Here is a 72089-nt window from a genome sequence, read left to right as displayed (position 1 = left end):
AAAATATGGAACCAGTTATGGAGAAAAATACTTTGCTGACAAAGCCATCCTTTTTCCTTTAAGACTTTTCAACATTCATCTAGCCTGATGTTTTTGTGCAAAAAAAAAAAAAAAAAAAAAAAATTTAGGCGTTAGGAAAGTTTTCCGGGATGATCTACACTAAAATACACAGACTTTGCACATAGTCCAAATTTCTCTCTAATTAGCCTTAAGATTTCATATTTGTGGTTTTCAGCGAGGGTGGGACAGGCTTGACCTGTGTACTATAGTTTGGAAAATATACCACGGTGATTTGAATATATCAAGTCGGTACCTATCCAACTCTAGTGGACGCATTCACACACAAGCACAAAAACCAGGGTCTCTGTCAGTACATCTCAGATTTTATCCCATTGCATTCCAGTGCCTTCTCACAGTAGAACAACTCATCCATCAACTGAACAGATTTTATCAAACTTAATTTTCTTGGCAAGCTTAATTTTCTTGGATTGTATTAGGAAAACAGTAGTCATATTCAATACACTTTTTAAAATTACACATGCTCTCCCATCATGAGAATAATTGTTCTGAGTTTACCATTCAATTCCTCTGCTAACACACCCTTTCCTTAAGTATATTCCTCACACCTTTATGATGGCAAAATTCCAAATTCATAATAATGCAATGTGACATCACAAAAGATTGCTCTAATACATTTTGGGTAAGTGTCTACATAAATATAATGTCTCCATAATATATTGTGACATTTGCTGCCACTTGTTAAATTCACTTTTGTGGTTTTGGCTTCCAAAAAAATTGTATTCGCTTTTCACGAAAATCCCACGTAGTAAGGCACCACAGACTTTGGATTGAAACTATAGGGCCTGAGATTTAAATGATAATTCTCTACTGAATCAGCAACAAAATTATAAAGTGAAATTTTCATATTTTATTTAAAGTAATCATCTTTATTAAAATCACTCGACATTTATTATTTAAAATTATTTCAAAGCCACTTTGAAAAGTACAGTCGGCACTTGAATAACACTGAAGGTAAAGAGTGCCAACTCTCTGCAAAGTTGAAAACCTGCATATAGTCAGCCCTCCATTTCATTCGTTCCTCTGTATCCGCAGTTGTGCATTCTCCAACTGAACAAACTATGGATGGGGTAGTACTGTACTATTTACTATTGAAAAAACTCCGTGTGTAAATGGACCCGTGAAGTTCAAACCCATGTTGTTGAAGGGTCAATTGTAAAGAAATTCCACACCTTTATTAATAAACCTGCCACGGGAAGTCTGTGGTGTGATCCTCAATGCACGAACCCTGGAGCCAGGCTGTAGAGTGGGAACCTAACTTCTGCTATTTTAATTTCTATTTTTTTCTTGAGTTCTATCACTTCCATTTTGAATTCTAATTTATTTTGCTCTTTTATTTCTTATATATGTATTTTTTAATATATTTTACCTCATTTTGAAATAATATAGTATTTCAGATCTGCTTATTGAGTATGTCTTTCTGACGTGCTTTTAATGTCTGCATGAATGTTATTTTACTCCTTATTCTTTTTCCTTATAATAACTTTGTATAGCATCAGATCTTGATATTGTCTTGTTGCTCATTTTTATATGAATTTAGTTTTACTGAATTTTAAGAAGAAAGCTTTGTTCAGATAACTTTTATAACTTTGTTCAAAATAGGGCAGCTTGCTTTCAGATGTTTCCTGATTGTTCTCCTTTCCCACATTAGTCTAGACCTCTTTTTCCTTTTTTTTTTAAATTGAAGTACAGTTGATTTATAATACTGTGTTAGTTTCAGGTGTACAGTAAAGTGATTCAGTTATATATATATATTTCAGATTATTTTCCATTATAGTTTATTACAAGATATTGAATATATTTCCCTGTGCTATACAGTAAATCCTTGTTGCTTATCTATTTTATGTATAGTAGTTTGTATCTGTTAATGCCAAATTCCTAATTGATCCCTCCTCCCACTTTCCCCTTTGGTAACCGTATGTTTGTTTTCTATGTCTGTGAGTCTGTTTCTGTTTTGCATATAGATTCATTTGTATTATTCTCTAGATTCCACAAATATGTGATATCATAGAGTATTTGTCTTTGTCTGACTTACTTCAGTAAGTATAATAATCCCCAGGTCCATCCATATTGCTGCAAATGGCAAAATTTCATTCTTTTTTATGGCTGATAGTCCATTGTATGTATATATACACCACATCTTCTTAAGCCAGTCATCTGTTAAGGGGCACTTGGGTTGTTTCCATGTCTTGGCTATTGTAAATAGTGCTGCTATGAACATTGGGATACATGTATCTTTTCAAATTAGAGTTTTCATTTTTTTTCTGGATGTATACCCAAGAGGGGAATTGTGGGATCATATGATAGCTCTATTATCAGTTTTTTAAGGAAACTCCATACTGTTTTCCATAGTGACTGCACCAATTTACTTTCCCACCGACAGTGTAAGAGGGTTCCCTTTTCTCCACACGCTCTTCAGCATTTATTATTTGTAGACTTTTTGATGATGGCCATTCTGACCAGTGTGAAGTGACACCTCATTGTGGTTTTGATTTGCATTTCTCTAATAGTTAGACATGTGGAGCATCTTTTCATGTGCCTGTTGGCCATCGGTATGTCTTCTTTGGAGAAATGTCTATTTAGGTCTTCTGCCCATTTTTTGATTGGGTTGTTTGTTTTTTTGATATTGAGTTGTATGAGATGTTTGTATATTTTGGATATTAGCCCCTTGTCGGTTGCATCATTTGCAAATGTTTTCTCCCATTCAGTAGGTTGTCTTTGTTTTGTTGATGGTTTCCTTTGCTGTGCAAAGCTTTTAAGTTTGATTCGGTTCCATTCATTTATTTTTGTTTTTATTTCTTTTGCCTTGGGAGACTGACCTAAGAAAATATTGCTACAATTTATGTCAGAGAATATTTTGCCTATGTTCTTTACTAGGAGTTTTATGGTGTCATGTCTTATATTTAGCGGGCTTTCTCTTTCTTTCTTGACTGTGCCTGTCCTGCTAGATTTTTTTTTTTTTTTTTTTTCGGTACGCGGGCCTCTCACTGTTGTGGCCTCTCCCATTGCAGAGCACAGGCTCCGGACACGCAGGTTCAGCGGCCATGGCTCACGGGCCTAGCTGGCCCACGGCATGTGGGATCCTCCTGGACCAGGGCACGAACCCATGTCCCCTGCATCGGCAGGCGGACTCAACCACTGCGCCACCGGGGAAGCCCCTGCTAGATTTTGATTATGCTTCCAATCATTTATGTTCAGTGTGAAGCCCCAGCCTTGAGGCAAAACTAATGCGTCAGGTTTTTTGTTTTTGTTTATTTATTTATTTATGGTTGCGTTGGCCTTCGTTGCTGTGTGCGGGCTTCTCATCACGGTGGCGTCTCTTGTTGTGGAGCATGGGCTCTAGGCACGCAGGCTTCAGTAGTTGTGGCAAACAGGCTCAGTAGTTGTGGCTCATGGGCTCTAGAGCACAGGCTCAGTAGTTGCGGTGCATGGGCTTAGTTGCTCTGTGGCATGTGGGATCTTCCCAGACCAGGGCTCAAACCTGTGTCCCCTGTGCTGGCAGGTGGATTCTTAACCACTGCGCCACCAGGGAAGCCCCTAATGGGTCAGTTTTGAGAATTAATGGGATTACAACACTCTGGCCTGTGGGCCTTACCTTGAGATCCTCAGTTTCCTAGCCACCTACTAGCTGTGTGACCTTGGACAAAAATTGCTGTACCTTTCTATGCCTCCATTTCTCCTTTCATAAGATGAAAAAAGTAATAGGATGATCAGTTTTCATTCAAGGTGGTTAACACATTGACACCCAGGGATCACTTTTTGAATGTTTGGTTAATAAGTAAAATATCCACTTGCTCCTTCTTTATGAACTCATCTTTAAGTTGTAGAAGATCTGAGGTCATCTGATCACAACTATCCAAAATCCCCAGTGCTTCAAGGAGTCTATTCATGGTCTAGCCATAGTTAAAGCTTTAATTTACCCACTCAACATACCTCACACCATTTTGGTTATTAATAAAAGATTCAAGAGAAAGGAAAACTGCTCAATGTCATCCTACTAAGGACACAAATGCCCTTACTTTGGTGTTGAGTCATTTCTTGTTACATTTTTTTCATTTTTTTCTTCCCTAGGCTCTCTAGAAACTTGAAGGTAACTTTATTTGTATATAATCAAATAGGACTTCTCAACACCTGGTACTTGAGCAAAAGTGGCAAACGATCTTTTTAGAATGGCCCTGGAAAAACTTTTCTTAAAAGTCCAGAGCATTTTTTTAAAGGTTTCTGAAGTTTTCATTTTTTATAGCTTATGATTTACTGCTGAAAATTTGTATGATCTATAGTAAGAGTGTGCCATTTCTTTAACCTGTTGGATCGTATGTTTTCCCTTTTAAGCAACGTTGTTTTAAAACTTATGAATACAAAAAAGGCGAATCAACCAGATTTTTGGAATTCAAGTTGCCAAAAAAGCATTTTTCTACATCAACCTAGGATTTATCTACAAAAATATGACCCCAAAAAAGGGTGTGTGGAGGAACTCCTAACAACTAAATGTAATGTGTGGTCCTGGTTTGAATCCTGGACCAGAAAAAACGTTTACTTCTTTTTCTATAATTATTGGGAATTGATGAAATTTAAATAATGTCTATAGAGAGCAATATTGTATCAATTTTCCTGATTTAGATAATCACACTGTGATTGTATAAAAGAATGAACACAAAACATTTGGGGAAAGAGGCATCATGCCTGCAACTTAGTCTTGAAGAGTTCAGAAAAAGGAGAGGATGTGAAAGCAAATGTGGTAAAATGTTAACATTTGGGGACTCTGGGTGAAGGGTATAGAGGAATTTTTTGTACTGTTCTCTTACAACTCAGTGAAAGTCTGAAACTGTTTCAAAATAAAAAGGATTTTTAAAAGTTGGGGGGTTAAGGGCAGAAAGATAGTAAGATTAATGTTGGTAGGGGCACTTTGAGCATTTACAGTATCCCTGAATGTTGCATGTGGAAACAAAAACCTTATTTTAATAGAAAAGTTGGGGGCTTAGAATGCCTCAAATATCTTGACTAGGATTCCAGAACAAAGTCGCTCCCCAGAAGTATTCACTTTGATAGGTGCACTGATATTTGAGTCAGTAAACTGCCATTCCATATTAGCTGAATCAGTGATATCCTAGTGAGCTAATAACTCAGGCTAAGGTCATTAGAAATAGCAGGCACTATCAGATTGGCAGAGATGAAGCTGAGTTATTATGCTCAGCTAGCATGTGGAGCAACGATGGTGCTTGTAATCTGTTGGTGGGATTTAGATTGGTATAATCTGGTATAATCTTTTTTAAGGAGCAATCGGGTAGTATGTATCACATTTTAAATGTTCATACCCTTTGACTCAGCAATTTTACTTCTAGAAATTTATCCTAAGGAAATAGTGGGGTAAGTGAACAAAGATGTATATTCAAGGATGTTCACTCTGTCACAGTAAAGAACAGGAGACCTTATGTGTCCATCAGTAGGAGATTAAATAAATAATGGTTTATCCATACAAGAAAACATTCTTCAGCCATCACAAAGTATGAGATAACTGACAAGGAGCAATATCTCTAATATATTAAATAAAAAGTAGGTTGCAGAATAGTATGTATAATATGATCCTATGTATATTTGCATTACTTATTTACATTTAAAGTAGAGATATTACATAGGCATTTATTTTTAAAGAGTGAAGAAACATATGCCAAAAAGCATATGGTAGGTAGAGAGTTAGAAGTGTATACATTGCATTATCCATGGCAGACTATGTAATTTGCAAATCCCAGTGCAAAATGAAAAGGGGGAGCCTCTCAATAAAAAAAATTAAGAATTTCAAGATAGTGACAGCAATCATTAAGGCAAATGTGCGGCCCTTCTACGTGCAGAGCCCAATGTGACTATATAGGTCACATGTCAATGAAGCTGGCCCTACATATACACTGTACTATACACTTAGATATATACTGCACTATACTATACATTACACTACAAAGTATATGCTAAGATATACACTACACTAAGTGGTAGTGTATGGAAGGGTGGGTGGAAATATACATGTTGTCTATCCACTCCATCCACCTCTTTGTTATTTTGGGTATTATAATAAGGGCAATACTTTGTGATAAGGGCAATTCAGAGTGTGTTTAAATTATTCCTAAAAGGAGCTAGCATGTTAAGGGTGCCAAGATTAACAATTTGCCAGTGTACCCTTTAGATCACTTTGCATGCCACAAGAGTGCCTCCAAGAGGACTGCCACAGATTCAATGAGGAGAGATGTGCATCTCTCAAGAGAAATGTCTGTGGCAAATTTGAATTACTTTTAAAGAGGTTCCACTTTAATGGCTATCAGGACAGATAAATGATGAGTGATTTTTTTCTTCTTGTCATGTGGCAAGTAGAAGAAAAAAAAGAACAAAAAATATAAACACGAATTTCCTATCTCTAGAAATTAAATAGCCCTTCTAGGCCGTCTGGGTATCCATAAATATTTTTCTACTGCTCAAATTGTTCTTTTTATTTTTGGCTGCATTGGGTATTCGTTGCTGTGCGCGGGCTTTCTCTAGTTGCAGCGAGCGGGGGCTACTCTCTGTTGCAGTGCACAGGCTTCTCCTTGTGGTGGCTTCTCTTGTGGAGCACAGGCTCTAGGCGCGCGCGCTTCAGTAGTTGCAGCACGTGGGCTCAGTAGTTGCGGTGCGCAGGCCCTAAGGCACGCAGGCTTCAGTAGTTGTGGTGCCGGTCTCAGTAGTTGTGGCACTCAGGCTCAGTAGTGGCGCACGGGCTTAGTTGCTCCATGGCATGTGGGATCTTCCCAGACCGGGGATCGAACCCACGTCCCCTGCATTGGCAGGCAGATTCTTAACCACTGTGCCACCAGGGAAGTCCCTCTAATGGTTCTGTGATCGACTTGAATTAACCAAATAATAGTATTGCTAGTCATTAGTTGACTGTCTACAAGCTAAATGCTCCTCTGATACTTCTCTTTATAAGTAGAACTAAAAACCTGGGAAGTCTAATTTGGGATCAGCATGGTAGCTTATGTTCTGTCATGTAGAACATCAAGGTTTGATCAGGCAGATCCTAGGGATGTAGCCAAAAAGGCAAGAGGATAAGACATTCTAATATCTAACAGGCTTTAAATATGATGGTATAACACTAACCAGGCCCTGATTCTCAATAGTTTTTATAGGGCCTAATGCGTGAGTGTTGGGATAAGCATGTAGGTAAAAGGACAAGGATTTCCAGGGTTCAACCAAGTGGGGAAGAGGTGAGAAAAACATTAAAAGATTTGTTAAAGATTTTATTTTGAAGTCCATCATAAGGTAACTAAGTCTAACTGACACACCAGGAGTTCCAGACCTTTGACTCTGTAGGCATCTGGAAAATTTGTTGAAACTATTAGAGAAGTTTTCCAAGAGACTTCAGGGTTTTGTATAAAATAGTGACAGAACTATAAATAGAAAGCTGATAAATCCTATGAGGTGTTATGTATTTCAAGGCTCATTTCTATGTCTTGAATGTGTTCAATCCTGTACTATTTTTAAATTCATTTTCTAGAATTATATGTGTATACATGGTACCATGTGTCACATCTAATTTATGCTCAGTAATAGGGAAAAACAACTAATAAATACATCAGAGTTCTACTTATATGTGATTCTCCAAGGCAGCCAATTGTTTTAGGGCATCAGTTATGTCTTCATTAAAGTTATTAAAATCACTCGTATTCATGAGAATTAATTTTCACCCATCTGACTAGCACTACTATTCTCAAATTTCAAAAAAGGACCCATAATCCAGGTGTAAGACATTACTGAAGGTGGGAATCTTATCATTTTCACAAATTTAAAAAAAAAAAGAGCTCCATTAATGCATCTGCCCTTTTTTGGTCTATAGATATTTAACTGCTTTGATCTTAAATATTACAATGACTTTTTCTTTTAAATGATATTATATACACACATGTGTTTGACATGAAGAAATTTCTAATGATATCCTCTGAAGACTAAATGGGTTATGATTTAAGAAATATTGAATTCCCCATTAATGAATGTGTTGCCCTTGATGAGAATGTTGAAGTGAGAATTCAAGCACAAAGTAGGTGGTTGAACTAGTTAACACATGTGCTCTTTTCCAACTCTGAGACATCATAAATGTGAAACAATTCTTACAGGTCTTGAACACGGCAGAAGATGGTCACAGGGAGATGGGAAAGGAGGCAAATAAGAGAGACACCATGAAGATATCCTATTAATTCTATACCATCTGTTCTTGATTGTACATGGAATGGCAGGAGAAAAGGATGAAAAATCAATAACACTTAATGTTTTCAGCTCAAGAAACTAAGTAGAGTAGCACCATTAAGAGAAATGAGAAAGGATTAAGAATTAACAAGTTTTCCTTTTTTCATTGTTTTGATTGTGAAGGAATCCCCTTGAACAGGGTGACTAAAAATAAAATTAACTCTGCATTTCTGTTTTGTTTGTTGGTATCAGAGACCGTTCTAGGAGACCAGTCAAGATGTGGCAGGAGAACCCATCCCTGACTGGACCTGAGAGGGTGTCGCCCCGAGGAGGCGGCTATAGAGGAAAACCTGGCAAACAGGCTAGAATTCAGGACTCGAGGAAGAACAGTTAATGGAGACATGCTCTGCCTCTTTGCAGATTGACTCAAGAACTGGGACAGGCCTGAGCCTTCAAGGAGCTAGGCAAGTGGCAGAGGATATGAGATTTAACCTAACAACAAGGAACTCAGAATAGACTTTACAGGCTCAATAGAGATAATCTTTTAGAAGAATGTCATCAATGGTATCCGAGAAAACTCAAGGGAAAAACTGGAGGCAGAAAGGGGACCCAGGAAAGTACTGCATCAATCTATTCAGAAAGTAACATGGAATTGGATATTACTGACCTGTAAATTCTATCCTTGAAACATTAATTATGTGGTACATTTTTCGAGCAAGAGTCATATAACCGTTATTTTATATTTGCAGTACTTTGAAAATTTACATGATATATTATCATCTATTACTGTGATGCTTAATTATACTTATTTAACTCTATCCTTAGCTTAGGCTGAAACCACCTTAAATGGGATGGCAGGCCAGATCTAGTAGTTCTCAAAGTATGTTCCAGGAACCAGTACAAGCAGCATGAAGTGAGCACTTGTTAGAAATTCAAATCTTTAGATGCTATCCTAGACCTACTGAATCACAAACTCTGCGGATGGAGTCTACCAATTGGGGTTTTAAGTCTTGCAAGTGGTTCTAAAACACTCTAAGGTTTGACAACCACTGCTTCAGGCATTTCAGACTTAGACCTCTTTAGAGCCTGTTTAGGAAAAAAATACTCTTCTGTTTTCTGTCAACTCACAGCACTACTCTCACTTCAGATCACCAAATGTGTGATTTTTTTTCCCACACCAAACAATTCTGCCACACCAGCTTGGTGACCTACATTTAAACTGAGTTCTGACACTACCTGGAGATAGTGTCAGATGCAACAGGTTAAAGTCTTGTGGGACTGGGCCCAACTCCCTGACATCAGTCACCAGTTGCAAGTTCAAGTTGTTACCTGTGCTTCTGACCTATAAGCAGTAAATTGGGGGTTCATATAACCCCGTCCTGGGGCTTGATTAATTTGCTAGAGCAGCTCACAGAACTCAAGAAAACAGTTTACTTACTGGATTGCCAGTTTATTATAAAAGAATATAACTCAGGAACAGCCAGGTGGAAGAGGTGCATAGGGTTCAGTATGGGGAAAGGGCTCAGCTTCCATGCCCTGTCTAGGCTCACTACCCTCTCAGCACCTCCATGTATTCACCAACATGGAAGCTCTTCAAACCAGTTGGTTTTGGGTTTTTATGGAGGCTTCATCAGCCACTGATTCAACCTCCAGTCCCTCTCCCCTCACCAGAGGTCCCTATCCTTAGCAGCTTTCCGAAAGTCATCATATTAACATAAACACAGAGGTGGTTGAAAGGATACCCGTTTCATTCTGGAGCTATTTCAGAAGCTGAGAAGGAAAGGTATCCCTATAACCCTTATTGCTTAGGAAACTACAAAGGTTTTAGGAATTATGTGCCAAAACTGTGGAGGAAGACCAAATATATATTTTTAAAATCACAATATCATTGTGGTCTGGCAGAGATTTTTGTTAAAAACCAGCGAGGTGGGAATTCCCTGGTAATCCAGTGGTTAGGACTCTGTGCTTTGACTGCTGAGGGCCTGGGTTCAATCCGAGGCCAAAAAAAAAAAAAAAAACCAGGGAGGCAAAATGTTTTTTTTGTCTGTTCAGGCTGCTGTAACAAAATGTCATAGACTGGATGGCTTACTTATAAACAACAGAAATTTATTTCTCACAGTTCTGGAAGCTGGGAAGTCCAAGATCAAGGTGATGGCCAATTCAGTGTCTAGTGAGAAGCTGCTTCCTCATAGACCATAGTCTTCTCACTGTAATCTCATTTGGCGGAAGGGATGAGAGAGCTCCCTGGGGCCTCTTTTATAGGGGAACTTAATCCCATTCATCATGACCTAATCACCCGCAAAGGCCCTACCTCCAAACACTATCACATTGGGGATGAGGTTTCAACATATGAATTTTGCAGGGGCACAAACATTCAGTCCATAACAATGGCTAACTATAAATAGTGGGGGTTTGCAGCTGGTCAGGCCTGGAATCAAACTGGGGCTCCAGTACTTGTTAGTTGTATAGGATCTTGAGCGAGTTGCTTAGCCTTTCTGAACCTCAGATTCCTCACACAGAAAATAGAAACAATAATATCTACCTTGAGAGGTTACTATGAACTCTGAAGTCTATGTACCTAGATGGTAATCAGGAGTGCTGACTCTGCTGTCAGACCCAGTTCAAGTGCCAGCTCTTCTATTGACTGTGTGATCTTGGGAAAATTACTAAACCTCTCTGTGTTTCAGATTTCTCATCTGTAAAGTGAGTAATAATATACTTTCTTCATAGGGTTGTTGTGAGGATTCAATGAGTCAATATTATCAGTGGCTTAGAAGACTGCCTGCCCCATAATTGCTCAATAATTATGTTTATAATAATAGAAATACAAATAACAACACTGATAATAATAAAATACATCACATAGATAGAATACCTAGACCTAGAATATGGTAGATATTAAATATTTGGTAGCAATTATTATTATTATTACTATTATTAAAAATTTTTTGGCTTCACTGCATGGCTTATGGAATCTTAGTTCCCCAAACTGGGCCCTTGGCAGTGAAAGCGCCAAGTCCTAAACACTGGACCACCAGGGAATTCCCAGTAGCAATTATTATTGTTGTCATTATAAAATTCTCAACAAGCATAGGGTTGTAAGAGGCTCCAGTATATAGGCACCCCCTGATACTTTCATATAGTCTTTACATTCTAATGACTCCTGTCTCCTATGAATAAGCTCTATGGATTATATCAACATCAATTTTCTGGTTTTGATAGTATACTATAATTACTCAAGATGCTACCATGGGAGGAGATGGAGCTGAGTAAAGGATATATAGAACCTCCTTGTACATTTTTTATTTTTTTGGAAATGCCTGTGAATCTGTAATTATTAAAAAATAAAAAGTAAAGAAGAAAAAAAAAAAGATAGGGGTAGGGAGCTTGCCTGAAGTGAGATCTACTGGGGCAAGAGGTTGGGCCCAGTTCCTTATTTCTCAGCCCCTAGAATCCTAACATTCCTCTTTACCAGTTTGGGCTACTGGAAGCCATGGGAGCCTGACTAGTGAGAGCTAGCCCAGGTTCCCATAACATTAGGTAAGATATGAATTTGCAGAATCTCTGCTACATGGAATTTTACACGTAAGGAACACTGTACTTTGTCACTTCCTCACCTAGCACAGTTCCTGGTGCATGGTGGCAAAGACAAGAAAAGTGCTCCTCCCACCCAAAGTTGTAACTCCAAATACAGCATTTTCCTCATAGAACTATTGCCACATATTGTCACTAGGTTCTATGACATTCATATAAGTACTTTATAGATTAAATAAGCCCTTGTGGGTTAACTTGAACACCTACTCACTAGTCATGACCATGCTTTTATGCACACATTTCAAAGAACTAATCTTCAAGCAAACTTTTGAAATACCACCCATTTGTAAGTCACTATACTTACAAACTGGTGCTATTAATACAAAATTTTTAAATTGAAGAGGGATAGTGACTCTTCTCAATTCACTGATCTCAAGTTTCCAAATGGTGTTCTGCTTAACACTGTCTCAAAATTCCCACTCCCCGCACCCACCAAGTTCTAAACTTGTTAGACCAAGGAAAGTTTTTGTGTTCGTTTGTTTTGTTTTAAGGAATACTTACTAACATCTAGATCTGGGGAACTCTCTGTTTGAGAAACACTGCTCTAAGTCATATGATCAGTCTCCTTGGCTATTTGGTTTAAGTGGATCCTTCTGTGCTGTTTACTTTTTAAAAATTAAAATTGAAGAGTATACGTATCCTTTAATTTTTTCAATATTTAGGTCCAAATAAAAAGCAAGTGAAGGAGGCTTCCCTGGTGGCACAGTGGTTAAGAAGTCGCCTGCCAATGCAGGGGACACAGTTTTGTGCCCTGGTCCAGGAAGATCCCGCATGCCGTGGAGCAACTAAGCCTGTGTGCCACAACTACTGAGCCTGCGCTCTAGAGACTGTGAGCCACAACTACTGAGACTGTGAGCCACAACTACTAAAGCCCACGTGCCACAACTACTGAGCCTGTGCTCTAGAGCCCACGAGCCACAACTACTGAAGCCCATGCGCCTAGAGCCCATGCTCCGTAACAAAGAGAGGCCACTGCAATGAGAAGCCCGTGCACCGCAATGAAGGGTAGGCCCCGCTCGCCGCAACTAGAGAAAGCCCGCACACAGCAACAAAGACCCAACGCAGCCAAAAATAAATAAATAAATAAATTTTAAAAATGAAAAAAAAAAGCAAGTGAAAAAAGTTTTAGAAAATCTATGGATGTTTGCCTGGTGGCAATACAAATAGATATTTACCAATAATCAATGATTTGTACACATGAATTTTGAGTATTTCTCCAATTAATTAGTCAAAACTAAGCTTAAAAAAAAAACTAAGTTAAAAGAAAAACTGGTGGCTCATCTCTCTCAGTCAGATTATTATCAACAGCTATGCTTTTAATCTCTTACCATTCCAAGACTTGAGTCAAAATAAGAAGTAATTTTTTCCAGGCTCCCCAAGTCTGAAAAATCCTGGCAATAAAGAGGAATAAATAAAGTCCTCCACTACCTGATCAGTTCTGTTTTCCTAAGAAAATAAAAGCATATTAACAAAGGTCCAATGTTTTTTTCTCTCTAAAAAAAACCACAAAAAACCACTCAACTATAAAAAATAGAAATTACACTTTATTTAAGATTTAACAACACATAAAACTGCTTCTTGTTTCAGTAGATAATGCCTAGAGTTTTGCTCAAGAAATCACTCATAATTCCCCAAACAGTAACACAAACTGTAAGATCCATATTCTAGATTAAAGAGGGGTTCCACAATCTTCAAGTTAATGTATGTATCATGAGAATACTCCAAACTGCTTAAATGAAATAATGTTCAATTATAATTATTTTTGAAATTACATTTGATCACCTAAAACCCTGTATAAAGCTTCACAAATCCTCTCACAAGTCTCTGCTGCAGAACAGAGAAATAAATTTCTTTATACAGAAAGTGACTCTAAGAGAATTTCATGACACATTGAAAGCTAGTATCTCCATAATATTTTAGACTTTTCTTATACCAAAATAATAAAAAGTCAGGATATTACGTACCTGCTCTTGAATATCCTGTTTAAAATAGGTCTCATGTATAAGTCTTACAGTGTTTGGTTATAAATATATTTCATAATACACACAAAAAATTGTTAAATAGTCTGTGTTGAAATGGTATTGATGGCTGCATTACTATTTCCTTAGTTCAGCAAATTAAATTTCTGACACCTCCTAACTAAGAACTACCATATCTTGCCAATTAGATTGCCGATCTGCATTTAGATCTATTACCAACTCCCCGGAAAAAAAATGTACTCCTTTTATATAAATTGTGTATCTTCTATCTGGAAAGAACTGGAGCTACAGACACTAAACATGTAAAGTGAGTGGCAATGGGTAATGATAATTTCAAATGAAAAATTTAGGCCAGCAAACAGACTACCTAAGCATTATAATTAAGGACAATTGTTTGTTTTAGGAAAGTGTGTCACGACTCCTTCTAAACATGTGTGTGTGTGGGGGGGGTTGCCCTGAAGCCTATGTCTGATCTACCCCCTGAACTTTAACCCTGGAGTGAGCATGATACCAAATTAAGAATTATTAGAAGGAACCCAGTGTAGATTAGAAGCTGTACTAACTCAGTCAACATTTTTAATCAAGAAGTGTTAGCTTGTCTTTTAACTTATGAAACATACACTCACAGCAGCTTAGATTCAGGTCCTGCCTTTGATAAGTCACTGAGTGCACACTACCGTGCCAAGTACTAGGTGTCGGGTATATAGAGAAAAAAACCAAATATGGCCCTTGACTTCAGAGAGCTTATTGTGTAGAGAGGGAGAGAGACCTTAGACAGACATTAAACAAATATTAAAAACCGAAATTACAAGTTGTGGTTATTTCCGGTTTGTATTGCATCTCTCTTAGTGGATAACTGTTATCACACCCTTCTTTTAGGAGTACGGTATTCTAAACTGAATTCTCTTATCCTAAACTCACTTTGAAGGCATCAGTGCTACAGTGTGCAATGTTACTTCTAATTGAAGTGAGATTCTTTGGGGAATAAAGATTTATAATAAACATCATTTAAAACTTAGAATCGGCAGTGAATTTACATTCAAGTGAACGTTCAGTGTGAATTATTTCCAGGTACAGCTTCTGTTTACCTAGGCAGCTCAAAGCATACAAAGTATTGAGGACTTTAAAGGTATTATACTCATTTTAAACGTTTTATCTCTGCACGTTCTACCCCAAACAATATACCGGTAAGGAAGTGGGAGGGACCAGGTGTAAAAGTTCCCAAAGTAGTTTGAATAAGGGTCTCTTCTCCCTAACTCGCCAAATTTAAACACACCCAAAGCTTCTAAACACCCCGCTTTCCTTCCGACCCCAATTGCTCCTGCATATTTGAGGAGCTATTAGTTGGATTTAAATATATTTTTAAACCATTTCCTTCTCCCGCTTTCTAAAACATTTTAGTACGTTCTTTGTAGCTAGTTTTATTTCTGCCTCTGGTAATAACATTTCTGGTAGAGATGTATATCTTCGGAACTCATTTCCTTTCTCAACAGAGTTACAATATTACATTTCCTATGCCAGGTGCCACGGTCCCCGCCTTCCGTAAGTTAGTACTCTGTGGCCGAGGAGCTCCTTTAACTTTCTAAGACGAAATATCCAGGGGGTGGTATCGTCACAGGATCATCAGCGCTGCCCAAGTTCCCACCTGTTGCGAGACTTGGTTAGAGAGGATGAATCAGATTCGTCTAAAACGTCCTTTGCCTCTTCGACCCACTGTCCCTACCGCTTTCCGCTGCGCCTCCCGAACGCACGTCACTCCTTCCAGTCCAAGCCCCGAAGCCGGGCCCCCAGAGAGCAGAGACCTCGGCCAGGGTAGGGAGCTCGGTTGAGAGGAGGGGGTTGTCCCGACCCAGGATAGAGCAGAGGCGCAGATCCCACTTCCTGTAAAGCCAGCGGAACTCGCAAAGAATGCTCTGGAAGAGAAGGTTCACCGAAGAAGAAAAGAACGTACTTTAAGTGGGCTTCGACCCCGGACCCCAGACGTCTGGGGTGGGCCGCACATGAGCAAACCAACTAGCTCCCTGGCGTCTCCTTTCCCTTCCCCTTCCCGCCTCTAATTCTCTTTCGCTTCCTCTCCGTTGCTCCGGGGGCACGTGGTCGCTCCCGGCTCTGCCCCCACCGCGCCCCTCGCCTCCGGGACCCGGCTCCGGCCCCGGCCCCTTCCTCCCAGCGTCGCCCGCTTTCCCTTTCCGTTCGCTCTTCCGCCCCCGCTCTCCATCGTTCTTTCTGATTGGTTGAACGCACCGGAGTCTGGTTGGCCAATCGGCGAGCTGGGCTGGCGGCGATGGGCGTGGCCGCGGCGCCGGGGCCCTCAGATCGAGGCTTCCTCCCCCTCGCAGCCGGCAGCACATTCCGCCGCCGTTGCCGCCGCTCGGCCCGGCAGTTGTCTTAGCGGGAGCTGCGGTCGCGCTGGGGTTAGGGCGGGGGGGGGGGGGAAACGGGCGGGGAGAGGAGGAGAAGGCCGCGACGGAGGCAGGTGAGAGGAGGAAGGAAGCGACGCCGCGGCGGGCATAGCAGCTCAGGCGGCGGCCCGGTTCCTGGGAGTGTCGGTGCGGCGTGGTGGTTGGGGCGGATCCCGCGGGGCCCGGGCGGGGGAAGGAGTCACCGGCCCGGCCATGGCGGACAACGAGAAACTGGACAACCAACGGCTCAAGAATTTCAAGAACAAAGGCCGCGACTTGGAGGTAAACTCGGGGGCGCCGGAGGGGTGGGGGCCGTGGGCCTCGGGTCGATCTACGCCGGGACTCGGAGTGTGGGGAGTAGGGGCGGGAGCCGCCGCCGGGCCGCGGGGGAATGGCGCTGGGGGCCGGCCCGTCCGTGACGCCTGTGCTAACGCGCCGGGAAGTTTGTGTCGGGCCTGGTCCGCCTCCGCCGGGGAGCGAGGTGCCGGGGTACCGCCGGCGCGGCCTAGGCCTGCCCCGAGGAGCCGGCCCGGCTCGGGTGCGAGGGGCTGGGCCGCGCGGCGGGGAGGCCGGGCGCGGCGAGTGCGGAGGAGGCGTGTGTGTGCCGCGCTGCCAGGGCCGGGCTGCGGCCCCCATCCCGGTAGCTGCGGAGATTCCGGCTCTCGCTCCCGCACCGACGTCGGGCGCCGCGGGCAGGAGTGCGGTGGGAGGTGGAGGGGGGGACTAGCGTGTGGCGACCGAGTGAGTCTCGGAACTTCCTCAGTGAGGCCTGAGTCGTCTCCACTTAAAGGCATTTTCTTTGGTCTTCCCGACTCCCGCTTTACCCTTGCCTCCCCCCAGTATTCCAAACTACAGGAGTCAACTTCTCCGTTGAAAAAAAAACACCCCCGGCGTGAGAGGCCATCCTGGTGATGCTAACAGTGCCTTCCAGCGGCCTGTGTTTTACTATGGGTATAGCTGATTCAAGATGTGGCTCACGGTGTGTCCTCTTCCAGGCAAAGGATACCCCTTATTTCAGCTTGTTCACAAATCTCTTTACCCCCTTCTGAGAGACCACCAGCTGCGTTCTTGCATATAGAGTCCAAAGGGTTATACAAAGCTGTCATCCTCTAGTCTGCAGTATCCTTTCCCTCCACCTGCCGGTGGTGGTGGTAGCGGGGGATGGGGTGGGCCGTGGAGTGGCACCATCACGTTTTATTATTTGAAAAGGGTGAAAAGCAACCTTCATTATCTTAAGTAACAGCTGCCCCTGAGGTTCTTAGGCTACATAAGGTGTGTGGGTTAAGCACACACCCACATCACAGATTTTTAATAGAAGACTTCTTCCCTTCAGGTTTAGGCGTCTAGGTAAATAGGGGTTTTTGTTTGTTTCTGTTTTCCATTCTGCATCTGAATCAGGAGGTTAGCTTTTAAGAGAAAGTGGTCAAGTAGTATTTTTTATGTTGTTTCTTTGTACTTTTTTATACTGATATCTTCAAATTCCCATCATTTGTTTCTGAACTTTGAGCATTTGCTTGCCTGAGATAGTAACTGTCTTTTGGACTTTCCACAAAGCCATTTACTTTCCAAGGCAGTTAGTGCTGTCTTAGTGGGTTTCCTAGTTTGAGGGACTATCTCCTAGTTGAAGTGAAATTTCAGCATCTTTATTGAGATAATTCATATGCTATAGAAATTGCCATTTAAATGTAGAACTTACGACTTTTATTAAGTTTACCTAGTTGTGTAATGATGTGATTAAACATTTTTTTGACCAGTATTAATATTTAAAATGAGGGAAAAAATCACAAATTACAAAAGCTAAAAACATAAATACCACAAAGTTACAAACATCCAGAGAAATAGCAGTTAAATGCTTGACAATCCTTCTGATCCTTTTTCCCTCTACATTTCTGGCTGCGCTTTTTTTTTTTTTTTTAACATCTTCGCTGAGATGTAATTCAGATACCATACAGTTCACCCATTTGAAGTGGCTTTTGGTGTTTTCACATAGTTGTGCAGCCATCAGCACAGTCAGTCTTAGGACATTTTCATCACCCCCAAAAGAAACCCAAACTCACTAGCAGTCACTCTTTGTCTTTTTAGATATGCCTATTCTGGATAGTTCATATAAATGGAGTTATACAATATGGGATCTTTTGTGACTTGCTTCTTTTAGGTAGCATAATGTTTTCAAGGTTCATACACTCTGTAACTAGAAAGTATTAGTGTTTCATTCCTTTTTATAGCTGAATATTCCAGTGTGTGGATACACTACATTTTGTTTATTCATTCATCACTTGATAGACTTTTGCATTGTTTCCACTTTTTAACTATTACGCATAATGCTGCTCTGAACATTCATCTACACATTTTTGTGTAGACCTGTGTTTTCATTTCTATTTGCTTATACACCTAGGTGTGGAATTAGTGGGTCATATGGTAACTTTATTTATTTATTAAACATCTTTATTGGAGTATAATTGCTTTACAATGTTGTGTTGGTTTCTGCTGTATAACAAAGTGAATCAGCTATATTTATACATATATCCCCATATCCCCTCCCTCTTGCATCTCCCTCCCACCCTCCCTATCCCACCCCTCTAGGTCGTCACAAAACACATGGTAACTTTATGTGGAGTTGCCAAACTATTTTCAGGTGATCCTTATTTTTTGAATTGATGTTTCCCCTTACTGTGTATCTCTTATTATTTTAGTCAAAATAAGATCGTGTTGATTCTATATTAGAACAATATTATGATATGTGACTTTAAAAAATAATTATAAATACACATTAGGTAAAATTTTTTTGAGAAGTTCATTGTGCCTTATGGGCATCCTTGTGACTTTGATAACCCTGTGTGTGCATTAGGAATGTGAATATTTTCACATTTCCACATAAGGAAATGGAATATGACTTTAAGGGAAAGTCATACTCTCTCCTCACTTGTGATTTATTCTGTCACATATGCCTGCAATGAGATAGAACCATCTTTTATTTTATTTTATTTTATTTTTTAGAACCATCTTTTATTATCCTTAGAGAACACTAGAAGGCCTATTTTGTGTATCTATTCATACATATATGCCTGTGTCCCTCAAAATACTAATTATGCCCATTTCCTCCTCCCTCAAAATATGGTTTCTGTATTGTGCTACAACAAATTCTAAGAAAATACTGCTTTTTGGTTGATCTTACAGTGACATGTTTCATTGGAAGGTCTTTGAAAAGAAGTATGGACCAGTGCTGTCCAGTGAAATTTTATTTAATCTGGTATATCCAAAATACCATTTCAACATGTAATCAGTGTAAAAAAATTTAATGAGATGTTTCATGTTCTTCTTTTCATACTAGTCTTCAAAATCTGGTCTGTCTTTCACACTTACAGTGTATCTCAATTTGGGCTAGCTACATTTCAGGTTCTTAATAGCTGCATATGACTTTGGGAGAATCAGTTAGTCTTAGGGTTCTTTTATCTGTAAAACTAGAGGTCCTTGACATCTGGTTCATGAGTGTTGTGAAGATTAATAGGTTAATGTTAGGAAGATGCCTGGCAATTTTCTAGGCATTTATCACCTTCAGCTTTTCTTAGGGGGAGGAAGGAGATTTAATAGGATTCAGTGGAACTGATTCTCTAACTCCCTTATTTGCAGGTGGCTTTTTGTTTTTTCTCTTTGTGCATATATAAGTTATGTTGAACTTAAAATTAATGGGAACATTTTTAATGTAGAGAGATGTAATTGCTCATTGAAGGGCAGTTTGGGCACAGGGAATTAGTGACCCTTGTAAAGTCAGAATTTCTAAGTGTTGGAATTGAAACTGATTCCATAGCCTTCAGTTTGATAGTTATTCCTGTGTTACATTCTGGCTCCTCCAAAATATGGTCGTGCTAACTTCTTGAAAGATAAAAGCATTAAAGAAGTTATATGTCAGTATCCATTTAAAATAACTTGTAGGAACTGTCAGATGACATTCAGGGTGTGGTTCCTTTTGTGTAGTGTGGTAGAGGATCATCATTATTAGTTTGAGATAGTAACCATAGCTGGGTATGCACAGTGCAACACAGGAAATGGGTAGTGACCAAATTTCAAATTAAAAAAATGTGTCAGAATAAAGCAAATTAATCTCATCTAGCTTATGTTTTAAAAGTAGAGGGGGAATTCTCTCATATTAATAATAAACCTGCATAATTTTTATAGGAGTTCTGAGGTTATCCAGGATTGAATAGAGCATAAGTTATGTTAGAAAAATAATTAGATCTTATAAAAACACTACTTTAAGAAAAATACCCTAAAAAATAAAAGAATACTAAAATGCTACATAATTGGAAACTTGTCATTGTCCACAGAGCATCAAATAAGAACTTCAGGAAAAAATAGTTGCTTGGTTGGCAAGAGTTTAATAAATTGATCAGCTGTATTATTGTTTAGAAATGGCCTTGGTGATTTGTTAAACTGTACAGAATGAAAGGCATTGTTAAGCTATTAAGTCTTGTTAACTTTTAGAGACTGACCTCTCTCATCACAAATCTTGGAACATATTTAATATACTTAAAATAACCACTGTCTAATTTTTCATATAATAGTCCAAGCATGTGACAATATGAAATATCTGATAGAAATATAGTTGGGAATTCAATAATTGTTTTTGTGCTTCCTTTCAGCTTTCCTAGTTTATGAGGCAACCCATTTCAGAATTGCTTCATTGATAATTTTCTTAGAGATACCAAGATGTCATTTTTCATAGAGACTAGTATGTCACATGTGCATGTAACAAGATTGGGAAGAGTTGTAGGAGTGATTTAGCTTTAAAAGAATGAAACAACTTTAGGAAAAATGTGTAGGTAATTTTTTTTTTTTTTTTTTTGCGGTACGCGGGCCTCTCACTGTTGTGGCCTCTCCCGTTGCGGAGCACAGGCTCTGGACGCGCAGGCTCAGCGGCCATGGCTCATGGGCCCAGCCGCTTCGTGGCATGTGGGATCTTCCCGGACCGGGGCACGAACCCGTGTCCCCTGCATCGGCAGGGAGACTCTCAACCAGTGCGCCACCAGGGAAGCCCCAATGTGTAGGTAATTTTTAAACATTGATCTCTTATATCTGATAGTGGTTGTGGGTCCTTAAGATATTTTTAAATGTTTACTGGAGCAGCATTCATCTACTTGAGGCCTATAATGGTGAAATAAGAGCTTGTCAAATCTAACCTTGAACAATGATTGTGGTACTCACTGGTTTAGTTTTGGAACAGAGCAGAAGTCTGATTAAAGGGAACTAACTTCTTGAGCATCTACTGTATTTGCTTTTAATTGTATTCTCATTTCTCTCAGTCATGTAAGTAGGAAGTATTATTATGTAAAGAAAAAAATTCTAGAGTTAAGTGACATAATAGCATAACATTCAAGGGAATGGTCTTAACTCAGGAATGTCAAAGTGAAGTCAATACTATTTGTACTGTACTATATTACCTCCCTTTAACTTCTCTCAGCCTTAATACAGATCTCAAAGTTGATTAAAAGGCTGTATGTGAAAGCACCTAGCATAGTACATGGGGTATAATAGGCATTCAGTAAGTGTTGTTTCCTTTTTTTTTTTTTTAAACCAGAGATCTTTTTGGAAATTGTGTTTTATTTGTGGACTTTAAACTAGAGAACACAATCTGTTTACTTACTGTGCTTTCCATTTAGGTTTAATAAGACAGGGATGAGGGAGACTCCTTTCTTCCACAGATAAAATGAACACAATCTTTATATTGGCACCTACTAAATAAGGATAATATATATGTGCTTGTTACGGTCTTAGTTCAGAAATTTTCAGAGCTTTGGGGCTCAAGACCCATTTATACGGTTAAAAATAAGGACCCTCAAAAAGCTTTACTTGGGGGACTTCCCGGGTGGCACAGTGGTTAAGAGTCCGCCTGCCAATGCAGGGGACACGGGTTCGAGCCATGGTCCGGGAAGATCCCACATGCCGCGGAGCAACGAAACCCGTGCACCACAGCTACTGAGCCTGTGCTCTAGAGCCTGCGAGCCACAACTACTGAGCCTGCGTGCCACAACTAATGAAGCCTGCGTGCCTAGAGCCCGTGCTCCGCAACAAGAGAAGCCACCGCAGTGAGAAGCCCATGCACCACAACGAAGGGTAGCCCCTGCTGGCTGCAACTAGAGAAAGCCCACGTGCAGCAACGAAGACGCAATGCAGCCAAAAATAAATAAATAAATGTATTAAAAATTTTTTTTTTTAAAAAGCTTTATTTGGGAGTTTCTATTAATATCAATTTTTACCATTTTAGAAACTAAAAGTAAGAATTTTAAAAAATATTAACTCAAAAATAACACTAATAAAGCTGTTATTAAAAAAAAATATTTATTTATTTATTTATTTTTGGCTGCTTTGGGTCTTAGTTGCTGTGCGCGCGTGGCGAGTAGGGGCTACTCTTTGTTGTGGTGCGGTGGCTTCTCGTTGCGGTGGCTTCTCGTTGCGGAGCATGGGCTCTAGGCACACAGGCTTCAGTAGTTGTGGCCCACGGGCTCAGTAGTTGTCGCTCGCGAGCTCTAGACCGCAGACTCAGTAGTTGTGGTGCATGGGCTTAATTGTAGCACGGCATAGGGGATCTTCCCGGATCAGGGCTCGAGCTCATGTCCCCTGCCTTGGCAGGTGATTCTTAACCACTGCGTTACCAGGAAGGTCCCAAAGCTGTTTTATATAAACATAAATTTCTTACCGAAGATAACTTATTTTTCAAAACCCAAAAGATTTGGTGAGAAGAGTGGCCATGCTTAACATTTTTTTGAGTCTCTTTAATGTTTGGCTCAAGTAAAGATAGCTGACTTCTCATATCTGTTTCTTTCTTTTTTTTTTTTTTTAGATTTATTTCATTTATTTATTTTTTGGCGTTGGGTCTTCTGTTGCTGTGTGCAAGCTTTCTCTAGTTCCTGTGAGCGGGGGCTACTCTTCGTTGTAGTGCGAGGGCTTCTCATTGCGGTGGCTTCTCCTGTTGCGGAGCACAGGCTCCAGGCACACAGGCTTCAGTAGTTGTGGCACACGGGCTTTGTTGCTATGCAGCATGTGGAATCTTCCCGGACCAGGGCTCGAACCTGTGTCCCCTGCATTGGCAGGCGGATTCTTAACCACTGTGCCACCAGGGAAGCCCCCTCATATCTATTTCTGAATTCAATCTTTTGGTATGTTCTTTTGGTTGAAGTATATGAGGAACATCCAATTTCACACAGTAGGCAGTTGGAAAAGGGAGGAACGTTTAATAGCCTTTTCAGATAATTAAGGAAATTATTCTTTGATATACTATATCATACCATATATACCAAAACTACAGAAATAACACTTTCTTAAAAGTTAGTTGCATTGTGGAATCTGAAGCCATATTAGTAAACTTTTCTTACTTTGTTACATTAAAATTCATTGGTCTGTCTTGCACTTGGACATGGCTGATTTTGTAACATCATGTATTGGTCATTTGGAAAATATTAGTTCACTGAGTTGTGTAGATCTTCCGAATGCTGACACATTTATTTTACAATGAAAATTCACAATTATTAGCATTGCCACGTAGCTCATCAGAAAAATCTTAAATATTGGTAATCTGTCAAGCTCACAGTGGTAGATACAAGTTTTCCAAAATTCTTATCTTCACTTGAAAGCTCAAATTTTGTCATTAGCAAGAAATACTTTAAGTTGTTTTCCTTGAAGCCGTAAGTTCACTTTGCTCGTTTTTGTGAAAACATCTGCCAGACACTTTCTGAGTAGCCATAATTTGTCTCTCAGTTGTTCTTTCAAGTAAAAGTGATGTTCCATGAAAAAAGTGGCTAGTTCAATTAGCAACTTAAACAGTCCCACAAATACTTTTTCCTGAAACAGTCATCCTGCTGCAGAAGGGGGTATGCTGTAGAAGTGGTTTATGTGTAATCCCCATTTCATCACAAAATGTTAGAAAGAAAAGGCCGTTTTTTTGTGTGTGTGTGTGGTACGCGGGCCTCTCACTGCTGTGGCCTCTCCCGTTGTGGAGCACAGGCTCCACAGGCTGAGCACAGGCTCAGCGGCCATGGCTCACGGGCCCAGCCACTCCGCGGCACGTGGGATCTTCCCAGACCCGGGGCACGAACTCGTGTCCCCTGCATCGGCAGGTGGACTCTCAACCACTGCGCCACCAGGGAAGCCCAAAAGGCCTGTTTTTAATAAAAGTAATTTTTTTACTGTTTCATCAAGGACATTATTCTTTTTTTTTTTTAACATTTTTTTCTCTTTTTAAAAAATTTATTTTATTTATTTATTTTTGGCTGCGTTGGGTCTTTGTTGCTGTGCACGGGCTTTCTCTAGTTGTGGTGAGCGGCAGCTACTTTTCGTTGCGGTGCACGGGATTCTCATTGCAGTGACTTCTCTTGTTGTGGAGCACAGGCTCTAGGTGCACGAGCATCAGTAGTTGTGGCACGCGGGCTCTAGAGCACAGGCTCAATAGTTGTGGTGCACGGGCTTAGTTGCTTCGCAGGATGTGGGATCTTCCCGGACCAGGGCTTGAACCCGTGTCCCCTGCATTGGCAGGAGGATTCTTAACCACTACACCACCAGGGAAGCCCCTCATCAAGGACATTCTTCAGTGAACAGTCTTTTTTCTTTTTAACTGAAACACAATGACTATTATTACAGCTTGGTGACATTGCCTTAATTCATGGTAAAGCACCAGCGGCTTTACCCATTGCAGTGCAGTACAGTGCAAATGTTAACATAATAAAAAAAAATTAGTAGTAGTAATTTAAGAAAATAGTTTTGACCTTGTGGACCCTCTGAAAAGGTCTCAGTGTCCCCACAGGGGCCCACTGACCACACTTTGAGAATCACTGTCTGTGTTATTATTGTTGCTTCTGTTATAGGTGATTGTCACTTTTAATTAATAAAAGACTATTGAAGGACTTTACAGTATCACAGTTAAATAACATGGACTATGGAGTCACACCTGGATTTGAACCCTAGTTCCTCTGTTTAATAGTTATGGAAGTTAACTTAATCTCTTTAAACTACTTAAATGCTTAATAGTGCATGGCATATAGTGCAGGTAGAGTGAATGGTGGCTGTTTTTATTTCTACCAACTTGCTTCATCATACATTACATCCAAATAACCCCCTGTGTTCCCTGTCAGATTAACATTTTGTTTGCAGTTCCTTTTGTACCACTGTGCACCGTAATTCACATCACATCACATGAATTGGAGAAGGCTTCTTTTTCCCTTCATTAGCACTCAAGTGAAAGCCTACTTCCTCCTGCATGCTTAACCAAATTGTCACAAAATTACTAGTTTCTGACTTCATTTCTCTAATCCTGTGTTGTAAGTAGGTTAGTAAATACTTTATGAAGATTTTGTAACTGTTGTCCTGTAAGACTGTAAATTTAAGCAGAAAATAGCTCTGATTCACATTATTTGGTACACGTAATGAAAAATGGTTTAAGGCTATAGACATTTACTGGTACTACAAGATTAGCTTGATTATTTACAATGCTAAACTGTTTTCTGTTACTGTGTATTCACTGTTAGGACAAAATTTGATTAGCTATCACTTTTACCCTAAATTTAATTTACATTGAACTTAATGTAAATTACATTTTCAATAATGGTGTATTTTGGCAAACCTGAAATTTCTTTAAACAAAAGTCAGAATCCTAAGATAATGTGGTGTTTCATAATTTGGTGATAGACATATTTTTAATATTAGAAAGCAAATTATGTTCTGTCTCAGTTTCTAGTTCTTTAAATGAAAGCTTTAGTTGCCCAGTATCTACTTGTAATACTTGTTTCAGTTTTTACAGCATGTATGGTTCCTTAAAGTAAGTGTTATGTGAATTTAGTTACAGTAGTTGTATTCTGAAGGCCCTACAGCTAGTCTCTACCTGGTTGTATTAAATGATCCTAACCTTTTTGCCACCCATCCTGCCTATTCCCCTGTTCCTCTTTAGCCACTTTCAGGTGTTGCAGGTCCAGAAAAGAAAAAAGCAAAATAAAGTCTTAAGATTTTTGAATAATTGTTACATTACTCTTGGTTCTTTAGTAATTATGAAACCCAATATTTTCTGTCTTTGTTTAGAATAGTGGCTTTAAATACCATAAACTTTTTCCATAATGTTGATATTAAAAGTTAGGTCTGATAGCTTTAGGCTGAAAGAGCTGATTTTTTAATATTATACAGTTTTGTTTTGGGGAACAGAAACCCAGCTAAAATTAGTTAAAGCAAAGTGGGGGAATCTGGCTCTCATAACCCAGTAAGTTTAAAGACATAGCTCACATTATAAGAGTTCTAATGAAAGTCTGGGGAGGACTCTGATCAAGATTTGATTGCATACTTACGCCTGAATTAATCACTGTGGGCAGAGGAACGTGGTTCTCTGATTGGCCAGCACAAAGTCATGTGCCATAGGCCAGCTGTGTGTGTGGGGGGGTTGCCTTTGTTGGGGGAGGGTGTTGGTACCTCCACTTAAAACACAGGTTTCTCAAAAGAGTGAGGGGTCTGTCTGTTAGAGTAAGAAGAATGGAAGAAAAAACCTATTGAAGACAAAATTATAAAGCACTACCATCCAATACAGATGTAGAATGGTTTCTTATTTTGCCTTTGACTCTTATGTAGAGGTGTTCACAGGTATAGCTACAGAATTGAGTTGTTGATCAACTGTTTTCTCAAACATCTTATATCAGAGTTTTCACACTTTTTTCTCTTAATGTCTTGAATAAGTTTTCCCAATTCCCTTTTGTTCTCCAGCTTTAAAATGGTATTATCTTTAAATTATGACAAAGCTTATTTAGGACCAATAAACAAATAAAATGTATGATCCAACAGCATTAGTCATTAAGCTGAAAACCATAATGAGGTACCACTTCACACCTACTAGCATAGCTGTAAGCAAAAAGATAGACAATAACAGGGGTTGATGAGGATGTGGAGAAAGTGGAACCCTCATATATGGCTGATGAGAATGTAAAATGGTGCAGCCACTTTAGAATGCAGTTTGGCAGTTCCTTAAAAAGTTAAAGGGTTAACATGTGACCCAGCAGTTCCACTCCTAGGTATAAAACCCAAAAGAATTGAAAACAAGTGTCTGCACAAAAACTTGTACATGAATGTTCATAGTAGCATTATCTAAAATAGGCAAAACATGGAAACAACCCAAATGCCCATCAACTGACGAATTGATAAACAAAACCTGGATATGCATACAGTGGAATATTATTCTACCATAAAGAGGAATGAAGTACTGCTACTACATGGATGAACCTTGAAAAAATGCTAAGAAGCCAGTCACAAAAGTTCACATATTCTGTAATTACATTTATACGAAATGTCCAGGATAGGCAAATCCAAAGAGACAGTTGATTAGTGGTTGCCAAGGCCTTGGGACAAGGGGCACATGGGGACTGGCTGCTAATAGGTATAGGGCTTTTTGTGGTGAAGAATATGATCTGGAATTGGATGGTGGTGATTGATGTGCAACTTTGTGAATATACTAAAAATGACAGAATTTTACACTTTAAATGAGTGAATTGTATAGTATGTGAATTATATCTCACTAAAGTTGTAGCTTAATTAAGAGAAATAAGTAGGGCTTGTGGCAACTTTCTACTACCTAAGGGTCACAGGTGAACTCTTGGCAGCTCTTTTTCACTCACTTTTCATCTATCCTTCCCTGTATTGAATTCATTTGTTCAGTGAGTAATTACTCAGTTTCTCTGTCTGAGGTTCTGTTGTAAGCAGTGAGGCTAGAGCAATGAATAACCCAGGCTAAATTCCCATTCTCATCGTTTTACATTCTAGAAGGTCAGGATTTCTCAGATCCCTGCTGTAAACTGACCCTGTGGTGATATTTAACCACTGTGAGCTAGTGTTGTAGTAGATCCTTTATCTTTCTTTCCTAAACTCAAATTTCTAATAAATAACATACCTTAAATTTGAAAGGAAAGGATATCCTAAATGTTTGGCATCCAATAACTCTTCCCTTAAGATTTGTGGAAAAGGTTGATTATTAGAATGAGAAGACCTAGGATTGCATCTCATGAGCTATATGCCATCAGGAAATCTTTATAATAATTTTTTTAGCCTCAATTTCTGTAAAATTAAAATCCCACTTTAGTGGATACTTTCTTTGATTAAGCTTTTAAAAATGCAAGGAATAGGGACTTCCTTGGCGGTCTAGTGGTTAGGACTTGGTGCTTTCACTGCAGAGAGGCCTGGGTTCAGTCCCTGGTCGGGGAATTAAGATCCCACAAGCCGCGCTATGTGGCCAAAAAAAAAAAAAAGAGAGAGAGAGAGAGAGAATGCAAGGAACACCCTTATTCAGACTATGTCAAATAAGGGTGGGGTGTTAGGAACATTAAGGAACCAGTTCTCACATTATCCCAGATATTTCAGGTAGGAGTATCTTGGTAGGAATTCATGGATCTTTGCTCTACTACTCTGCCAGCCACTAATTCAGCTACTAAATTTTATTTTTCCTGGGTACTGACTCTCTTAGTCTTTATATAATTTTCGTGTTGAATTACTGAGAGAATCTGCTTATGCTGATAAGCTCTGCCCAAATTGAGGCAGATTGTTTTTACTGCTGGCCTGTTTATGGATTGGCTTTTCCCCTTGACCTCCTCCACCAGTCAGCTGTGGTGTGGGGAAGGGGGGTGTCACATAAGTAACATCCTTTGCTGGCTTTGCAACAGCATCCCTGGAAAGAGAAGTTTCTCTATAATAAGGTTGTAAGTATGATGTTATTTAGTCAGCGTCACTCCATTCTTACTTTTCTGTTCGCTTTGTACTCACTGTTAAAATCTGGGGCAAATCATTATTACCTCATCTCTACAGTGGTTGCCTTATTTCTGCTATTGCTCTGCTCTAATTCATAAAATAACCAGCGTGGTTCTTTTAAAAAATAAGTAAATCATATCAACGCTCCTCCTCTGCTTCAGTTGCATCCCACCACATTTAGCTTTCAAACTCCTTACTGAGACCTTTAAGGCCTTGCCAAATCTTGTCCCTGTCTCCTTCTCCTACCTCTCTTACTTATCTCCTTTTACTATGCTCTCACTCATCTTCTTTTAATTCCTCTAACTCTAACACATTAATAGCTCTCTCCAGGCCTTTCACACATGCTGCTCTGTCAGAATGCCCTTCCCACTCCCTTTATCTTCATCCCCTTTCCTTCGCCTGCCTGCTTATTTCTCATCTTTTGAATCTTCAATATCATTTACTTAGAGGCCATCCCTGAAGAGGCTAGTTGAAAGTTAAATCCCCTTGTTGTTTTCCTTGAGAATATGTATCATAATTTGTTAGTGTATTTACTCAATGTTAAATTCTTCCATCAGACTATAAGCTCCCTGAGAGTATGAACCTTGTCTCTTTTGTATACCACTCTATTCTTAATTCTTGTCGCAGAGCCTGGCGGATAAGTGGCACTTAAGTAAATACTTGTGGAAATCAAATGCAACTTTAAAAAAGAAAAAAAAAAAAGAGAGTCATGTACTCTGATTAGAATTAGTGACTAAATCAGATTTTTCAAATCAAGCTCATTTTTCTCTCTTTTTAAAAATATTTATTTATTTTGGCTGCGCTGGGTCTTTGTTTCGGCACGTGGGATCTTCGTTGCGGCACGTGGGATCTTCGTTGCAGCATGTGGGCTTCTTAGTTGCGGCATGCAGGCTTCTTAGTTGTGGCATGCATGTAGAATCTAGTTCCCGGACCAGAGATCAAACCTGGCCCCCCTGTATTGGGAGCTCAGAGTCTTACCCACTGGACCACCAGGAAAGTCCCAAGTTAATTTTTTTCTCTTGAAATGGTAATGGCATGGTAATTGTAGAAATTTTTTAGAAAAATGGAAAAATAAAATAATCCTCCATAATCTTATTGCTGTTAATCTTTTGGAATGTTTCCTTTTTCTTGTGTATATTTTGAAATATATTTGGACTTAATTTGGGTTCTAATGAGAATAACTCATAGTAGAATATAGCAAAGTTTCTTAAGTTTGGCACTGTTGACATCTTGGGCCAGATAATTCTTTGTTGTGGGAAACTTCCCTGTGTGTTGTAGGATGTTTAGTAGCATCCCTTGCCTCTGCCCATTTGATTCCAGTAGCATGTCTGTCCCCTTCCCCCCAAGTTGTAAAAACCAAAATTGTCTCCAGAAATTACCAAATGTCCCCTGAGTGGCAAAATCACCCTGGGTGAGAACCATTGGGACGCAGTCTTGTGGGATATAAAATTAACCAACACTAACAAGGAACAACCTGAAAAGGAAATGGAGAGGCATACCCATTTACAGTAACATCAAAAGGAATATAATACTTAAGAATAAAACTAACCAATGAGAAGAAAAACTTTTACACTGAAAACTGTAAAATATTGCTGAAAGAAATTAAAGGGGACACAAATAAATGGAAAGACATACTGTGTTCATGGATAGAAAGGCTTATTATTGTTAAATGTCTGTACTACCCAAAGTGATCTACAGATTTAATGCAAATCTACGGATTTATCAAAATCTCAGTGGTATTATTTGTAGAAATAGAAAAATCCATCTTAAAATTCATGTGGAATCTCAATGGGCCCCAAATAGTCAAAAGTAATCTTGAAAAAGAAGATAAAGTTGGAGGTCTCATACTTCCTGATTTTAAAACTTAGTACAAAGCTACAGTAATGACAACTGTGATACTTGCATAAAGTCAGACATATAGACCAATGGAATAGAATGGGGAGCCCAGAAATAAAGCCTAGCATGTATGGGCAAATTATTTTTGGTGAGAGTGCCAAGACCATTCAGTGGTAAAAGGACAGTCTTTTCAACAAATGGTGCTGGGAATATTTGCTATCCACAAGCAAAAGAATGAAGTTGGACCCTAACCTAATACCATATATAAAAATTAACTCAAAATGTATCAAGAGCCTAAATATAAGACAAAACAATAAAACAAGAAGAAAACGTAGGACAAAGGCTTCATGACATGAAACTAGCAGTGATTTCTTGGATAGGACACCAAAAGCATACATAGGTGACAAAAGAGAAAATAGGTAAATTGGACTACATCAAACGTTAAGATTTCTGTACATAAAAGGACCCAGTCAACATTGTGAAAAGGCAACTGGCGGAATGGGAGAAAATACTTGCACATCTAATATGTGGTTAACATCCAGAATATATAAAGAACTCCTACAACTCAGTAACAAAAAAATAAACCTCTATTTTAAAATGGGCAAAGGATTTGAATAAACATATCTCCAAAGAAGTTATACAAGTGGCCAACAAGCATATGAAAAGGTGTTCAACATTACTAGTTATTGAGGAAATGCAGATCAGAGCCATAATGGGATACCACCTCATACCCATTAGAATGACTACTGAAAAAACAAAATCCAAAATAAAAAAAAAAACAACCCCAGAAAATAACAAGCGTTGATGAAGATGTGGAGAAATTGGTACCATGGTACACTGTTGGTGAGAATGCAAAATTTTTCAGCCACTATGGAAAATGGTATGGTGATTCCTCAAAAAATTAAAAATAGAATTACCATATGACCCAGCAACTCCACTCCCGGGTTCGGAATATGCCCAAAAGAATTGAAAAGGACCTGAAAGAGGTATTTGTACCCTTAATAGTCATAGCAGCATTATCTGCAGTAGTCAAAAGGTGGAAGCAAGCCAAGTGTCCTTCAGTGGGTGAATGGACAAATAAAATGTGGTATATGCATGCAATGGAATATTCTGACTTAAGAAGAAAGGAAATTCTGGCACATTACAATGTGGGTGAAACTTGAAGCCATTATGCTAAGTCACAAAAAGCAAAAATTGTACAATTCCACTTATATTAGGTACCTAGAATAGCAAAATTCATAGAAACAGAAAGTAGCGTAGTGGTTGCCCTGGGGGAAGGGGAAATAGGGAGTTGATGTTTAATAGGTTATAGGGTTTCAGTATATTGAGATGAAAAGAGTTTTGGACATGGGGTGCACAAAAATGCAAATGTATTGAACTCTTCACTTAAGAATTATTACGATGGCAAATTTTACATTTTTTAATAAAAATTTTTTAGTTAGAAATGGTTATGATAGTATGTTTCATGTCGTGTATTTTACCACAGTTTAAAAAAAGAAAAGAAAAAACACTTGACAACCAATGTTAGTGAGGATGTGGAGCAAGGGGAAGCCTCATTCATTGCTGGTGGGAATACAAATTGGTACAGCCACGTTGAAAGGCAGTTTGGCAAGGTTTCTTACTCTTACCATACAATTCATTAATCACACTCTTTGGTTTTTATGCAAATGAAGGTAAGTAAACTATGATACATTGAGACAATGGAATATTATTCAGCACTAAGAAAAAATGTTCTATCAAACTATTAAAAGACATGGAAGAAGCTTAAATATATACTACTAAATGAAAGATGCCAATCTAAAAAGGCCACCTCCTGTATGATTCCAACTATATGACATTCTGGAAAAGGCAAAAGAAGTGTAGAGACAGTGAAAGATCAGTGGTTTCCAGAGACTGTAGGCAGAGTACAGAGGATTTTTAGGGCAGTGAAACTAATCTGTATGATACTATAATAATGGTAGATACATGTTATTTTACATTTGTCAAAACCTGTAGAATATACCCTAATGTAAACTATGGACTTTGGGTGATAGTGATGTGTCATAGGTTCGTCATTTGTAACAAAGGTACCACACTAGTACAGAATGTTGATAGTGGAGGAGGGGCGAGGAATACATGGGAACTCTGTACTTTCTGTTCAGTTTTTCTGTGGGCTTAAAACTGCTCTAAAGTTTACTTTTCAAAAAGGTGTGTATGGCATGATATTATTCATATTAAATGTTAAATGTATTAAAACTATTATAGATGTGTTGATATACAGTCAAAACACTCATGAGAATTCAGAAAAATGGTTGCTTCTGGGAAGGCAAAAGGGGGAGAGGGAGTGGAGAGGGTTGAGGTTGGAATGAGGTTTCAGCAGTATCTGTAATACTTAGAAATTCTTATTTCTTTAAAAAATAAAGCAAATGGGACAAAATAGTGATATTTATTGATACATGAGTATCTTATGATTTTCTCTACTTTTTTGTATATTTGACATTTCAAAAAATAATTTCATACTTATAGAAGTGGTTAATTTGGGAATATATATGTTAAAATGTAGTCTACTTCATTGACTGCATTGATGGAGGGGGAACCATTATTTACACAAATTTAGTCTTGTCCTGAAATATACGACCTATTCAGAAATAAGACTGCTTGCAGAGTGGCTTAAGGGAACAAGGAAGGGCTAGAGAGTGGGGTTTGTTTTCATTTTGAGAAATCTGTGTTGTGTAGATAACAGAGCTCACCTTTGGTTCTGTAACTTATTCAGGTACAGTACTGTAGCACAGTAAATAACATGTGGGTTAGAAGCTTTGAGTCTTGGGTAGTATTTTTCAGCTTATTAAGTGTCCAGGGATGGGAATAAACGGTAACAGAAACAGACCAGAATTCATAGTAGATTTGGGGTGGGGGTATTGTTTCTGTGATGAGAAGCCATATTAAATTATAAAGTAAATATACAGTAATCTGATGGTTCTCAGTCCTCATCTTATTTGACCTGTCAGTACCATTTGACATAGTTAATTATGTATTCTTCCTTGAAAAGTAATTTTTTTTCACTTGATTCCAGCTTTGCACAGATTCCTATTGTCTTCTGTCTCACTGACTGTTACTTCTTAGTCCTCTGCCCCTTAATATTTAAAGTGCCTGAAGTTATGCTCACTCTGCAGGTAATCTTATCAAATCATCTGGTTTTAAATGCGATTTATACACAGCCAGCTTTCTAAGTTGATATTTTTAGTCCTAACCTCTTCCTTGAAACCTAGGCTCAAACTGGTGTCTTGACTCATTTTGATTCAAAAATGAGTGTTCAAAAGTCATATTACTCCCCAGACCTGCTCATCATTCAGTCTACCCCATCTCAGTAAATGGTAGTTCCATCTTTCACTTAACTTGGACCCAAAACCTTCCATTCCTCATTGTTTCCTCTCTTTCACAGTCTTATCTAGTCCATTAATTAGCACATTTTGTAGATTCAATCTTCGGAATATATCAATCTTCAGAATCTGCATCTCATTATGTCCCCTGCTATCACTCTGCTCCAAACTATTATCTCTTATCTGGACTACTACAGTTATGTTGTATTCCCAACACAGCAGCTGGAATGATTCTGTTTTAAGTCAGAGTATGATGTCTCATTTGCTCAGAACCCATCAGTGGCTTTCTATCGCACTAAGAGTAAATGCTAAAATCTTTACAGTGGCCATCCATTTCCTTCTCCTCTGTTCATTGCATGTCAGCCACCTGGACTCTGCCTTTCCTCTTCTCTTATGTCTGGTCCTTTTTTACTTGCTAATTCCTCTGCCTTGAATACTTTCTGCCAAATTACCAGCATGGCTTGCTTACTCATCTTAAGGTCTTTACTTAAAAATATCCCTCTTCTTGGGACTTTCCTGGTGGTTCAGTGGTTAAGACTCCGTGCTCCCAATGCAGCGGCCCCAGGTTCAATCCCTGGTCAGGGAACTAGATCATGCACGCTGCAACTAAGACCTGGAGGAGCCAAATAAATAAATATTTTTTAAACATTTTTTTAAAGTTAAAAAAAATCCACTTTCTTGGCTTTATATTTTTTCTAATATTTGTCACTATCTAACATACTATATATTTTAGTTTTTTTTTTTTTTTTTTTTTTTTTTGCAGTACGCGGGCCTCTGACTGTTGTGGCCTCTCCCATTGCGGAGCACAGGCTCCAGACGCGCAGGCTCAGCAGCCATGGCTCACGGGCCCAGCCGCTCCGCGGCATGTGGGATCCTCCCGGACCAGGGCACGAACCTGTGTCCCCTGCATCAGCAGGCGGACTCTCAACCACTGTGCCATCAGGGAAGCCCTATATTTTAGTTTTATTTATTGTCTTTCCCCACACTAGGTTCTGTGAAGTCAGAGATTTTTATCCTTTTGTTCCCTGCTGTGTTCTTAACACTGAGAACAGTTTATGGTATATAATGGTCAGTAAACATTTGTTGGGTGAATTACTGGCTTTTTGTGTAGATGTACACATCTGTTTAGTATGTGAGCATAATTAGAGTTAATGCTTCTCAAATGGTGTTTTAGTAAAGCAATTCAGTGATTTACCTTTTAATGAAGTTTTCCTGTTGCCATTGTGAAAGTCTTTGAACATAAGTTCACAAAGAAAAATAAATATTTTGAAAATACTGAGGAAAAAGAAGGAAAAGTGGCTTATTTGAAGAGATATGCAACAGAAGGAGACCTAGAATGAAAAGGTAGTATGGTCTAGTATAAAGAACATTGGTCTGGGGCCAGGATAATCTGAGCCTTGGACAAGTCACTATAAAATGAGATAGTTTAAATGATTTCTATTTTTTCCAGTTTACAAAATCCTACAATGATATTTGTGTAGATTCTTCTGTAACAAAACCATGAATTTGAATTGATTATATTCATAAAATGTACATACAAGGAAAATATTCCTTAATCTCCTGCTTTTCATGTTTTATTTTAATCTGATCTTGTTTTGTAAATGGAAAAAATAATTGGTTTTCTCATGTGAGAATGCACCAAATAAACAGAGATAGCAGATTTCTTTAGCAGTGTTGACTTGGGTTCTGTTGACTTCCTTAACTTGGTTGAAACTCATTTGGTTTCTTGTTCTTCGTAATTTTTCCCAATGTCTTTCCCGTATGTTTTCTTCAACTTGTTATTCAGTCAGTTCCTGAAATTGTATTTCTTCTATGAAGTACTCAAAACCTTTGAAGAGAAATGATCACTCTTGCCAGGATTTGATCAGTCTCATTCTAAAAGAGAAGGGAGTACCTTCCCTTTTGCTCATATAAAATTCAAACATGTGTTGTTTGGTATAACAGGTTTCTCTATGTGTTGTCCTTAATCACTTTCTATGTGATTCTGAAAGTTCACCTTGCAGCATTTCCCATCTTTGAGAGGGTTGGTTATATGTGTCTCACCAAACTTATGGTCATTTCTTAATCTTTTTTCTTTCCCTGCCAAACACCTCCTCCTTGCCAGCAGCGTGCATGCACAGACACACGTACACACAGAGTTCATTTGTTTGGTAATGATCTCTGTTACCAAATCTATTGAAAGCTCAATGATTTCCATGTCCTTTTGGCATTTGCAGCATAATTTAAGGCCAGAAAAAACCCTGCAAAATGTGAAAACACAGAGCAGCTATGCCAGAGCCACACAATATCTTTTCATTGTTTACAATCTTGAGCTATGGCTTTCTCAGTATTCTTAGCATAGAAGTTATTGCCATGGGTAGTAACTTGTACTAATGGCAATTTTAAATATTTTTGTGAGTTTGTTTTTTGAAGTTGATAACATTGATGAAATTTTTGAGACATAAAAGATGTTAGAATCCCTTCACTCTACAGATGAAGGAATTAATGCCCATAAACATGGTAACTTGACTAAGATTACAGTAATAAAAGGTAGAGCTGGGACTAGTAGCCATATACCAGTAGTTTAGCCATATGGTAGTACCCATCTTGGGGGGAGACATGTATGTATTCTGTATTTTCTCCTCTGTTATGTGTGTGTGTATATACACCTCATTACAATATAGGTGAATATAGAAAACTTAGGAAATTTAACTTTTTCCTTTTCTTCTTACCTTTGTTTTCTAACTTTTCCAAATAGATATGTATAACTTTTGAATTTAATGTATTTCCCTATTGTTTGAATATTGATTAGATAGTGAAACTCTACTGTAATGCCATTCCTTAGAGTTAACAACTATTAACAGTTTCTAACATTTTTGTGATTTTTATCTTTTTTTTAAAATTTAGTTTTTGGCTGCATTGGGTTTTCGTTGCTGTGTGTGGGCTTTCTCTAGTTGAAGTGAGCAGGGACTACTCTTCATTGCAGTGTGCGGGCTTCTTATTGTGGTGGCTTCTCTTGTTGCGGAGCATGGGCCCTAGAGCACGTGGGCTTCAGTAGTTGTGGAGCATGGGCTCAGTAGTTGTGGCTCATGGGCTCTAAAGTGCAGGCTCGGTAGTTGTGGCGCACGGGCTTAGTTGCTCCACGACATGTGGGATCTTCCCGGACCAGGGCTTGAACCTGTGTCCCCAGCATTGGCAGGCGGACTCTTAACCACTGTGCCACCAGGGAAGTCCCTTTGTGATTTTTAAAAAAGTACACTCATGTAATTTAATAAGTTTAATAAGTTAAATTTCAATGCTTATAATTTACATGTGGATTATTTTAAAGTATGGTATCTGTAGATTCGAAGTATGTCTTAAAACTTGTCCAAAAGCTTGCCAAGGTTAAATCTGGCTTCCTACAGTGAATTTACTTTTGTTTTTTTTTTTTTTTTGCGGTACGTGGGCCTCTCACCGTCGTGGCCTCTCCCGTTGCGGGGCACAGGCTCCGGACGCGCAGGCTCAGTGGCCATGGCTCACGGGCCTAGCCGCTCCACGGCATGTGGGATCTTCCCGGACCAGGGTACGAACTCGTGTCCCCTGCATCGGCAGGTGGACTCTCAACCACTGCGCCACCAGGGAAGCCCGTGAATTTACTTTTAAACTTCTCTTATACTCAGCCTCCGTTCATCTTTTTCTTGTCAGAGATAAGAACTTGATTCTACTTATGAAGACTTTTGTCTATCACTAGTAGTGCTAATTAGAACTTTTCTCTCCTACTGCTGCTATTAATAAATATTATTGCTGAGAAATAAATCCACAGTTTGAGCAAGCATATAACGTTAAGCATTTAACATTAAGCATTTAACTTTTTATTGTCATAAATGTGAAGTTGGAATTTATTTGCTAATCACCTGCAATTTAACAACATATATACTATTTGGCAAAGGCATAAATAAGCACCATAATGACTGCTGCTGGAGAGATCAACAAGTGGAGATGAGAGGAGGGAGAAATAGGTAAAGAATGGGAAAACAGACTTTTAGAGATATTTATTTTTAGCATTTGGTTTACCATATTTATTGGATTAAACAGCTGTTGTACTTATGTTTAGGATGCAATGGTTATTATATAGGTTGAAAACACTAGTAACTCACTTTTAATTCTCTCTTTTTGTATATGTTCTATCTTCTACCTGAAATGCCTGTCTCTAACTGAATTTCCATTCAGTCTTAAAGATTCAGCTTATATTTCATCAGCTTATATTTCATCTTTATTACATAGTCTCTCTGCTGTTAAGATTAGTATGCACATTATAACACATTACATATATTTAAATGAATAAAGTCAAGTAACATATTGAGAATGGTGTTTGACACCCAGTGTTTGCTAAGTGTTAGGCCTTATTACTATTTTATTAAATTGTATTTTTTTGTCGTAAGAGTACTACCTCCTTAAGGTCATGGATATGCTATGTCTGGTCCATCCTTGTATTTCTTATGATTGGCAAGTAGGTGATTAATAAATATTTGAATACTTGAGTGTGTGCTTTTTAGCAGGCTCTAAGTAGTAATACAGTAGTAATCCACATTGAGGGGAGGATTTGTGTGTGTGTGTGTGTAACTTTTTAAAAACTGCTTTATTGGGATATAGTTTACTTTGCATAAAATTCACACATTTAAAGTATACAATTAAATGATTTTTAGCCAATTTTCAGAGTTGTGGTAATATTACTAAATACCAATTTTAAAATATAGCTCATCACTTCAGAAAAGATCTTATGCCTGATAAATTTTTTTATTCTTTTGCTTTTTTGTGCTATTCCTAAGGTAAAAATGACAGGCTGGATGAAATAAAATCAAAGTATTATATCCCTTACCTTTGAATGACTAACTTTAGAATTTTCTTTAAATGTTTTTCTCTAGTAAGACTTACTGAGTCCTTACTGATCTAAACCCTAACTTTTTACTCAAGAAAATTTAAACCATTCAGTTTCATACAGTATATTATTACATCATCATATCTTAAATTAATAGTTTCTAAAGTTTTAAAGAAAACAGTATATTATATGGATAAAAAGTGACTTAGAAATTAACTAGCCGTAAGTTGGAAAGAAAGTACTCTACTTTTCACCCCATTGGAGCAGAGAAGGTAATCCCTAGAACCTAGCACAGTAATGGATACATAGTAATTATTTGTTAATTTTAAAAACTACATAACTATTAAATGGAAATGCCATTCTGTGTTCTGTAAGATTCACTTGTTTGAATTTTTTGACAATTTCTGGTTCCCTTTTGCCTGAGTTTAGAACTTTGAAGCTGTATCACAAGCAAAGAAATATAAAAATTCGGGATGATCAGAGCAGCCTGAACTCTACTGTTTATTGGGGGTAGGGGGCAGGAGGCGGGCACTCTCTGTAGCCTTTGTTTTTTAGATAGTCTTTGGCCTATTAAATAAGCCTTTGGCTAGTTTGGCAGCCTTTTGGAATTCTGATTGACAGCTTACTGCATCAGTTAAGTCATGCGAATCCAGAACTATTATATTTGTATGTAGTATGTAAAAACCCTGCTCTTTAAGATAAGTTAAGATTTAGAAAAAGAAGCCTTGTGTATCCCTTTCATGAGACCTCAGAGAAATAAAAGTCCTTCTTGATTCGAGATGGGGTTGTGATTTGAAAATGTCTAAATATCTAATACCACTTTTAAGACACTTTGTTTTTTGCAATAAAAAACATGGGTAAATGCTGCCAGGTTGTTGTGTAGGATATCTTTCTATCTTACTATTTCATTCAATCTTCTCTTTACCTTGGAGGTAACAGCTTTCTCTCAAGAGAAGAAAACTCTTTCTTGCTCTATTGTAGAGGTTGTCAGTTCTTTTATTTTGCAAATGTTTCTGTGGATAGTAATAGCCCAAAGCTTATGTCACAGCAACTACAGTGCTAAATTGTTTTGATAAATCCTTTATTAAGAGTTTCAAATTATCAGAAACTAATTTAATAAGTAAGATGTACAAAAATGGGGGAAAATGTGTGTAAATAAATATTTAGGTCAATATATAGCAGTTGTTTAGGATTTATTAATAGTTTGCTTTATTAAGAAGTTAAAGCCCATTCATTGTACATTAATCCTACTTCTTTAGATGGGATTAGAGACTAGACTAGAAATAATCTCTGTCCCTCAAAAGTCTACCTTTTTACTGAACAAATCTTTTAAGTAGTACATTTTGCAGATTTTATTTTCTGTGAGAAACAGGGCATTGTTTTATGTTATTGTTTATTTGAGTTATTTATTGTTTTTGTATTGTGATACAGCGAAAGCGCATTATCTTGATAATAGTACTTTTGCTTTGGAATGAACCATAGGCTCTAAAATTGGCTTGAACTCTATTTGACTTTAAGACTTGTGGGAGACAATATGGCATAGTGGTTAATTGGCTTTGTATGAGACTCTGAATTCTAATCCTGGCTGTCCCACTTCTAGTCATGTAGCCTTGGCCAAGTAGTTTAACTTCTCTAAACCTCAGTTTCCTTACTTGTAAAAGTAAAAATGTTTTTTCTTACTTCTTAAAGGCTGTAATGATTTAACTATGGTGAATATTGAAACTCTTGTTGTAATACTTGTCTAATTATTTTTATTCATTTTGCAGCCTATCTTATTAGTATTTTTTAATTGTCTTGGTATTTTTATTTTAATATTTATTTATTTAGGCTGCACCGGGCCTTAGTTGCGGCATCAGCCTTCTTAGTTGCAGCATGCAGGCTTCTTAGTTGCAGCATGCATGCAGGATCTAGTTCCCTGACCAGGGATCGAACCCTGGCCCCCTGCATTGGGAGTTTGGAGTCCATTTTCTTAGCAGTTGCTGTATAGTGTATTAGAAAAGGCCTTGAAGAGAGAATTTCCAGTGCATTAGAGGAATAGCAAAGTTAGTGAGGATACAGCAGAATGAATTGAGAGAGTGATAGGAGCTGAGATCTTAGAGGTGGTAACCAGGGAGGGCGTGAGGTGGGAAGACTTAAGCCATTATAATGACTGGGCATTTACTCCAGAGTGGAGAGCCAGTGGATGGTTTTGAAGAGGGGAGTAACATGACCTGATTGACTTTTTAGAAAGGAGTTCTTTACTGAGTCCTTATTCCCATGGAGTCTATGGGTGGAATTCAGGAGGTCTTGGGAACTTAGAAAAAAATTAATTACATCTTTGTTTTCACTAACTTCTAACTGAAACAGTATTCCCTTCAGTTAATAATGTAGTCAATAAACCTCAGTAGTTATTAAAGTTACCTGTGATTTTTGTCACCACCAATAAAAATCAGATTATTGTTGCAAAATATGTTTCATCTAATATCTTATCCAGTGCAATGGGCTTTCTCTAGTTGCAGCGAGCGAGGGCTACTCTTCATTGTGGTGGCTTCTCTTGTTGCGGAGCACAGGCTCTAGGCTCACAGGCTTCAGTAGTTGTGGCACGCGGGCTCTAGAATGCAGGCTTAGTAGTTGTGGCACATGGGCTTAGTTGCTCCACGGCATATGGGATCTTCCCAGACCAGGGCTCGAACCTGTGTCCCCTGCATTGTCAGGCGGGTTCTTAACCACTGCACCACCAGGGAAGTCCTCTATGTTAGGTAACTTTAAAATGAGAAAAACACTTTAAAAAACAGAATGGTTACAGTATGTGGTAGAATAATTAATGTGCTTCTTAGGAAGAATGAAATAGATCTGCCTATACCACCATGGAAGATCTTTAAGATCTTTAATTAAATAAACAAAAATAAGGTGAAGATCAGAATAAATAGATAAGTGTGTCAAAATCATAGTAAATCTAACAATGTTTACCTTTAGAGAAAGAAACTATGAATGGGCAGGAAGGTTCTCTCCCCTTCCCCCATCCCCCCTTTTTTAAAGCATTTGCATTTACTAACCTTATACATATATTAGTTTTTAAATAGGGAGTTCATATGGGGGGTGAGATTACCTTGTATATATGTTACTTTTTAAATAGGAAGTTCATATAGGGGGTGAGATTATGGGTTCTTTTATTCTTTGTACCTTTGTGTTTTTAATAATTCTTATGTTACAGTTTAAAATTTTTATGATATATCCAATATTATAGCTCCATTAATAATTTCAGTGATGTTCAGTATTTGAGAATGTGAATATGAAATGAAGATAGGAAATCATCTATATAATATAACCTTTATTATGAGTAAAATATGACTGTGTATATATACGAGTAGAAGAAAAGATAAGGGGATGCACATCAAAATGTTAATATCAGTTTTCTCTGGGTGATGGAATTTGAGGTGATTTTTAAAAAATAATTTTCTTTAATTTCTTGTAGACTATGAGAAGACAACGAAATGAAGTTGTAGTTGAATTAAGGAAGGTGAGCCTGATTAATATTGGGTACTTTCAAGCATAATTCTAACAACCTTACAGCATATAGAGAAATTAGCAAATGTATATTAATCTCAGGTGCTTAATTGGCATTTCTTTCTCTTTTGAAAATGGAAAGATTGACTAAATTTGACAAGCTATTGAAGTTGACAAGATACAGTTTGTCCACTATCCAAATATAGAGATAAACACATTATCAAATGATTTTTTCTTCTGTAATTTTAAATGATTTATATAAAATATATGTCATACTAAATAGTTCTGCTATTTACAGTAGTAATTACTCCATAAAAGGAACTTGGTACTTAAAAATTTCATCAACTTTTCAAGTATTAAAGTAGGTTAGTTGAGAATATATTTTTAAGTTTGTCACAAACATTTTTAGTGAAATTCAAGTGGCCCTTCAGTTTTGTAAGGTATTGTTGATTTTTGTCTGATTTTGAACTGCCCAACTTTTGCTTTGACTTTGTTTTTAGGTGATAAAGAGAAGCTCCCAGATGATGTATAAAATGGTTTAGTACTTTTAAATAAATATGTATGTTTGGTTCTGGCTTAAACTGTACACTATCTTTTTTAATCAAATTATTTTTTAGTTTATTTTTACATTGTTCACGGTTCATTAAAAATGTAATATTTGGGGTTTGGGGCTCAAATTAGTGTTGCTTAAGTGTTTAATTCACAATTTGGTTTAATTTTCTGCGTTTGCATTTTACTTTTAAAAGTCACTTCATTTTTTTTTTTTTTTTAACGGTACGCGGGCCTCTCACTGTTGTGGCCCCTCCCATTGCGGAGCACAGGCTCCGGCACGTGGGATCCTCCCGGACCGGGGCACGAACCCGTGTCCCCTGCATCGGCAGGCGGACTCTCAACCACTGTGCCACCAGGGAAGTCCACTTCATGTTTTTTTGTAGGCACAGGACTGCCTAACCTTTGTATGAAAGTATTTAGCTTTTTAAAAATTAACTGGTTTTTTTTTTTTTTAAAGAATAAAAGAGATGAACATCTCTTAAAGAGAAGGAACGTACCACATGAAGATATCTGTGAAGACTCTGACATAGATGGTGATTATAGAGTGGTAAGTGATTGTTATTCTGGTAATTTAAAAATACCAGTGAAAAATTTTTACATAAATACAGAATTACAAGGTGATTTTTTAACTTAGTTTTCTCTAACTTTTTTCCCAGCAAAATACCTCTCTAGAAGCTATTGTTCAAGTAAGTTGAGTTTCCCCCCCTTTTCATTTGTATTTCTTGGACTTAACAACTAATTACTGTGTATCTGCATCAAAAATTGTTTTGTTTTTTATAGAATGCTTCAAGTGATAACCAAGGAATTCAGTTAAGTGCAGTTCAAGCTGCTAGGTAAGTTAAATTTTAAGGACATATTTTGTAACTTACACAGGAGTTCTCTTTTGGGTTTTCACTATATAGTAGTCCTGTTTCTTATATTAACTTTGATGACAAACAATAAAGAACAGTCATAGACCAACTGAATTTATTTTCAAAATTATTCTCTGATTTAGAGTATTAAAATTAGCAATTTTCTAAACTCGCTAATACATTGAGGCCTTAGTGTGGCTAATAGGTACAAATGCTAGGGAAAAGTTGATTTGACAGGGTATTGCTATAGACTAATAGAAAAACATTATTTATAAAGCTTTTATCTTTTACTGATTAATAGGTATTTAATTTTATTAAAATTCAGATTCATCAAATCCTGCTCAGGTAGCTATTCTTCTCACAGTCCTCATATTGATCAAACAATGAATTGAATTAAAGCTTACTGTAGCAGTGTACAGGGAAGTACACATTAAGATTTAGGGCTACGGAGACTCCCACTTCTCAGTCAATGTAAGAATATTTAGTTATTTTTGCACATTGTTATAAAACCTATGCACTCATATTTTAAGGGAAAACCAAAAAATTATTACTGAGACATTTGTATTAATAAATAGCTTGGGGAAGACATGGTTGTATCATAGTACAATATAGTGGTTTCTTTGTTTTTTTTAATTTATTTTATTTATTCTTGGCTGCATTGGGTCTTCATTGCTGCGTGCGGGCTTTCTCTAGTTGCGGTGAGCGGGGGCTACTCTTCATTGCAGCGCGCAGGCTTCTCATCACGGTGGCTTCTCTGGTTGCAGAGCACAGGCTCTAGGGCGCACGGGCTTCAGTAGTTGTGGCACGTGGGCTCAGTAGTTGTGGCTCGTGGGCTCTAGAGCGCAGGCTCAGTAGTTGTGGCGCATGGGCTTAGTTGCTCCGCAGCATGTGAGATCTTCCTGGACCAGGGCTCGAACCCGTGCCTCCTGCATTGGCAGGTGGATTCTTAACCACTGCACCATCAGGGAAGCCCTTTGTTTTTTTTATAAATAAAAGAATACCCCCCTATGTTGTAATTGTAGGAAAGAGACACTTAAGCAAGAAATTGATTCTAGTTACAGAATTTTAAAGTGAAAAAAAACTTCACAGTTTTATGTAATATCTTATCCAGTGCATGAGTCCCTTTTATGTTTATTAGACTTTCTTACTTTTGCATATTCACTTTAAATGGCCTAGAACACATATGGAAATTATAGAATTAAGTGTTGCCCACCACAGGTAGAAGAACTTCCTAGAGAGGACTTTGCTGTGTAGGAAGAAAATCACAGAAGTTTTCACATCTCAGAATGGCAAATTAATGTTAATAGGAAGAATGATTAAGAAATTGATACATTATGCTCACCATTGTCAGAGTTGATTATAGTATTGGAGCAGCTCTTCTCAACATGAGTTCTGTAAGATAATTAAAGCCCTAAGGCAGGGGATCTCAAAATATAGTGTGTGGATCCCTAGGAGAGCCTGGGATAACTTAAGGAGGTATTATTTTCACAATAATTCTAAGACTTTATTTGCCTTTTTTGTTGTTGTTTTTACTGTGTTAACATTCACATGGATGTTGCAAAAGCAACTGTGGGTAAACTACTGGCACTTTAGCACAGAGCAAGACAGTGTCACCAAACTGATGATACATTGTAGATATTGTACGCGCCATTTTACAAAGAGGGACATTTCTCTTTAAGAATGTCCTCAGTGAAGTAATAAAAAATAATTTCTTTTATTAAATTTGAAACCTTGATTAAGAAAGACTGGGTTGGGCTTCCCTGGTGGCGCAGTGGTTGAGAGTCCGCCTGCTGATGCAGGGGACACGAGTTCGTGCCCCAGTCTGGGAAGATCCCACATGCCGTGGAGCGGCTGGGCCTGTGAGCCATGGCCGCTGAGCCTGCGCATCCGGAGCCTGTGCTCTGCAACGGGAGAGGCCACAACAGTGAGAGGCCCGCGTACTGCAAAAAAAAAAAAAAGAAAGAAAGACTGGGTTTATTTCCTGTGTTGTGCAAAGAATCATACCATTTATTATGGAAAATACTGTGAAGAAGCATGTGGAATAATTCTTGCTTTGTAAGAAGTTTAGAACCTAATCGGGAAGGCAAAACTATATTAAAAATAGTGATGCTCAACAGCGAATGTAGCCATATGCCGTGTATATATTCTCGGAATTCAGAGAGGGTATTTTGAAAACATTTAACTTGAAAAGATAGAGTTTGAATAGGCAAAAAAGAGAGCATTCAAAGTGTGGGGAATAGGATTTGAAGGGCCTAGAAATTAGACTGAAATGGTCGGACAGACGACTGACCTGTTGTTGAATTACAGAGAATAAGATTAGTAGAGAAATAAGATGGAGCTAGTTTGTGGAGTGTTATAAAAAACTCAGTCAAGGAGTTTACACTGATAGGGTAGTAAATTAGCAGCCATCACTTGGTTTATGTAGGGGAATAATCTGATTAAGGTTGCTTAAACATTGTCTTAATATAGTAGTGCAGGGGATTCAAATGAGTGAAGATTTGTGTTAGGCCACATTTAGGATTTGTCAGCTAAAACTGCAGTCTGCCATATGTGTAAATGGGCACTAGGTATTGTTTTACCCTCTAAGCTCCATGAGAGCAAGGATGTGTCTTATTCACCTTAGTATCTCCAATATCTCTCTGGATATTTTCCTATGTATTGCTGTGTTTATTTCATTTCCTTTAGTTGTTGAGATGAGAATGTTGTTGAGCTTTTATGACCTTTGATTTGGTATATAGAGTAGGATGAAGAACTGGACACTAGTATCAGCTATAAACTTGTACCAGCATCCTATCTGCTTTTGTCCTAACTTAAAAAAAAGTGGTTCATGTCTTACCATTTTTTCCTAATTATTAATCTCTGTAAATTTATAAATTAATTTATAATAGAGAAAAGGTTGCATTATGTAAATTTAAAAAGTAGCTTGCAGGGAGAGTATTTGTGCCAAATATTCAGTTTATTGTAATATATCAAATGTGAATTTGAACTTAATTATATGTCATTAAGTTCACAAGGGGTATGTTTATATCTCTTATAGGAAGCTTTTGTCCAGTGATCGAAATCCACCAATTGATGACTTAATAAAATCTGGAATATTGCCTATTTTAGTCCATTGTCTTGAAAGAGATGACAAGTAAGTACATTATTTTTAGAAATAATTTAGGATGTATCCTTTGCAGAAGACAAGATTTTCTCGTAGTTAGTTTGGTCTTTAAAGAAAAAAAAAAGGGGGCTATAAGGTGGAGTTGAGAAGCCAAAGTGAAAAACAGTGTAAGGAATGTTTACACCAAGAGAGGAAAGTAAAGACCAAACGGGAACTTGTGAATGATATATTTAACTTTTAAGCTTTGAAAATTGGCAAGAACTAGTTTAGCCAGATAGGTACTTGAGAAAACTGTTTGGGTAGTAATGTGCAGGTATCTTAATAAAGAGTTCTTACTAAAAATAAGGACACATGAGGAGGTTGTAGCTCTTTATACTGAACAGATATTTTAAATAGTCATTGGAAGTTTAAAAAAAAGTACTGGGTGCATAGATCTTTTGAATAAAAATATGTAATACTTTTAAAATGCTAGGGGGAAGAGTGGTTGGTGGATATTTGGGCCAATGTAGAAATTCCTGCTGTTTAAAATTATTTGTTTTTTGTAGTCCTTCTTTACAGTTTGAAGCTGCATGGGCTTTGACAAACATTGCGTCTGGAACCTCTGAACAAACTCAAGCAGTAGTTCAGTCCAGTAAGTTGGTTATTAAGAGACAAAATTGTGATTTTTCAAAAAAAAGTTAATTAAAAAACTCAATGCTTTTCCTAAAAGAATAGAGCTATTTATATTATAAAGTAATTAAGTATTTTGAATTCAGTAACAAATAAGGTAGTTGAAATAGGCGAACTCAAGTATGTTACTTTGATCATCTTGTCCCATTGACTGACATTTTCTATTTCCAAAAATTCATTTGATTCTAAATCTGAGAACATTTTGTAATTATAGTAGTAGTTACATTATTGTGTTTATAGGACATTACAGAAATAAAGGTGTTTTTCCTATTGCCATACTACCTGTTGGACACTGTTAATGAGATGTCCATTATACATTTTAAAGAAATCTTCTTTTATAAAGTGGTTCTACTTTAGAGAATGGCTTGAAATTTTTTTTTTCATTGTTATAGGATTGGTTGTTTTTTATGTTCCAAGAAATGTAAGTGGGAAATAATTATTGAAAGTAATAACTTGAATTATTTTCATCAGTACTATTTGATTCTTCTACTAAACAAAGAAATTAATAATTTTAAAGAAAGTACTTTCAGAGTCCCCTTCAAATATGTAAGCAGTATACTTGTCTGATAAGCCTGTTAAAATCTTAAGCACTGTCAAGATTTTGAAAGGGAACAAAGGTGTTATCCAGTGAGGATTTTATTATATAGACACTTGTATTATAATATTACATAGAAAAGATAATTTCCTTAAATTATAATAAAACTGATTAATTTTGGGTTCAGGTGATTTTGGGGTTTGGTTTTGCTTTGTATAGTTGACTGTTTAGTTAATTTTATGATCTCAAGACAATGTCTTAATCCCTCTTCTTTTCTCTTTTGTGTTCCTTAAAGATTAGAAAGAGGCTTAGAATTTGTTTTAACACTGCTAGTCTGTCTTAATATACCAAAAGTAATGGATAAATGAATTACTTTTTACTATAAGTAAGCATGATTGATCTACATGTACTCAAATAGCATTTTTCAGAGCAATATCAGAGGGAAGAAAAGAAATAGACGAATCATTTGTTCAGTGCAGTATTATTCTGTTAAACGTCTCTTTGTTTTTCCTTGTGTTAAGCAACAGAATCATTTTCTGATTCAGAAGGTCTCATGTGGCACAGGAATCACTGACCTGGCTAAAGACCCATATGATGTTATTTTAAATTTCTATATTCAAAAGTTATTTTAATAATTGGAGTTTTTTTCAAATTTGAAGCTAATGCTAATCTATAAGGAATTAATTTCTTGAAATTGGAATTAAATCCGGTTTTAACTGTGAATGAAATTTTATCAGCTTAATTTGACATTTGTCTGTGTGTTAAAACTGTCACTTTGATGATGAATAGTCTGCTAGCCGGAAATTTTCCACTACCATTATTCTAATGAAAATCATTTAATGAAGATATATTTTAAATATATATATATATTTTTTTTTTTTTTTTTTTTTTGCTGTACGTGGGCCTCTCACTGCTTGGCCTCTCCTGTTGCGGAGTACAGGCTCTGGACGCGCAGACTCAGCGGCCATGGCTCACGGGCCCAGCCGCTCCACGGCATGTGGGATCTTCCCAGACCGGGGCACAAACCCGTGTCCCCCGCGTTGGCAGGCGGACTCTCAACCACTGCGCCACCAGGGAAGCCCTTAAATATATTTCTGATAGGTTTCTTTCTTTTGGGATTTCAGCAAAGAAACAAATTTGATTTTTGGTTTAGATTATAGTGTTTTCAACCTTTTTCCTTTCAATTTTATTGAAATATAATTGATATATAGCAGTATCTTCAAACTTAAATGATAGCTTATGTTTTCCTTCTTCAGATGCTGTTCCACTTTTCCTGAGGCTTCTCCATTCACCCCATCAAAATGTCTGTGAGCAAGCAGTGTGGGCACTGGGAAATATCATAGGTTTGTCTAAAACTTGTAATACTAGTCCAGCAATCATTGTTATCATGTACTGTGTAATAAAAATGACTACTAGTAGTTGAAAAGAAAAAGCAATTTGCCTTTTTTAGTACTAGTTTTTATGAACTAGTTTACAGAAATTACAGCTGTTTAAGTATAAACCCATAGTAAACAGAATGAACATTTTTGTTGCCTGTGATACCAGTATATCTCTTTGTATATAGTTAACTCTTAATTATTTGAATAATTATGAAATATGTATGTGATTTAGGTATTTTCCTCTTTCTCCTTTATTATGTTGGTCCATTTTATTCCTCAACTCTCTTACTATCCTAGGAAATAATAAGAAAAAAGGAGGAGGCAAAACATAAACCAAAATTTTTCTCTGTAATAGCAGTTCTGAGAAGAATCTAAATTGAAATTTTTTATATCTCTTGTGGATTTTAGTGCAATGAAGTATAGTAATGTTATCCACTATCATCATGAGGTCATCATCATACATGTGGTATCTGTACCTTATAGGCAGTCTCATTAAATGTTGACCACCATGATTGCGATACCTTCAGGTGTTTTCTGATAAATAATTGTAGGAAGAATAATTAAAGACAATTCCAGTATTTCAAGAATTTGTTTTTTAACTACAGCCTAACTTCACCCAAACTCAAAAATCTGTCCTCCAGTGGAGAATGGAAAAAATCTGCAGTCTGAACTGTATTGTGTACCATGATGTTAAAAGTTATTTTTGCCACAGATTTTTTTATTTTTGCATAGAAGTAATCAGTTTTGCTCTGATATACCTCCTCTTTATTACCCTTTTGGGGGCCAAGATGGAAGGTAAGGTATGGTTAGTGCTCCACAATTGTGAGTTTTCCAGTGGGAGAATTTCCCTATAAACTGTTCTTGGCATATGGTATATTACTGTTAGGAATGCTATCGTTTGTATATCCAGAGTCCCTCACTTTTATACCAAATTGTAGATTTAGAACTATTAATACAACATCTCGATCTTTGGCTTTTAATTCCAGTGACATTTTAGAATTAATTAGAATACATGGTTGCAAAAAGAACAAGCATTTTATCTTCAAATACCACAGTGCAGGGCAAAGTGTTTTCACTTACGGAATGTAGTACTTCAGTGTGGCTTTCATACTACAAATTATAGTGATACTCTAGATAGAGGAAATTAAATTTGGCACTTTTCTCTAGGGCAGTGATTCTCAAACTCTAGCCTGTTATCAAAATTATATTAAGGGCTTGTTAAAACAGAATCCTGGACCCACAGAGTTTCTGTTTCAACAGATTTGGGATAGGGCCCCAAAATCACTATGGGAACCACTGATCTAGGGGTATTGGTTCCCTCTCCCCTGCCTTTTTGAGACATAGTTTCTAAGTGTATAGAGTAATTTATAGTTAATACTCTCTATGCTTTGATATTAGATCATCAGTATAAATTCTACAAATATTTTCTCTGTAATGGTATTTCAGTATATCTCTTTTTATAACGTGAAAATTTCTTAAACTTAGAGTACCATTGAGAGAGAAGAGAAAAAGCAAGAATTCTGTGTTCACAAAGTACTTTAAAGCCTTACTGAGGCTTTTAGATGGCATAAAAACATTTTAGATGGCATAAAAACATTTTAGGGTAAACAGAATATAAACCTGAATACATGAATAATGTGCAAAAAAATCTTAGTACCTTACCTTGCTTCTCTTGGCTCAGAGAACTAGGTTATTATTGTCTAAAACTTTCACATAAAACAAAATAGTATACTTGGTTCAAATACAGGAAGTAGCATATTGAACCCAGTGCTTTACGTTTTCTGAGTTGCTTATTGTATTGAATTAATAAATCCTTCTTCCTACAGGTGATGGGCCACAGTGTAGAGATTATGTCATAAGTCTTGGAGTTGTGAAACCTTTACTTTCCTTCATAAGTCCATCTATTCCTATAACATTCTTAAGAAATGTTACTTGGGTTATGGTCAACTTATGTCGCCACAAAGACCCACCACCCCCAATGGAAACCATTCAGGAGGTAACAAGTATTTTTGTTTTTGTTTTCCTTTAAAGTAAAGTAGATACCATTATGTGTATGTTTTTATCTGTGTATATTTTAAAATCTATATATTTCTCTCTTCAGATTCTTCCAGCTCTTTGTGTTTTAATTCATCACACAGACGTAAATGTGAGTAAATGCTTCCCGTCATATATTTTTATGTGTATATATGGTTAGGGCTTGTCCCTGTGACACGGGAGAAAATGACATTATGTCAGTGCACTCTATCAAATTTTTTCATTTCAGGAGCTGCGATACGTAGTTTGGTATTTTATGTTTTCTCTGTGTTTACCCATATCACAATATGTAATTTCAGTGAAGAAATCAAGCCTGTTATTTTGGTCTGGGCAGTAATGTATGTGCATATATTATATATTAGTGTTGTGAAAACTGACATTGGAAGTTCTTAAAGTTGCCAGTTAGTAATCTCTCTCACTAAGATTTTATCTTTGATTGTTCATGAGCTTCTTATGAAAGCTCATTTTGACAGCTGGCCATTGAGAGAACACTTACACCTAGTGGTATTATTTTTCGAAAGGTAAAAAAGAGAAATATTTGTGCCTTTATGCATGGGTTTGTATTCATATACCATTCTTACACCAAACCATGAATATCAGTTGCTCTTTAATTTCATTTTTACTCTGTTAATTCAATTATAATGACTTTGGTAATGGCTTCACTTGGTGTAGAGATAATTGAGTATACAAACAAAAAGGAAACAAATCAGTGCGGACTAGATTTTAAACATAATAAATATATCCTACTCATACTAACACAGAGAGCAAAGGAGAAAGCAACTCAGGAAGTATGAATGAGTGGGAAACTGCCATAACTGCTTATAAATTCAGTCTAGCCTTTATTGTGTTAGAAGAGCTAGGAATATAATGGGTAAAAGAAAATCACATGGATAAAACTCATAGTAACAATCAGAACCTTGTGTAGTTCTTTAAAAACACAGTTTGGTATAATTACTGTCTGACAAACTGTTTCATTCCTTCACAGTTTCTAGGGTATTAATACCCTTTTGCCAGGATCTCTGTAAAGATATGGAGCAAATTAAAGTTAGAATTATACTACATCAAGCAGTGACATAATGTGCTTGATTATTCATTAGATGAACATGATCTTTGTCCTAAAGATATTTTTTCTAGCTCCAGATAGTCTAGGGTGTTTAAAAAACAAACAAGCAAAAAAACCACACATGTAAACAAATTTTGGTTTTGGCTTATTATAGCCAAATTCTTTTTTTTTTTTTTTTTTTTGCGGTACGCGGGCCTCTCACTGTTTTGGCCTCTCCCGTTGCGGAGCACAGGCTCTGGATGCGCAGGCTCAGCAGCCATGGCTCACAAATTCTTTGATTAAATTACAGTTTTTTGTATTTTACTTTTATTAAAAGATTTCCAAGAAAGATTAATCTCAAAGTTTATAACTCTTCTGGAAAACTAGACATCTTGGTTGACCTTATTCAGAGATGTATTGTGTTCTTTCCACTTGTTTACCCCAATCCATTTGAGATTGTAACTCCGTTTTTCTTGCTCTTGATATATCTTGAATTTCTCAAGCCAGTTTGCATTGTTCTTTTTTAGTAGCATTAGTAATATTGTTTACTAAACAATAATGTTTACTAGAAATGAAATCTTCTTAGGTTAACACTTAGGAGCAAGTTCTTAAATCAGGCCATCAAAGAAATAAAAAAAATAACGAAACTGCGTCCACAAACCATAAGTGAAACATTGAAATTACACTCTGGTTGTAATTAGTAAACTTATCATAGACTTTGCTGACACAAAAAGTGCATATGAGATCAGGTCTGATTTAAATTATGATTTTGATGTGAGCATACTAATGACATGTTTAGTATTGGGCCTTTTTAAAAAAATATATCTGGATTTTACATACAGTCATGCACAAAGTAACTTGAAGTTTTTTTGCCTATGTCAGCAAATTTTGGCAAAAAAAAAGTTACTTTTGTAAGTTGAAATTTAGTTGTCTCACATATTTTGATACCACTTTATGTGTGTGAATTTTTCATTTGGTGTCTTCTTTTGACGTTAAAAATATCCATAGTGCTTTCTTGAATTTCTGAAAGGAAAAATGGCAAAGTGCTATTTTCTTCTAGGAGCTTCTTGGATGTTTTAAACATATCATTGATTTAGAATTTAAAGGTTTCAGACTTCTCTGGTTTGTCTTTTGACACAGAGTTCATATTCCAGAAAAGCTTTCGGAAGTAAAGTTTCAGGCACAATTATTTATTACTGTGTCTTTGTCAGTAATTGTATTATTTAGCAGTTTAACAGTTGTTTGTCATTCTTCGTTTTGGCCATAACTTCTAATTAGGACTTCACATACAAAGAAAGAAGTAACACAATGGCCTGTTGCACTTTGAAATATAATCATTATAAGTTAATTACAGAGGCTTTTTTTTTAAAGTACTTTTGGCACCTGATGTAAATTATAGTTTTGTTTGGTTGGTTGGTTTTTGGGGAGTTTTTTGTTTGTTGGGTTTTTTTGTTTTTTTAACTAGAACATGTTTTTTGATTATAGATCTCACAAGTTGACCTATGGTTGCTTTTAATGTCTTGATCTGCAGCTGTGGGAGATTCCTATTTGGGAAGTTGCCTCTGGTTTTATAAGGCAAAGCATACTGGTTGGAAAAGATGAAAGTACTATAATCCTAATACTGGAGTATTGGCTTTAGACCTACCAACATGGTATTGATGCGAGAACACCTTGAATATATTCACCTAGCCCAGATGCTTTGAACCACTTTGTATGTTGGATACATATACTCTTTCCAACTACATGCGTTTATCACAATGTCCTTGGACCTAGTATCCCTCAGTCTGAGCATTCGGGAAAGAGAATGTCTTTTTCTCATATTTTATGTGCTATGTAGTGTGTTTGTATCTTTGTGAGTTAAGAGTGGATACCAATCTGTGAACAAGATCATAATTAACTTAAATATCCTAAATATGGCTAGAAGATAAGATGCACACACTTGATATAGACGTTCATAGATGATGATGCTTAGTATAATAGAGAAGATTGATTCCAGTGAATTTAGGTGAGAGAAAAGGGAAGAAAGAAGATGATAGAACAATCATAGGTTAGTCCATATGGTTAAGAATTTTTGAAATGAGAAAATATTCAAAGGCTATTTGAATTCTTTTTATTCATTAGATATTGGTAGATACGGTCTGGGCCCTCTCTTACCTTACTGATGCTGGCAACGAACAGATACAGATGGTAATAGACTCTGGAATAGTCCCTCATTTGGTTCCTCTGCTCAGCCACCAGGAAGTTAAGGTTCAGGTGAGTTTTTTATTGATAAAGCATGTCACTGTGTGCTTTAAGTGTGACATTTGAACATGGGTAATGTCAATAGTGTAAAGTATTTTTTTAGCCTAATAACAACATATCTGTGATGAAAAGAGTGAGTTATTATATCCCCATTTTAAAGATGGAGAAAATGAGATAGATTACTACAAGAACTTCCTCCTCTCCACCCCCCAAACCCCCCCAAAAAAGCCAAGTTGACGTCTTTGTAAATTACTGATTTCTAACGTAGACCAGGGCAGTTCATATAGCAACTTGGGTAGCATCTGAAACAAGTACTGATTATTTTTCCTACTTTTCCTATTTTTCTTCTTCCACTATCCTGCTCCTTCCCCCACCCCCTCCCCCCAACAGCTGTCCTTTTTTATTCTCCTTCACTGCACCTGGCAAGTTTAGTTAATGCTTAGCTTCACTGGTACTGTGATAAAGGCTTTGTACTGAAACGTGCTGCTTAGGGGTTTCCTAAATTGTCTTCTCTCAGTTATTTAAAATTTTTTTCTGTTTTATTATTTTAAAATCCTTCCATATAAATATTTATCCCAAAGAATCTTCATCTAGAAAGAGCCAAAAAAGAGAAGGTGAGAAGTTCACACAAATATTATAAGCAGTAGCTGTCAAACTACGGTGGTAAAGGGAGATGCAGCAAGCAGCAAGCTCTCCCTGTCCTTCTGAGGTTAATAGCATGCTTTATTCTTAGAATGACTAAGAGCCTATAAAGCACAATAATAGCATAAGGAAAACTGTTAACCTGATTCACTATTTCTCAACCATGGCTGGACAATAAAATCAGCAGTGGGAAGCCTAAAGAAAAAAACTTAGTGTATTTCCCTTGCTCTACTCCTAGAAATACTGTTTCAGTAAATCTGGATATTTCCTAGAAACCTGGGCTTTAAAAAGCTCTTTAGGTTATATTCATGTACTGTCAAAATGGAGACTCACTGCTATAAAATTTAAAGCACTTTAAAGAAAAGAGAGAACACTTAGCTAAATTCAGAAGAATTCATTAATAGAATAATTTGTCATTTAGGGTTATTTGTGGTTTATTTTAAATATTCCTACTAGATTCTTATGAAGTTCGCATTTCTTAAGTGTGGTACTTATGTCTTGGTATAGGTTTTTGGTTTGCATTTTGTTTTTGTTTTTTTCAGAATGCATCTTCAGTTTTAATACTGGACTTTATTGAGAAAACAGGGCTTGGACTTTCACTTGAGCCAGCTCTCAAGGAAAGTTATGTTCTGTACTTTACCTGGTAACTAATAGAGATTTTTAAAAACTTTTTCAACTTTCATGCCATAATTTAGGAACACAGAAAGAATAATGTAATGAACTATGTAGGTTTCCTCTATATCTCTACTTCCCCACCAAATTATTTTGACACATATTCCAGATATCATCTAATTTCACTTAGGTTGCATCTCTAAAAAGTAAGGCTATTTTTTTTTAACATATCCACCATACCAATAATTAGAGCACTTCAGGAACCGTAATGTTAAAATCCAATCAGTATCTGAATTTTACTTATTGCCTCATTTTTTTTTTTTTTCACAATTTGACCAAATCAGTATTCAAACAAGGTCAACACATTGCATGTGGTAGCTATGTCTTTATGTTTCTGTTACTCTACAACTTTCTTCTCCTTTTTTTCTTTCCCCTGTTAAATTTACTTGTTAAAGAAGCTAGGCCACAACAAAACGTTTTTGAAAGAAGTTGAACAAGACCTAAATCAGTGGAAAGACATCCATGTTCGTGGATTGGAAGATTCAATATTATTAGGATGGCAGTGCTTCCCAAATTTATCTACAGATTAAATGCAATTCCTGTTAAAATCCATATGGAAATGCAATGGACCCAGAAAGAGCCAAAACAATCTTGAAAAAGAACCAAGTTTGGGGGTTTCTCACTTCAAAACTTGACTACAAAGCTAGAGAAAACAAAACTTTGTGATTCTAGCATAAGGATAGACATATTGATCAGTGAAATAGAATCAAGAGTCTAGAAATAAACTTACACATTTTTGATCAATTGATTTTCAGCAAGGGTGCCAAGAAAATTCAGTGAGCAAAGAATAGTCTTTTCAGCAAATGGTGCTGAGGCTACTGGATATCCATATGTAAAAGAATGAAGTTGGAACCCTACTTCACACCATATTTTTAAAAAATTAACTCAAAATGAATCAAACAGCTTAATGTCACATTCAGAAGTATAAACCTCTTAGAAGAAAACACAGGCATAAATCTTCATAACCTCAGATTAGGCAGTAGTTTCTTAGATATGACACCACAAGCAACTAAGGAAAAAATAGATAAATTGGACTTCCAAAATTAAAAACTTCTAAGGAAACAATCAAGAAAGTGAAAAGACAACCTACAGAATGGAAGAGAATGTTTGCAAATCATATATATGAAAAGGTATTAGTGTCCAAAATACATAAAGAACTCTTAAAACTCAACAAAAAAAAATGACAACCCAATTTTAATATTTATTTATTTGGTTGTGCTGGGTCTTAGTTGCAGCAAGTGGGCTCCTTAGTTGTGGCATGTGGGCTCTTAGTTGCAGCTCGAGGGCTCCTTAGTTGTGGCATGCGTGTGGGGTCTAGTTCCCGACCAGGGATCAAACCCAGGCCCCCTGCATTGGGAGCGTGGAGTCTTAACCACTGCACCACCAGGGAGGTCCCAGCAACCTAATTTTAAAAATTGTAATGTTCTCCAAAGAAGGCATACAGATGGTCCATAAGCACATACAAAGATGTTCAACATCCTTAATCATTAAGGCAAAGCAAATCAAAGCCACAGTGAAGTACCATTTTATACCCACCAGGATGGTATAATCAAAAAGACAGTAACAAGTGTTGGCAAGGACGTAGAGAAAGTATAATCCTCATACGTTGCTGGTAGGAATGTAAAATGGTACGGCCTCTTTGGAATATAGTTTGACAGTACCTGGAAAAGTTAGATGTAGAGTTATTATATGACCCAGCAATTCCATTTCCAGGTATATACCCAAGGGAACTGAAAACATATTCCCACAAAAACTTTTGTATTATCTTATTTTCTTTATGGCCATAATTACTATCTAAAATTATCCTTCATACTTACTTGTTTATTGGCTGTTTCCTCTTACAATAATGGAAGCTCCATAGGAGATGGGTTTATGTCTGTCCTATTCACTCCTCTGTTCCTAAATCAGTGTCTGACACAACTTGCTCAAAAAGGATAGGTAGGCATGAATGCATAAAGATATCTTTCATAACCTGGGGCTTCCCTGGTGGTGCAGTGGTTAAGAATCCACCTGCCAATGCAGGGGACATGGGTTCGAGCCCTGGTGCAGGAAGATCCCACATGCCGCAGAGCAACTAAGCCCGTGCGCCACAACTACTGAGCCTGCGCTCTAGAGCCCATGAGCCACAACTACTGAGCCCACATGACACAACTACTGCAGCCCATGCACCTAGAGCCTGCCCTCCAGACAAGAGAAGCCACCACAGTGAGAAGCCCACACAGCAATGAAGAGTAGCCCCCGCTCCCTGCAACTAGAGAAAGCCCGCGCACAGCAGTGAAGACCCAATGCAGCCAAAAATAAATAAAACAAATTTATATAAAATATATATGTATATATCTTTCATAACCTGCCTAACATACCTTTGTGGTAATAAGTGATTCATATAGAACAACATCTCATTAAATCTTTTTATGTTTCAGACAGCAGCACTTCGAGCTGTGGGCAACATTGTTACTGGAACTGATGAGCAAACACAAGTAGTTTTGAACTGTGATGCTCTTTCACACTTCCCCGCACTTCTGACACATCCCAAAGAGAAAATTAATAAAGTAAGTATTTTTAAATACTATTTAATAATTAGCATATAAAGTAGCCATTTTCATCAAGTGTCTTTAATACCGTTTATTAACATAAACTGTCATTTAGACATTAAGAGAAAGTATTTTACTCTTTATGACATGGATTGGTACATGATTTTCCATATATAAAACTGATTGTAAACAGTGCACATTTGGCTCTCTTGGAAATGATGAAATAGAGATAATTGGGTGTTGAATGTTGTATGATTGGAAGATTTTAATACGTAAGTAATCTAAGTTTAATATTTTTTAGCTATTTGATAGAGTGTGTGTGCATGTGTGTGTGCTTGTGGAGGCTATGAAAAGGGGGCACTGACTGGTGATGCTGACGTTGGAGTGCATCTGAGGCTGTTGTAGAAATACATGGGTTGTTGATTACAACATTGCCGATGATTATAACCCAAGAACAGCTCACCTAAGTAGCCTAGCACCCTAAAATCTCTAACAGGTTCATTAAACATGATCCTGTGATCTGATCCAAAAGAGCCTACTGCACACTAGGAGTAAAACTTGTTTACTACTTTTTTAAAATAGAGAAAATGTTTCCCTTGAGTAAATTCATATGTTTAATAGGTTTATTAACTTTGGTAAATTATAGCAATATCCTATATAGGACATTAGGCAGATACTTTGTCTTATTTCATTCTGTGTTTTTAGTATGCATTTATTGTCTATGAAAAAAAAGACTTGCAGTCATCTTGGTAGAAGTAGCACATTGTGGTGTAAAGGGTAGCATAAAAAGATCATTAAGGTAGACCAATAAAGCTGTCAAACATCTGGTTCCACTTTAACTCTTGAGAGAGATGGTACAATGAATGACTATTACAAATAAGTATACTAAAACAATCCACTATTTCAGTTTTTGTGTCTCCATTATCATGAATAATTGAGAGATTTATCTACTTTGGCTACGACTCAATCAGAACAGAAGAGAGAATAAATAAAGCACGCTATGTGAGGAGGATGCTGAATCTCCTTTACAATTGTTTTAGGATTTGTATTTGTATTGCAGCTCATCAGTTCCTTAGTATTTGTTCAGACAAGCTTCTTTTGAGTCTTAGTGTTTGGGAACATTGCTTTTAAGAATTTTTTAGAAGGGTTAGTTCATTATCACTTAGACTAGGGTCATTAGCAATTTGTCCAAAGAAAAATATGGAAAGGGGATAGAGGAATTCATATTCCTAAATTTTTTATTATGGAACATACTCCATAAAATCATTTGGACGTTGTAGTGAATGTGCTTTTTCCTAGTTCAGCTGCAGATTTTATTTTTTAATGAGAAATATTGAAAGGGTCTTGTTCTACAGGAAGCAGTGTGGTTCCTCTCTAACATCACCGCAGGAAATCAGCAGCAGGTTCAGGCAGTAATTGATGCCAATCTTGTACCAATGATAATACACCTTTTGGATAAGGTAAGAAAGTCATCTTATATGTTCTGTGTAAGAGGAAAAGAATTATATGAATATATATTTTTCTGTTTAATTACAACCTATACAGTGGCATGAGTAGTACAGTAAAATAGTATTAATATTAAAACTTTCAAGCATTTTTTATATACAAGAAATAGTTCCTTTTAGAAACCCCTGGCCCTTTTTCTATATCATTCTTTTATCAAAATTACCATTATCCTGAAGTTTATTAAAAATTCATATTACTACTACTGACTATAAATGCTTACATATTGTACCAAGCACTTTACATGTATTACTTTATTTCTTTATTACTGTAACTCTGTGAGGTTAAGAATTATTCCCATTTGACAGATGAAGAAACTATGGTATAGACAAATAAATTGCCCAAGATCAAACAGCAAGTAAGTGTGTTATTTAATCATACGCCATATCATTGCATGCTTACATTAACGTTTGGGAAAGAGACAGTTTAAAGTGTCCACTCACAGCATGAGGGTTTTTTTCTCAACACTGATCTGTTAATTAAAGAGAGGATATCTCGATCTTCTTTTCTTCCACGTTTCCTACAAACTGGTAGTAGAGGTTAATTTCTTATAAACTGGTAGATCGGGTTCAATCATGCACTAATGATTCACATGAGGAGAAACATTCTATCTGTTTGTCCTACATTTAGTGATATTTAGATTAAGTCAGCTCAGATGTTATCAGCCTGTTCCAGCCAATTATTATAAAGTTATTCATCATTCTTTCACATAATGGTTTTTTGGCAGTCATTATGATCATTACCTAGATCACTTATTATACTAGGAACTGCAACATGATGACTTTGTAATTCTGCCATTCTTTATGTATTAGCCATGATTCTTCAATAAAGAGGAAAAAAGAGCTTTTCCCTATCAACTGTTGGTTTACTCTAAAATATATTTCATATAGGAAAGGCAAGACAAATGTTTGATCCCTGCTCATTATCACTGTTTTTAGAATGACATGGTTCCCTAATGACCTCAAAAGGAGAGACGAGTGTAAAGTTTTTAGTGTCATTAAGGAAATTATGGATTTACATATGTGTATATCTTTTATATAAGTTTTAGTCCTTTGTAGCTAGCTATTCTTTCTGACGTTCAGGTTGTCCCTGACCAATGGGAACCTCTTAAATTTGGTGCCTGTGTCTTTTTTACATCACTGCAGTAGTTTTTGAGAGCTTCCTACCTTTTGGATGTGATATGATTCCCAGGCTTACCTTGTATATTTCCTGATCTACACCTGGAATTAACTCTTTTCCAGGGTGTCCTGGTTCCTTTTTGTAGCAAATGGTATTTAAAGATCATAGTTCAGGTACTAAGGATAATCATTGCTATAAGGTTGTCGTGGTATCTAGGCTTGAATGAACAAAATAGGTGACCTTTTTTTTTTTTAAGAAAGTGAAAAATATGCATATTGTAATTTTATGAACATGAGATTCATAAAAAACAAATCATGAATGAAGGGAAGCTATCAGATATTACTGGGTATTTAAGATAGCAGTGTTTTTATTTTTACTTCTTCGATTTTATATTTTTATCTCTTTTATGCTGGAAATCTTCCAAAAACATGAACATAATTATTTGAGTTATATATTGAGATATATAATATAAAATCTATCAAAATAACAAGACTACATTGACACTAACAACATGATTACTCCACTTTTGAGATTTCCTTGAGGACTTTTTTGTCTTTAGGATGTATTCCATCAATGATGTACTTAAAAATAATGTCACTTGAAATAATTCCTGTTATGTGTGGTTAACATATACAACTTGATATACAGTTAGGTTATTTCTGTTTGTTTTTTATTTGGGGGAATTACTTTAGGTTTTGTTTTTTATTTTTATTTTTTTATTTTTGGCTGCACTGTGCGGCTTGTGGGATCTTAGTTCGCCAACCAGGGATAGAACCTGGGCCCTCAGCAGTGAAAGCATGGAGTCCTAACCACTGAACCACCAGGGAATTCCCTTGTTTTTTATTTTGTTGTGGTTATATGAAGCATTTATAGTTTCCAAGTAAAAAATATGTACTTTGTTTTCAAGGTATGTACACAGAGGTCTAACTTCTGTTTCTGTCCATTCCTCCCTGTTCTTTCCCTTCCTTTACAGATGATCATTTTTATTAGTTGTTGGTTTATTTGTCTATTGTTTATACTTTAAATATAAGGAAATGCCTATGTAAAGTTTTTTGCCACGTTGTATTTAGGATTACTGGATCTACAAATAGACACATATGTAAATTTGCTATATAATGCCCATCCACCTCTAGAAAGATTGTCCCGTTTTACACTCCTGCCAGTCTCACCAACACATATTTGGGATTTCTCAATCTGATAAATAAGAGTAGATATCCCACTGCAGTTTTTCTTTTTTTGAAGTATAATTGATTTACAATGTTGTGTTAATCCACTTCAGTTTTAATTTTCATTCTTATTTACATATTCTTTTCTTAATACATCCTAAGCATTTTTCCAAGTTGCTAGTCATCTTAACATTAGTGGCTGGTTATTATTTTATTCTTTAGATTTGCTATAATTAGTTATTCCTCTGTTGTTTAAGTTGCTTTTACTTTCTGACTCTTATGTGCTGCTAAGACATTGTATGGAAAGATACATAATATTACTTTGTTTTGAATTATTTGCTTGGTAAATTCTGAAAGGTGAGATTACTAAATCATATATGTGACTTTTTAAATGAATTTTAAATTTATTTTATCAATTTATATTTGAAAGACAATATATGAGGGTAATGTCTTTATGACAGTCTCATTAATGGTGGGTATTTTCATTTTTAAAACTTTATGTGTTTAAAAGGATACCTTACCCTTGACATTTCTTTGATTAAAGTACAATTGTATATTTCCTTTTTTTTTTTTTTGACTGATTTTATTTTATTTTATCATTGACTTCATTTGATCTGATATTACTGAACAGCAATATCAAGTCAATTTGTTGCTGGGAAAGTTCACAAAAAGGAATCTCCATTTGTTTAGGGTAATTTGAGTTCAAAGCCTTATCTTTATTATATGTATATAGAAAGGCTAGAAGAAAACCTAGGGGAATAAGCAGTTGAAAAATCATTTCAAAAAACACCTTTTCCAGTTTACCCTATATTGCAATTTGTATCCTTTACTTTGCTTTTACAGGGAGATTTTGGCACTCAGAAAGAAGCTGCATGGGCCATAAGTAACTTAACAATTAGCGGAAGGAAAGATCAAGTAAGTTCAGCTCTTATTTATTTTTCAAAACTGATAAAATAACAGTACCAATAATTCTAAGATTTAGATTTTAGTAAATCATAATTTAAGATAATAGCAAGATAACAGGCATTCTATGATACATGAAAGTGTCACCTTGACTTCCTTTAGTTATATTTCGTAGATGTGAAGTGTTTTCTTTCCAGCCTCTTGGCCTACAAGAAATTTCTAATCCGTGGTAAGATGAAGCACTTACGGTCAGGGTTTTTTTTTTGTTTTTTAACAGTGTTAAGAAAAAAACAAGACTTTTTAGGTTAATAGGGCAGAATGAATCTGCCTCACAGATTCTCCTTACAAATGAACAACAACAAAAATTATCTGGCAGCAAACCAAACAAGGAACTAAACTCAGCCAAAAAGCTGGGACTAAGAACTAGGGTGAACAGTGTGAGGTGCCTAGGGCATAAAATATAAAGAGACACTTAACTCTCACAGTTGTGCAGGTGACAAAGCTTAACATTATGCCAACTGGCGAAAGAAAATGGGTTTTAAAGGTCCCAGATATGGGGGACTTCCCTGGTGGTCCAGTGGTAAAGAATCATCCTTACAATGCAGGGGACATGTGTTCGATGCACTACAACTACACGATGTAGTTGCACTACAACTACTGAGCTCATGTACCTCAATTAGAGAGCCTGCTGCAAACTCTGAGCCCGCGCGCTCTGGAACGCGCGCGCCACAACTAGAGAAGAGAAAACCCACGTACCGCAGCTAAGACCCGCGCAGCCAAAACTAAATTAAAAAAAAAGTCCCAGATATGTTTCACAGACAAGTGAAAAAGGATGAATTTGGAGCTGATAATTGTCACAAATAAGGTACAGACTGGTGGTGACCAGTGAATCCACTCAAATATGAATACAGAGTAGAATATAAATACAATACATGGAAATAACTAAATAGAAAAATGATAGAAGAATATTTTGCAAATTTTATGGAACCAATAGAATAGCAAATTGAGAGGTGGCCAGGTATAGATGAGTGCTAAATGTTACAGCAAAGAGAGGATGCTCTCAAATTGAACAATTATAGTTTTAAAAAAATAATCATCCAGCCTCTCAACTGATTTCATAATTTCTTAATGTTAGAAAGGATCTCTGAAGGAAGTACTCCTTATGGCAAAGAAATGTGTCATACGAAGTTGAGTGACTCCTTCATTTTCACTTTAGTTCTTTTTTCTAAGTTCATGTAAAATTAACATAGTACATTAAAAAGAAAAGAAGGTTAGATTAATGTAGTCTAACTTAACATGTGAGAGGTGAGGTCATATTTCCATATTCAAGATTTTAAAAGTCAAAATTATTACAGTGAGGACTTCCCTGGTGGTGCTGCGGTTAAGAATCCGCCTGCCAATGCAGGGGACATGGATTCGAGCCCTGGTCCGGGAAGATCCCACATACCACGGAGCAGCTAAGCCCGTGCGCCACAATTACTGAGCCTGTGCTCTAGAGCCCGTGAGCCACAACTACTGAGTCCGGGTGCTACAACTACTGAAGCCCGCGTGCCTAGAGCCCGTGCTCCACAACAAGAGAAGCCCACGCACCACAACTAGAGAAAGCCTGCATGCAGCAACGAAGACCCAACGCAGCTAGCTAGCTAGATAGATAGTAATGAAAAATTAAAAAAAAAATTTTTCCAGTGAGATAATAGGGTGCACGAATGAAGTTCACTTAACACTTATCATATCGTGGTATTTTCATTTTTCAGGTGGCCTACCTAATCCAACAAAATGTTATCCCACCTTTTTGCAATTTGCTGACTGTAAAAGATGCACAAGTTGTGCAAGTAGTACTCGATGGACTAAGTAATATATTAAAAATGGCTGAAGATGAGGCAGAAACAATAGCCAATCTTATAGAAGAATGTGGAGGTGAGTTTATTATAAGCTATTGATATTATTCCACATTTTAATGTTCTTTTTGTAACTACTTTTATTTTCTAACTAATACAGCACTTCTGTATTTTTCTGTCTTAGATAATCAAGTAATAGAATAAAGTAAATACTGTATTCTATATGTACAGTCCTGTTCAGCTTCTTGCATATGCTTAGGTAACTGAATTGTTGCCATATATTGAACAGGCACTGTGCTAAGGTACTGGGAAGACGATGGTAAACAAGTCCTTTCCCTCAAGGCATGTAGTCTAGTCATGGAGATAAATATGAACTGATTTAATGTGCTAATTACCCTAATAGAAATGTACAACAAAAGGAAATACCCTAATCCATCCTGGAAGAAGCAGGAAGTGACACCTGAGCTGGATTTTGAGAGATGAATAAGGATTAATAAAGTAAAAAGTGATGAAAGGTGTTCCAGGCAGAAATAACACCATGAGCAAAGTCTGAGGTGAGAAATAGCATTCAGCAAATTATAAGTAGTTTAGTGTTGCTGAATCACAAAATATGAGGTAGAAACTGCCAAAAGATAAGGCTGCAGACTTAGCCATTGACCAGGCCCCTGCAGTCTTAGAAGCTTTGTAGCACAGCAGGTACTTTAGGGCAGTGGTTCCCAAATCTGGCAGTGTACCCGAGCCACCAGGAAGATAAACAACATGTCTTAGCTTTCAACCCTTAGGATTAACATGTAGACAGAACATGGAAGTCTCAGATATGGCTGTGGAATAACATGTAAATGTTATCAACCTGGATAAGCATAAAAGTAAAGATCTTTCTGATGGAAGTTGAGAAGTAAATGAAAGGAGGGAGAGGTAACTAGGAGTAGGAGAACCAGTATCTTCAGCTTCCTTAGTAGAGTTCAGAGGCTTGAAAATTAATAAGAAGTAAGTATTTTTAAAGTTATTAAAGTGACAAATAGAACAGCAACAAAAATTGCATAACTATCAAGTTGGGAACAGGACATGGGGAATACTGTTAGGGAAATAGTTAGAAAGGGAGTACCAGAAAAATTAAAAGCAGGAATTGTTAAAAAAAATTTCCTACTTGAATGTTTTTTTCTTTTACCATATAAACATTTTAATTATTAAAAATTTATTTTTATATATTAAAATAAAAATATAGATCTTGAGCATTGCCTACTTCACTGGAGGCGAGCCCTAGGAATATGTATCTTATAAACTTCTCAAAGGATTCTGCTGTAGGGTATGACAAGCCATTGGAAGATTTTACCTAGTGAATTGATGTATTTAAATGGAGCCATGGATATGAGGGGAATGGAACCATTTAGAGACAAGCAGGAAACCACCTAGGTGGTTTCTATATATTGTGGTGAGGCCACAATAAATGAAGGCAGTGATAATAGAGAAAAGGGGGAGATGACAAGATTCAAGAAATGGATAGACTTTAAGGTTTTTGAGATTTGATTATAGAGTATTGAGGCTAAGGGGAACTTATTAGTCTGTCTCTCAGATTTCAAACTGTTGTTGATTATCACCAATAAGAATGCAGTATAATAAACAGCGTAAATGAAGAATGGCAAATAACAAATTGTGTTTTGGATAGTTTGAGTTTTAGATACCTGTTGAAATATCCTTGTGGAATTATCATACATGTTTAAGATTTTCAACATCTGAAGCTCAGAAAAGAAATGAAGCCATAGAGTTATAAGTCCTCAGCCTATATGTAGTAGTTAAACTTTTTCATGGAAGGGCCCCATAAAGAGAATGTGAAAAGTGAGAAACATGCCCATAACAACTTCCTCCACTTAAAGAATAGATAAAGGAAGAACACTCATGAAAGGGCAATTTCACTTTAATTCAGAGGCCTTAAAATTAATTATTACTCCTATAAAGCAAAATAATATCCAGTTTGCATATCAATAGGTTAAGTTTATATATTCTGCCTATGATTTAATAAATTTATTAATATTTACAGGGAAAATTCCCTTTTCCCCGAAACACTGTGGTTGATCTTGATCATTTTTCATTATACTTGAATAGCTGTCTTAACATTCATATTTATTAATCACGAGTACTTAAAAGTTCTTTTCCTAAATGCTCACTAGAAAAACTTGGCAGATGCTACAAAATAGAAGGAATTGGCTTTTAACTTTTTTTTTCCTTGCATCTTTGGGGATGTGTGTGTGTTTGTTTTTGGCCATGCCACATGGCTTGTGGGATCTCAGTTCCCCGACCAGGGATTGAATCCGGGCCCACACAGCCGTGAAAGCCCAGAGTCCTAACCACCTGGCCACCAGGGATCTCCCAGCTTTTAACTTTTAACAAAGCAATTTTACATGTTATTACTCTTTATAAACACTGATGTGTATAGTTATTCTGCTGAGTAGATAGATGTCCCATTGCTTATGTTTATATGTAGTTAGTAGATACTCAGATAATTTTTTTAAGATAAATATGCTATATCTTTGTGCATAAAACCTTTTTATTTATAAGATTCACTTTTAGAATAGATTCCTCAAAATTGGATTTTGTGTTCCCAAGATTATTGTAACTTTTTTTGTCACTGCTTTTTAAATATTACCATTATTTCACTTCATAAAATTTCTTACAGGACTGGAGAAAATTGAACAACTTCAAAATCATGAAAATGAAGACATCTACAAATTGGCCTATGAGATCATTGATCAGTTCTTCTCTTCAGATGATGTATTTAATAATTTTATAATTTTCTTAGTTTTATGTATAAGCATAGTCTGGATGAAATGTAAGCTAGGACATATATGTATGTATTTGGGGGGAATGGAATTGAAATAGATATATGACAGTAATGTTACTTATTTCAGAAGTACAAATATTTCAGTATTTTAAAAGTCCTTCAAGGTATTAAAAAGTAGTACCAGCTCTAATGGCAAAAAAAAAAAAAGAATTTTTGACAGTGGATAAATCAGGCTTTATTTTCCCTTGATGTCTTTATAAACAAAACAGTGAAGCCTAGTATATCCTATAATAAATCCATTATGACAATAATTAGTTAATCTGTATTTGAATATATTGTCACTGTTATTTTTAGTTGGTGACCAAAAACTAATACAAAGATAAATAGATAAAATGAAAAAAATTATCAGGAAATATAAGTATTTCTTATAATAATATATATATTACTATATAATGTAAGGTATAGTCCAGAAGAGTATCTTCAGATTGTCAGTATATGGTAATTGAAATTAAAGAATTATTTTTAGTATCACCTCTTTGAGAAAGTTAAATCTAAAATTAAAGCAGTTTCTTAGAAAGTTATAGTGATTATAGATAGAACCACCAGTGGATCTCTTGAATGATTTTCTCAACTTTTCAAAAAAAAAGGAATGTTATTAAATATTTTGTTAAGCATGCATGATTTGAACATTAACTTGACAAGGACAATACTAAAGAAGAATTACAGATTATCAAGCTAAGTCCTATTTAAAATATAATAGTAGTTGAAAAACGTACTTTTTTAAAGGTAGTTTTTGTCACGTCTTAAAGTTGGATTTTTAGAAGTCCTAATTGATAATTAGGTATACATAAAACCTTATGATTTCTGATACTTCAACGTGCAGGTCCTGTTTACTCTGTTGCATCATCATAAAAAGAATAAAAAAGATGATGGGCCTATTTATAGGAACTACACTATAGGTGCATAATTTTGTGGAATTTCAACGTTTAGATATAAAGCATATAGAAAGAATATTATACATTTTTAGCAGAGCTATTATTTTACTACTTTAAGCTCAAAAGTCATTTGTCTCCAATTGCTATTAAAAGATAAACCAAAGAATACACTTACTCTCCAAAAGTGGTAGCATTACAGTGAGTATACTCTGAGATGTAGGACCATTTACAATGTATTACTTCTCTTTCATTCTTTCAGAAGATATACGTTTTGCATATTCTCTTAAGTTTCCTCTCTTTTTGGCATCTCTTAAGAAAAAGCCTTTATAAAGTGTTCCAGGTTTCTAAAGGGGTGGTAGGACAGTGTTGGCACCCATCATCTCCCATACTTTTTTTTTTTTAATTATTAATTTATTTATTTTTGGCTGTGTTGGGTCTTTGTTGCGGTGTGCGGGCTTCTCATTGCGGTGGCTTCTCTTGTTGTGGAGCACGGGCTCTAGAGCTCAGGCTCAGTAGTTGTGGTACGCGGGCTCTAGAGCGCAGGCTCAGTAGTTGTGGCGCATGGGCTTAGTTGCTCTGCGGCATGTGGGATCTTCCGGGACCAGGGCTCGAACCCGTGTCCCCTGCATTGGCAGGTGGATTCTTAGCTACTGCGTCACCAGGGAAGCCCTCCCATACTTTTTAAATGGAAATAGTACTACAATGCTATTTTTTTTTAAACTAATTATCACCTTCTTTTTCCTTTTTTCCCTTAGATTGATGAAGATCCTAGTCTTGTTCCAGAGGCAATACAAGGTGGAACATTTGGTTTCAATTCATCTGCCAATGTACCAACAGAAGGGTTCCAGTTTTAGAAAGATGTTGTGGAAGTTAGGTACAATGCAGCACTGAGATATATATATATATATACACATATATATAAAAAGGTTTGATCCATCAAGCTTGGCTCATGGGATCTGCTGCTGCATTAAATCGGGAAAGAAAATGTGAAGATTTCATTTGGAATCACAGAAAATGCCCAAATGAGGTCAAGATGGCGAGTGGGTGCGAGTGAGAATGAGTGGCAAAATGTAATGAAAACTTTACATGAATGCTTATTTAGGTTGTTCAGAGTAAAAGGGCTACAGGTCACAGATCTTCAGTGCCTGAGGAGGAACATTGACATTATATCAGCTGAGGGGAAAGTGCAGTAATGTCATCTTCAAGCCTTGTAAGCATAAAAGAGAATAGGATGCCCATATAAGTCAAAGGAAAATGAGCCCAGGCCTTGCTATGAAGCAGTGTGTGAATGGACAATGTTGAATGAATGTCTGGCTCAGTGATAGAGAGCCAGGTTCATCTTTGAAACCTAGGGCTCTTCATTCATGAAGCAGACTCCTAGTCCTGGAGTGACTGTGTACGAGAGTATGGTTGTGGTGCTGTATGTGAACGCATGCAAGCTTGATTTGCCTTCAGGGGGCTGATAACAAACCTAGTAAATCATCAAAGTGAGATCGTAAGTGTTACTGTACACTGGACATGAAAACAAAGACCAGTTCAGCAGCAGACATTGGTGTACTCTGCAGCCTGTGTTTTCTATTTCCCTTTTTCCCTTTTCCCACCCCTCCTTTTTTTTTCCCCCTCTTTTTTTTTGTGGGTTTTTTTTTTTTTTTTTTTTGTTTTTGTTTTTTTTTGTTTTCTTTGGTGGGGTTTTTGTTTTGTTTTTAGTTTTTATTTACTTTACCTAGTATGGCTTTTTAGTTGCTTCTCAAGTCAGAAAACTTTCAGGAAGGTTTCCCTGTGCATTTGCACCAGATGAATGTTTGATGCTATGAAAAGCTTTCCATATCATCAAAACTAATTTGTGTAGATTTTTGCATGAAAAAAAAATTCATAAATTTCCCTCAAAATAGACTGTGTTGCAGTACACAAGTTACCATAATAGTATAAAACAGTAAAATGTGCTTTAAAAAGCCATCCTTTTCATTTTCAGAGATAACATAAAGATCTTTGCATGAGGTAAATCTACAGCCTAGTTCATTTTTAGATTTTGTTGAGTCCTGTAAAGAAGAAGAAGAAAAAAGTTTCAGTTGTGGTAGAATACCGTGCTGTGTTTAAATGTTACTTGTTTTCAAACTTTGTTTTCTATGAAAATGATATGGAAACTTCTAAAATGGAATTTGGTGCATATGTACTGCTGAATAAAGACTGATGAAGAGGTTTGAGTAGATGTACAAATCAAGTAATGGTTTGAACACCTTTAATAATATGCCTAATCTGTTCAATTGTTTTAGAATCTTTTTATCTTAGATGTAGGCAGCCATGAACAATCTATTTTGAGCCACTTTAGGGAGAAAACTTTGTATTTTTAAAACTTGCATAAAAGTTATGCAAGTGGTTTTTATAAATTGGAATAATACCTCAGTTTCGAGGTTATGCACACTAAATTAAATGTGACATAAATTAATTTGTACAAAAAGAACTCTTTATAAGGTGGCTCATTGTAGGAAATCCTGTGCCTTCCCCTTTGAGCACAAGTGTTGCATGAACAACAGTTTGCTATAAGAAACATACCAGATTAGCCACCATTAGCATCTATATCTACTTTGTGTTTAAAAATCAACTGGTAATTCTGAAACACTGTAGAATGGATAAAAATTATTTTGTGATCATAACTCTTTGTTGAACTAGAGTATTTTTGCAGCATTCCTTGTCATCAGAAACATGGTTAAAGTTTAAAACTAGAAGCAGCAGAAAACTAGCTTGTAAAATTTATCCAAGTAGAGTGCAGGCTAGGCTGTCTTGGGGAGATAAACATTAAAACTCAAAGCAATGTTTTACATGGGGCGTGTGTGTGTGCTGTGTGGATTTTTTCATATATTAGTGTAAAGTTAGAGTAACTCAGTGGCTTATGTTTGCTTGTCTTTCATAAGCTTTTGATATAGACCCAACATTACAGAAGAAATTTCTTAAGTTATTTAATTTCGGTATAGACGTATTAATATTCTAACTGCCTGAATTTGTTCAGGTGACACCATCTTTGCTTCTACTTTCTCCCTGTCCAAACCAAGATTTTGACCT

The 72089-nt window shown here is 36.8% G+C and overlaps 2 protein-coding genes and 1 non-coding gene across 3 annotated transcripts; all 3 read left to right on the top strand.

Annotated features, from left to right (window-relative positions):
* Positions 1 to 16142: 16142 nt before the first annotated feature.
* Positions 16143 to 71848, top strand: KPNA4 (karyopherin subunit alpha 4). Its single transcript, XM_032630592.1, has 17 exons — positions 16143 to 16540; positions 42504 to 42548; positions 43545 to 43634; positions 43744 to 43773; positions 43868 to 43920; positions 46976 to 47071; positions 47587 to 47672; positions 49502 to 49588; positions 51451 to 51620; positions 51726 to 51770; positions 54822 to 54953; positions 58676 to 58804; positions 60142 to 60246; positions 63418 to 63489; positions 65232 to 65394; positions 67990 to 68084; positions 69785 to 71848. The coding sequence occupies exons 1-17, from the start codon at positions 16472 to 16474 to the stop codon at positions 69881 to 69883; spliced, it is 1566 nt and encodes a 521-aa protein (XP_032486483.1). The 5' UTR covers positions 16143 to 16471; the 3' UTR covers positions 69884 to 71848.
* LOC116753728 lies at positions 58997 to 59315 on the top strand. Its single transcript, XR_004349829.1, has one exon.
* Positions 70516 to 71848, top strand: LOC116753091 (ATP synthase subunit a-like). Its single transcript, XM_032630593.1, has 2 exons — positions 70516 to 70702; positions 70737 to 71848. The coding sequence occupies exons 1-2, from the start codon at positions 70548 to 70550 to the stop codon at positions 70825 to 70827; spliced, it is 246 nt and encodes an 81-aa protein (XP_032486484.1). The 5' UTR covers positions 70516 to 70547; the 3' UTR covers positions 70828 to 71848.
* Positions 71849 to 72089: the final 241 nt, after the last annotated feature.

This window comes from Phocoena sinus, chromosome 4 (genome assembly GCF_008692025.1).
Source record: "Phocoena sinus isolate mPhoSin1 chromosome 4, mPhoSin1.pri, whole genome shotgun sequence".
Classification (NCBI taxonomy): domain Eukaryota; kingdom Metazoa; phylum Chordata; class Mammalia; order Artiodactyla; family Phocoenidae; genus Phocoena; species Phocoena sinus.
The sequence above is the reverse complement of the archived record's forward strand: the minus strand, read 5'-3'. Positions and strand labels throughout refer to the sequence as shown.

Coding starts and splice junctions, on each gene's coding strand:
- KPNA4 (XM_032630592.1), top strand. CDS start 16,472: ATGGCGGACAACGAGAAACTGGACAACCAACGGCTCAAGAATTTCAAG. Junction 43,774..43,867: donor CTCTAGAAGCTATTGTTCAA/GTAAGTTGAGTT, acceptor TGTTTTTTATAG/AATGCTTCAAGTGATAACCA. Junction 51,621..51,725: donor CAATGGAAACCATTCAGGAG/GTAACAAGTATT, acceptor TTCTCTCTTCAG/ATTCTTCCAGCTCTTTGTGT.
- LOC116753091 (XM_032630593.1), top strand. CDS start 70,548: ATGAAAACAAAGACCAGTTCAGCAGCAGACATTGGTGTACTCTGCAGC. Junction 70,703..70,736: donor TTTTGTTTTTGTTTTTTTTT/GTTTTCTTTGGT, acceptor TTTTGTTTTTAG/TTTTTATTTACTTTACCTAG.